We start from the raw sequence: 72,089 nt of genomic DNA on the forward strand, positions 1-72,089 counted from the left end.
TTTAATCAGAAAGCTGGATTTTGTCAAATGCTTTTTCTGCATCATTGAAAGGACCATGTGGTACTTCTCTCTTCTCTTATCAATTTGTTCTAACACATTGATTGATTTGCGAATGTTGAACCATCCTTGTAGCCCAGAGATGAATCCCACCTGGTCATGGTGGATAATCTTTTTAATGTGCTGTTCGATCCTGTTTGCTAGGATCTTGTTGAGAATCTTAGCATCCATATTCATCAGTGATATTGGTCTGAAAATCTCCTTTTAGGTAGGGTCTTTGCCTGATTTGGGGATCAGGGTAATGCTGGGTTCATAGAAAGAGTCAGGAAGATTTCCCTCTGCTTTAATTTTTTGAAACAGCTTCGGGAGAATAGGTGTTATTTCTTCTTTGAAAGTTTGGTAGAATTCTCCAGGGAATCCATCAGGTCCTGGGCTCTTGTTTTTTGGGAGGTTGTTGATCCTTGTTTCAATCTTGTTACTAGATATTGGTCTATTCAGGTTATCAATTTCTTCCTGATTCAGTTTTGGGAGTTTATAGTTTTCCAGGAATGCATCCATTTCATCTAGGTTGCTTAGCTTATTGGCATATAACTGTTGATAATAACTTCTGATGATTGTTTCTACTTCCTTGGTGTTCGTTGTGATCTCACCTTTTCATTCATAATTTTATGTATTGAGCTTTCTCTCTTTTCTTTTGGATTAGTGTCACCAATGGCTTATTGATCTTATTGATTCTTTCAAAAAACTGGCTTCTAGTTTCATTGATACGTTCTGCTGTATCTCTGGTTTCTACCTCATTGAACTCAGCTCTAATTGTTATTATTTTCCTCCTTATGTGTGGAGTTGGTTTGATTTGTTCTTGATTCTCCAGTTCTTTACAGTGTAGAGACAGCTGCTGTGTTCTGGATTTTTCAATTTTTCTGAGGGAGGTTTGAATGGCTCTGTATTTCCCCCTTAGGACCGCATTTGCTGTATCCCATAGTTTTGGATCGAAGTGTCTTCATTGTCATTGGTTTCCATGAATTGTTTCAGTTCTTCCTTGATCTCCTCGTTGATCCACGCATTCTAAGCAAGGTGGTCTTTAGCTTCCAGGTGCTTGAGTTCGTTCGGAACTTTTCCTTGTGATTGAGCTCCAGTTTTAAAGCATTGTGATCTGAGAATGTTCAGGGATTAATCTCAGTCTTTTGGTTTCGGTTGAGTCCTGATTTGTGACCCAGTATGTGGTCAATTCTGGAGAAGGTTCTGTGTGCACTTGAGAAGAATGAGTATTCAGTTTTTTTTAGGGTGGAATGTTCTGTATATATCTATGAAGTCCATCTGGTCCAATGTGTCATTCAATGCTCTTGTTTCTTTATTGATATTCTGCTTCAATGATCTGTCTATTTCTGAGAGAGACATGTTAAGATCTCCTACGATTAGTGTATTCATATCAATATGACTCTTTATCTTGATTAACAGTTTTCTTATGTAATTGGCTGCTCCCATATTGGGAGCATAGATATTTACAATTGTTAGATCATTTTGGTGGGTAGTCCCTTTAAGAATGATGTAGTGTCCTTCTGTATCTCTGACTACAGTCTTTAGTTTAAAATCTAATTTATCTGATATGAGAATCGCTACCCCAGCCTTTTTTTGAGGCCAATTGGCAAGAAAGATGCTTCTCGATTCATTCACTTTCAGTCTGGGTGTATCTTTCGGTTCAGAGTGGGTCTCTTGTAGACAACATATGGATGTGTCCTGTCGTTTTATCCATATGCAACCCTGTGCAATTTTATGGGTGCATTTAGACCATTCACAATGAGGGTGATTATTGATGGATACGTTTTTATTGACATCGTGTTACCTTTGAAGTCTTTCTTTCTGTAGATTGTCTCTATATTTCTGTTCAATGCTATTCTTGGGCTTTTTCCTCCTTTTAAGAAGCCCCTTAATATTTCCTGCAGTATCGGCTTGGTGGTTGCATAGTCTTTTAAGCATTTCTGGTCCTGGAAACTCTTTATCTCTCCATCCATTTTGAATGTCAGTCTTGCTGGATAAAGTATTCTTGGCTGCATGTTCTTCTCATTTAGTGCCCTGAATATATCTTGCCAGCCCTTTCTGGCTTGCCAGGTCTCTCTGGACAGGTCTGACATTATTCTGATGGGCTTTCCTCTGTACGTAAGGATCTTCTTTGTCCTAGCTGCTTTCAAGAGGTTCTACCTACAATTATAATTATTCATTCTTACTATTAAGTGTCTCAAGGACTTTTGAGAATCTGTAATTTGGGGGGAGACCTTTCAGCCTCTAGTATATAAACGCTGGTACTATTAACGAGATTTGGAAAATTTTCATGAAGAATTTATTCCACTCTATCTTCTAGACTTCTTTCTTTCACCTCCCCTTCAGCAATTCCAATAATTCTGACCTTGGAACATTTCATGACATGATTTATTTCCCTGATTCTGTTCTCATGGCTTCTATGCTGTTTGTTCCAGGCTTCCTCCTGATCCTTTCTCTCTATCTGTTTGTCCTCCAGATCACTAATTCTATCTTCTGTCTCAGTTTCTCTAACGTTGAGAGATTTTAGATTAGATTGGAACTCATTGAGAGCATTGTGAAGCTCATCCCTGGTAGCTTTCAGCTCTTCCCTAATATTGAAAACATGATCTCTGGCCGTTTTCAGTTCGGCCCTAATCAATTCCGTTTGGTCACCCATGGCTTTCTCCAACCTAGCTATTGTTTGGATAATTGTTAGCCTGAATCTCTTTCCAACATTTTGTCTATGTTGTTAGCTATTAGTTCTTTTGCAGAAGGTCCATCCTCTGTATTTCTCTTCTGTTGGGCATTCCTCCTCCTAGTCATTTTGGTGAGAGATGGCTGAACGGGTGTAGCTGGGTGTATCGACTGTGGTGCCGTCAAGGTGCATCCTGGAATGCTTCTGAGCAATCAGGGTTCCCCACCCCAATGAGAGGAAAAGAAAAGAAAAAAAAAGAGAGAGGGAGAGAGACAGGAATGAAAGGTGAGATAAAAGAGAAGGTTTAGCCCAAATTGGCCCCAAGGTAAGATTTATGAAGTATACAAACAGACACAGACAAACAAAAAGACTGATAAAAGTATATTACAAGAGAAAAATTATATATACACATATATATATATTATATATATATATATATATTTGCATATATATATGCAAATAAAGGAAGAACCTCGTCAAAAAGAATCCTGAGTGTAAGATTTATATTCTATCAGTACAAACACAAAAACACAGAAATACTGGTTTAAGAAAAAGATGGGAGAGTGGTTGCAAATTCTCAGTGTGGGTGAGGAAGGTTGTTTTGATTCTTCCTGGATATATCTTGACATCTTTGTTAAAGGACTCAACTTTTCTAAGATAAGGGGGCATTAGGAATTGGTTTACCTATAGGGGTGGCATTGATTGGGGAAAGGGGATTACCTTGAAGTTTAACTCTAAATGAATATTAGAAAATAAAAATTAAAAAAAGGAATAAACTAAACTAAACTAAAATTTTAAAAAAAGCAATTTAAAAAATAGAAATGCAAAATGAAAACACTGGTGTATGAATCAAAAAGTACAGGTTAGAAGGTTATTATGGAATTTGATGTACTGGACATCTCACTGTGACAGTAAATATGTTAAAAAATTATCTATATAAATAAAAAATTAACTATATTTAAAAAATGAGCCAGAATTGTGGGATCAAATTAATAATAAAAATTGTCCTATGAAGTAGTAGTGGTTGTCTCTTGTAGTATTTTTTTTTTTTCTTCCACGGTTGGTTTTCTGGGGGATGGGCCTGCCATGTGTGTTTTCAGTCCCTGAAATTCTCTCAGCTAAGTCCTCCTGCTTAGCTCAAGGGGGTGGGCTCTGAGGAAACTGGTTTTTTCAGGCTTTTGTTCTCTGGAGGTTTTTATATTTGTTCACTTTTGTTTTTCTCTATCGCCTTGACCACTTTTGATGGTTTTTGTAGGTTTAGAGGAAAACAAACTGCACCCTGACCTCCCTCTCAGAGAGAAGCCTTAGTCCATCTGCAGAGCCCATATAAATCCCACCATGGCTGCTGGCAGAGCAGGTTCACAGTCGCGGTCCCTGGGGACTCAGGATTGTTTGCTTGTACCCAAAACCAAGGCAGCGGTGGCTGTCTGGGCAGCTCAAGACTGCCAGAGAAGTTTGAAGGAGCAATCACACACTGAGATTTTCCCACTGACCCAGGCTGGGAGTGCCTGGTCTTTCTGGTCTGAGAGCACCTGGCTGTCCTTTGTGTGTACCTCTCTCAGGGGTGGGCACGGGGCACAACTCGGACTCTGGCACAGCAGGGCACTTGCGTGGGGACTGCAAAAAGGCTGTGCTTCTGTTGACTGGCGAGGCTCCCAGTCCCTCATGGGAGCCAGGTGCCATGCACTCTCAGGCACTCTGTTGTTTCAGGGACAGGGACATGGTTTCTCTGCCGCACTCTCTCTGGCTCTGCGCCAGAGGTGGCTGTCCTGGGTCTGGGGACTTAAGCCCAGACCCTAACATCTCGATTCCGCAACTCCCCCCCCCCATGATCCTTTGCTCTTTTTGAGTGCTTTCTACCAGACTCCCTTTAATGCTGGTCCCCAGGCACAGGGCACACTCCTGTTGGGATATTACTTTCCACGGGTCACCTCTGGTGGCTCCCTCCCCCTTTTCTTTATCTTCATATATCAGTCCAACTTTCCCACTCCACTTTACCTGCCCACTGGTGTCTTCAGTTCCAGTAGAGATCCAGACATGTATAATTCTGATCTAAGGCTGATTTCATGGGTGATTGGAGATCTTTGGAAGGTAATCAGTTCACTTAAGGGTGCAGGTTGAATGGGCCCCTCCTCCTACTTCCCCACCATCTTCTAACCCGATAAAGAGGCATATTGATAAGAATACAATAATCGGGCGCCTGGGTGGCTCAGTGGGTTAAGCCACTGCCTTCGGCTCAGGTCATGATCTCAGGGTCCTGGGATCGAGTCCTGCATCGGGCTCTCTGCTCAGCAGGAAGCCTGCTTCCCTCTCTCTCTCTCTGCCTGCCTCTCCGTCTACTTGTGATTTCTCTCTGTCAAATAAATAAATAAAATCTTTAAAAAAAAAGAATACAATAATCGTAGGAGATCTTAAAATGCCTCTCTCAGAAATAGACAGATCATTGAAGCAGAAAATCAATAAAGATACAAGAGCATTAATGACACATTGGAACAGATGGACCTCATAGATATATACAGAACATTCCACCCTAAAACAACAGAATACTCATTCTTCTCATGTGCACATGGAACCTTCTCCAGAATAGACCACATACTCGGTCACAAATCAGGACTCAACCGAAACCAAAAGACTGAGATTATTCCCTGAACAATCTCAGCTCACAATGCTTTGAAACTGGAGCTCAATCACAAGGAAAAGTTCAGAAGGAACTCAAACTCCTGGAAGCTAAATATCCCCTTACTTAAGAATGCTTGGATCAACGAGGAGATCAAGGAAGAACTGAAACAATTCATGGAAACCAATGAGAATGAAGGCACTTAGACCCAAAATCTATGTGGTACAGTAAAGGTGGTCCTAAGGGGGAAATACATAGCCATCCAAGCCTCCCTCAAAAAAAATTGAAAAATCCAGAACACAACAGCTGTATCTACACCTTAGAGAACTGGAGAATCAACAACAAATCAAACCAACTCCACACATCAGAAGGGAAATAATCAAGAATAGGGCTGAGATCAATGATGTAGAAACAAGAGATACAGTAGAACATATCAATGAAACTAGAGGTTAGTGTTCTGAAAGAATCAATAAGATCAATAAACCATTGGCCATACTAATCTAAAAGAAAAGAGAGAAAGCTCAAATTCATAAAATTATGAATGAAAAAGGAGAGATGACAACAAATACAAAGGAAGTTGAAACAATCATCAGAAGTTATTATCAACAGTTCTATGCCAATAAGCTAAGCAACCTAGATGAAATGGATGCATTCCCGGAAAACTATAAACAACCAAATTTGAATCAGGAAAAAATTGACAACCTGAAAAGACTAATATCTAGTAACGAGATTGAAGCAGTGATCAAAAACCTCCCCAAAAAACAAGAGCCCAAGACCTGATGGATTCCCTGGGGAATTCTACCAAACTTTCAAAGAAGAAATAACACCTCTTATCCTGAAGCTGTTTCAAAATATTAAAGCAGAAGGAAAACTTCCAGACTCTTTCTATGAATCCAGCATTACCCTGATCCCCAAACAAGGCAAAGACCCTACCAAAAAGAAGAATTTGAGAATAATATCACTGATGAATATGGATGCTAAGATTCTCAACAAGATCCTAGCAAACAGGATCCAGCAGCACATTAAAAAATATTATCCACCATGACCAGGTGGGATTCATCCCTGGGCTACATGGATGGTTCAACATTCGCAAATCAATCAATGTGATAGAATAAATTAATAAGAGAAGAGAGAAGAACCACATGGTCCTCTCAATTGATGCAGAAAAAGCATTTGACAAAATCCCGCATCCGTTCCTGATTAAAACGCGTCAAAATATAGGGATAGTGGGAACATTCCTAAACTTCATAAAATCTATCTATGAAAGACCCACAGCAAATATCATCCTCAATGCGAAAAAGCTTGCAGCCTTCCTGTTGAGATCAGGAACACAAGGATGCTCACTCTCACCACTCTTGTTCAACATAGTATTAGAAGTCCTAGCAACAGCAATCAGACAACAAAGAGAAATAAAAGGTATCCAATTGCCAATGAAGAAGTCAAACTCTCTCTCCTTGCAGATAACATGATTCTTTAGATGGAAAACCCAAAAGACTCCACCCCAAAACTACTAGAATTCATACAGTAATTTAGCAACGTGGCAGGATACAAAGTCAATGTACAGAAATCAGTGGCTTTCTTATACACTAGCAATGAAAATACAGAAAGGGAAATTAGAGAATTGATTCCATTTACTATAGCACCAAGAACCATAAGATACCTAGGAATAAACCTAACCACAGAGGTAAAGGATCTGTACTCGAGGAACTACAGAACACTCATGAAAGAAATTGAAGAAGACACAAAAAGTTGGAAGACCATTCCATGCTCTTGGATCAGAAGAATAAACATTGTTAAAATGTCTATACTGCCTAGAGCAATATATACTTTTAATGCCATTCCAATCAAAATTCCACATCTATTCTTCAAAGAGCTGGAGCAAATAATCAAAAAATTTGTATGGAATCAGAGGAGACCCTGAATAGCTAAGTAAATGTTGAAGAACAAAAATAAAAAATTAAAATGCAAAAAAAAAAAAAAAAGACTCAATCAGTACAAAGCACATGGTATAGGGCTCAGCACAAAATAAATTCTAAACTGAATTTACCTATTACTACTACTACTACTGCTACTGTTATTGTGAATGTTCAATAAATGTTATAAATGTTTTTAAAATAAATAAATAAATAATAAATAAATAAATAAAACGGATGGCATCATGCTACCTGATTTCAAGGTGTACTACAAAACTGTGATCACCAAGACAGCATGGTACTGGCATAAAAATAGACACATAGACCAGTGGAACAGAGTAGAGATCCCAGATATGGACCCTCAACTCTATAGTCAAATAGTCTTCGACAAAACAACAACAAAAAAGTATACAGTGGAAAAAAGACAGTCTCTTCAATAAATGGTGCTGGGAAAACTGGGAAGCTCTATGTAGAAGAATCAAACTTGACCATTCTCTTAGTTCGTACACAAAGATAAACTCAAAATGGATAAAAGACCTCAATGTCAGACAGGAATCCATCAGAATCCTAGAGGAGAACATAGGCAGTAATCTCTTCTATATCAGCCACAGCAACATCTTTCTAATATGTCTCCAAAAGCAAAGGAAAAATAAGTGAAAATAAACTTTTGGGACTTCATCAAAATCAAAAGCTTCTGCACAGCAAAGGAAGCAGTCAAGAAAACAAAGAGGCAACCCACGGAATGGGAGAAGATATTTGCAAATGACTATACAGACAGAAGTTTGATATCCAGGATCTATCAAGAACTCCTCCAACTCAACACACACAAAACAGACAATCATATCAAAAAATGGGAAGAAGATATGAACAGACACTTCTCCAATTAAGACATACAAGTGGGTATCAGACACATGAAAAAATGTTCATCATCACTAGCCCTCAGGGAGATTCAAATTAAAGCCACATTTAGGTATCTCCTAATGGCAGTTAGAATGGCCAAAATTATCAAGACAGGAAGCAACATGTGTTGGAGGGGATGTGGAAAAAGGGGAACCCTCTTCCACTCTTGGTGGGAATGCAAGCTGGTGCAGCCTCTTTGGAGAACAGTATGGACTTTCCTCAAGAAATTAAAAATAGAACTTCTCTATGACCTTGCCATTACACTCCTGGGTATTTACCCCAAAGATACAGATGTAGTGGAAAGAAAAGCCATCTGTATCCCAGTGTTTATAGCAGCAATGGCCATGGTCGCCAAACTGTTGAAAGAACCAAGACGCCCTTCAACGGACAAATGGATAAGGAAGATGTGGTCCATATACACTGTGGAGTATTATGCCTCCATCAGAAAGGACGAATACCCAACTTTTGTAGCAACATGGACGGGACTGGAAGAGATTATGCTCAGTGAAATAAGTCAAGTAGAGAGAGTCAACTATCATATGGTTTCACTTATTTGTGGAGCATAACAAATGGCATGGAGGACATGGGGAGATAGAGAGGAGAAGGGAGTTGGGGGAAATTGGAAGGGGAGGTGAGCCATAAGAGACTATGGACTCTAAAAAATAATCTGAGGGGATTGAAGTGGCAGGGGGGTGGGAGGTTGGGGTACCAGGTGGTGGGTATTATAGAGGGCATGGATTGCATGGAGCACTGGGTGTGGTGAAAAAATAATGAATACTGTTATGTTGAAAGTAAATAAAAAATAAATTTAAAAAAATGAGGTGGAAAGCAAAACCATCATGTACAGTGTCTGGTTTGTAGGGCGCTGTCACAGAGACGACATGCCCTGGAGCGGTGGAGGTGGCCCCACCAGGCTCCTTCCCCAGGTGCCTGGCTCTACATCCAGCCATTGCAGCTCTGGTCTTTGGGAACACCTGTGTTTCCCCTTGATTCCTGGAGTCCATTTGTCAGCAAGATGCATCCCCAGGCATCAGAAAAGCCTACGAGAGACTATTTTGGAGTCTGGAAATGCTCAAAAATGTTTTTAATGGCAATTGCTTTTATTTTTTTTTAATGTATGCACTTCACAATTTCTTTGTTATGTTCATTTAGCCAATGTATAATCCTAAATTTTTGTTGTAATGTTCAACGATTCATTAGTATGCATTTTTGTTCACAAGAGGTTTCATAGGAATGCCCCACTTTGGGGAGGAACATGTAACTTCTTCATTAATATGTTGGGAATGTATTCATTTATTTAAAAAATAAGGTTAGACTTTGCAATCTCTGTTTGTTTGTTTGTTTGTTCTAAGTGCTTTTTGTCCAGTCTTGGGAAACCCTTTTCAAATATCACCATGGAGGCTTCCTGATTTGTCTCCCACCTTTCCACTAATTAAAAGCATGTATATGCCCTTTTGTCTTCCCTTAAATATTTTTTTAAGATTTTATTTATTTAAAAATAAGATTTTATTTATTCATTTGAGAAAGAGACACGAGAGAGCACAAGCAGGGGGAGAGGAAGAAGCAGACTCCCCAGTGAGCAGGGAGCCCGACGTGGGGATCCATCCCAGGACCCAGATATCCTGACCTGAGCCAAAGGCAGATGCTTAATGACTGAGCCCCCAGGTGGCCCTCTTTCATTAAATATTATAAGAAAGCAGGAAAAATCCTTCTCTATGATTCACGCTTTTCCTTGTTATGTTATAGTGTGTTTGTAGAAGACTCAAAAGCTCAGACATTCTTAGGATGTGGTACATCCTGTATGTCCTAAATGTCAAAGCCTACTTTTTGTGTAAAAGTGATTTACAAGAATAGCATTCCATCCTTGGCCTTTACTTGCAATTGTGTGGAAGTCTACATATATGGGGAAATGTCTCTGATGTATTTTACACAGAATGGACATTGAAAAAGGAGTAGAGCAGTTGTACTCATGGAAGAGTGTTTCAGAGGCCTTGCTTGGAGGTCTGTTTTTACAGTTATTGGCCCTACGATAATGGAATCTATATGAACACAGTTGGGTTCAGGCTGCCTCTACCAGCTGAGAGAAATTCCTATGTCCCACACCCCTGGCCACATGGGAGCATCCCTGAGGATGGGCAGAGCTCTAACTCCCAGTGACCCTCAGGGCTTCAAAACCCAGACCACAAGGAAAGACAGCCATGGGGATTGGATATCACACTCAGAGATGATAGCTGAAAATCTGTCACCAGTGCCCTTTGCCCACAAATAAAAATCTATACAACCTTGCAGAACATGCAGAATCAGCCATCAGTCTGTGCTTCCCCAGTCTCAGGTAGACTGGGAGCCACAATGAACCACTGGAACTTCTGAGACACCCAATGTCCTTTCAGAATTAATGGGGTTTCTGCTCTTGTGTTTCTTGTGCCCAGACTCCATGGGACCCACAGATGGAAGCTGCAGCTCTAGGTCTCCCTGGAAACTCTATTCCAAGACTAGTGCCTTTGTGGTCCTTTTATCCATGACTATGCAGTTTGTATCTCCATTCTGGCCAGCCCCTTCATGCACCCTTGTGGGGACCCAGGAATATCGGCCACTACCTTGTTATTCTATGCCCATGCCAGCTCTCTCCTATGGCTGGGTATAAACCCGGGGTCATCTTCTTTGTTAGGTTTGCACTGGATCCCAGGACCTGGTGCCAAGCTCCTACAACCATCTATGGTAGGAGGAATGCCATCCCTGCATGGTTTTGGAGAGCATAGTAGTATCAACATGGAGCACTGCACAAAACAAAGACAGGCTCTGTGTCTATTACCTGCATTTGTTACATCTCAGGTTTCTTGTATATAATATATGCATCGGGTTTACAGTATTATTTCAGAGAATGATTCCGAATCTTAGATGGGATATTGCATTTATTAATCTATTCCAGAAGCTCTACTGAGCCATCACCCTGTGCACCCAAGGGAAGGACTTTGGAATAAAGCTATGAACAGGATGCATTTTTCTCAAGTCCCTCAAATTGTCTAAAGAAAATCCTAATGTGAATCATTTTTTTTTTTTTTAAATACAGCATGAATCCACCTTTGCTATCCTGCACGTATGGGGAGTGGAGGTCACGTGTGTGGGAAAATAGCTACGCAGTGGCATTTCTCTCACAGCCCATCCCGTGTCCCACACATGTTCTCTCTGCCTTAGAGTCGTGGGGACCTTCTCTGGTTCATCTCTGTTTCCTGGGTTCCCTCCACGGAGACACGGAGCTCCATGGGCTACAGGTGCCCCTTGCCTAATGAGGGAAGGCTGAGGCTGTGTGCACAAAGGACATCTGCATACCTCAGCTCAAAAAGCCCCAAGGCAGAGTCTGGGGGAAAAGGAGCCATAATAATGCAGGGCATAACGGCTGAATGAAAACCCACCCAAATCCTTTTGAAAACCACAAACAGGAAGGAAAGTGCTGTGTCAGTGGCTGTTGCATTTGCGGTTTTTGAGGTTTGAACTTTTTTTTTTTTTTTTTTTTTTTTTTTTTTTGCTGTGGGGTGGAAGGAGCTTGGCTAGAGGAGATTGTGGGTCCCCAGAGCTGAACCACACTCTGAGGCCCAGGGAGACCTGAGAGTCTTCAGGAGAATGACAAGGGACCCAGCTAGGAACGACAATATGGATGCCCTGGGGACAGTTAGGGGAGGTGAGCGTGGAGGAATATCCATAGAGGGATGATCCCATGCTGTTGGAGAAGACAGGACACCAATGGGGAGGAGAACTAGAGAAGAGGTACTGGTGAGAGTCAGGGTGGATTTGGAACGAGGCAAACTGAAAAGGACAGGTAAGACTCCAGGAGAGAGTGCGCCAAAATGAGGCCGTGTCCCCACAAGGACATGTTTTGTTCACCTTAGCAGAAAGATTGTGAGAAAATACAAAATTCAATTAGACCAACCCTATTAAACAAAAAAGCACCCAGGTGGTCACTTCTCCTGGCATTTGTAAACACAACAAAATCAAATTATAATCTGTTGCACTCGTTACCTGCAGAGACAGGCTCCAAGGGAAGGGTCTTTCTAAGAACAATGAGGGCACAAACTTCATTCCTCAGCAAGGAGTCTTGAGACAAAGCAGAGCTTAAACTCAGCTTCCCTAGAATCCTATGAGGAAGAACCACTGTCTGATGTCTGCTTGCTCACTCAGCCAGGGTTTCCTGGGTGTACAAACGGGCGTCGCTCTTCACGGTACTGGGAACATAGCATTACATAAGGTGGAAAAAGCGCTCCTGCCCCATGGAGCTAAGCTCTGTGTGGCCATCCTTCTCACACCTATTATGCCCTTTGCCCTTTTTGTTTAGGTGACCATATGTAGGGACTTGTGCCAGAGCCTGAACCAGATGTGTGGTGCCCATGAGTCTGACTTATCATGGAACTGCACTGTCAGAGGGACACCAACCATGTCCTCCTGTTTCAGAGTACGCTTGGCAAGCAGAGGGGGACACGGCCTTCTCGAAGCCCCCGGAGATAGAAAGGGACACAGTCCTCAGCATGAACCAGCCTCTGTGTTTGCACTGAGAATCCCGGCACCCTTCTGCCTTCTTCTCTGGCTTATCTCTGCTGCTTTGCCCACACTCATGTCTGTTTGCACTCAGAGAAATCTAGTTTGTTTATGAAACTGGCCTTGGGCAGATGACCTCGAGCCTTCAGATGGTGCCCAGCACCAAGCTTCAGGGCAAGCCCTGGTCCTTAGAATAAAGACCCACATGTGCTGAACAGGTGGCTCAGTAGGAGAAGCATAGGACTTGGGGTTCTGCTCAGGTCATGAACTCGGGGTTATAAAATCAAAGCCCTCCTCCTTGTTGGGGGGGGTCCTCGCCCAGCGGGGAGTCTGCTGTACAGTCCCACACCCTCCACCCCTCCCCTCACTCTCAAATACATAAATAAATCTTTAAAAACAAATTAATAAGGGCCACAGACCTCATGGGAGCCCCAGAGACCTGAGTCATCTGCCCCCGCCTCTGACTGGGGGACCTTATCTCCGGCTCCTCCTCCTCATCTGGCCACACACAGCCCGCCTCAAGGGCTGATTCCTGCTGCCTCCCACCACAGTTCATGTGTGTGTGCCCTGCAGTCTCAGAGTGCTCTGTCCTAGGCTTCCCTTCCTGCTTGTTCCTTGGATGGCCCTTCTGTTGTTAGCCCAGAGACCACTGGGAGCCTCACCCAACCCAGCAGGCTAACTCAGAGTCCCCTCATGTTCCTATTGCTGCTGAGCTTTCTCCCAGCCATTACTCAGTGATTGCACAAGATCTCTTGATGCACCCTGAGGCTCCCTGGGAGCTGGTACATAACGCTTTGAACTTGCCCTTGTGTCTGGGCCTCCGGTAACCACAACATGTGTTGTGGTCAGATTGGATGACTTCGTACAGGCATTCACACCATCACTCCAAATTCAGCAGACCGGAAGTCACATTTTGCTCCAGGAGGGACCCTCCCTGCTTTTGCCACCTCACCATATTTTCCCAAACGGCGATCACATCTTCTCTTAGCTTTCTTCTGCTCCTTACTCACCTATCCAGGCATCACCACATAAGCCCATCTGCTCATGTCTTTATCCTGAGCTCAGTAGTGGAGGGTAAGAGGTTAAAGTTTGGCAAACACTATAAGAAATTATTATGCCATATAAGAAGGACTGGGTGGCTCAGGTGGTAAAGCGTCTGCCTTGGCTCAGGTCATGATCCCAGGTCCTGGGATTGAACCTCATATGGGGCTCCCTGTTCTGCTTTTCTTCTCTACAGCTTTCCCTGCTTGTGCTCTTTCTCTGTCAAATAAATAAATAAAATCTACCCAAAAAAGAGAAATTATTTTGCCTTACAGGATAAGGAGGCTGTGGGGTAGTTCAGAAAAATAATGGAAGGACAGCTCAGGAATTCTCCCAGTGCCCTAGCAGTGAGAAAAGGAGTAGGGGCTCCATTCAGACATCATGGGACGGGTTCCCCTACACATGCCCAGTTCCCTGGCAACGCAGGGGGACCGGGGAAATGTGAATTCTGTCCTTGTAACTGAGGGCTGGTATGTGACTTGTTGCCAGGAGGGGCTCTGCTGGGCTCTTGAACTAGAGCCAGGGATGAAAGCCACGTTGTGCCGGCATCTCCGGAGGCTGTGTGCTCCTCCCTTCCAAGCCAGACGGTGAGCGCAGATAACTGGGCTGCGGAGGAGGGCCGAGCTGCATTAGCAGGCAGCCATGGCCTCCGGGGCACCTGGGGAGCGGCTGCGTGATGAGGCCCGCTGCCCTGTGTGCCTGGACTTTCTGCAGGACCCGGTCAGCGTGGCCTGCGGCCACAGCTTCTGCCGCAGGTGCATCTGCGAGTTCTGCGAGAAGTCCACCAGCACACAGGGCGGACTGTACACCTGCCCTCAGTGCCGGGGCCCTTTTGGGCTGGACAGCTTGCGGCCCAACCGGCAGCTGGCCAGCCTGGTGGATGGCGTGCGGCAGCTAGGGCTGGGCACGGGGCCCGTGGGCATGCACCAGTGCGCGCGACACGGCGAGGACTTGACCCTCTTCTGTGAGGATGACGAGGAGGCCCTGTGCTGGGTCTGTGACACTACCCTGGAGCACAGGGACCACTGCACCGTGCCGCTGCAGGAGGCTGCCAGGGGTTACCAGGTGAGAACTCGGGCTCCGCAGGGCAAGGTACAGGAGGCCACCAGGGGTTACCAGGTGAGAGCCTTGTGCTCTCTGCAGGGCACAGGTGCAGAAACCCCAATGGGAGCAGCGAGGGCCATGCTTTAGGGGCAAACCCAGAGGAAAGCATCCTGACCTGAATGACTCCTCCCAGCTCTGCTCTCACTCCCAGCTCAGTGCAAGCTGGGCCTCCTTGCCTGGCCCTATGGTGACCCCCCTGGGACCTCTGTTCAGGAGCTCGAATGCACCACTTCACCTGACCAGATCACTGGAGAGGGTCCCCTGTCCCTGAAGCCTTCCCTTCTGCAGCCCTTGGCTGCCATCCTGGCTTTGTTCTCTGCGATGCTAACATTCCGATCCCAGACTAGAGCTCTACTGTGGGAGGCCGGACTTGTCAGTGCCTGGAGTGGGGGGCAGGCTTTCCAGTGTGGTCTGGGTTACAGTTGTCCATCTTTACTGCCAGTGCCTCCTAAGCTGGTCAAATAATGTCCTGTTTTCCATGTGCTTAGCTCCATATTAGTTAAAACTGTCACCAAAACAACCCTGGGTTCCACGCACACTAGCATCTTCCCAGTGCACAGCTCTTATCTCCTGTAAGGCCTGCAGTAGAATCTGTCCCCTGAAGTAAAGATTCCAGGAGCTAAGTCCACTCAACACGCATTCCAGGACTGAAAACATGAGCAACCTCAATGAAGAGGGAACTCGTATTGGAGGAGTTGGCACCAGAAGGGGCATCTGTGAAACTCTAAAAGAATACCCCATACTGGTGCACTTCAAAAGCTCTTTGACATATTCTTTTTTTGTTTGTTTAATTTACTTTTTTTCAATTTATTTATTTTCAGAAAAACAGTATTCAATATTTTTTCACCACACCCAGTGCTCCATGCAATCCGTGCCCTCTATAATACCCACCACCTGGTACCCCAACCTCCCACCCCACCGCCACTTCAAACCCCTCAGATTGCTTTTCAGAGTCCATAGTCTCTCGTGATTCACCTCCCCTTCCAATTTAACCCAACTCCCTTCTCCACTCTAACAACCCTTGTCCTCCATCATATTTGTTATGCTCCACAAATAAGTGAAACCATATGATAATTGACTCTCTCTGCTTGACTTATTTCACTCATAATCTCTTTCAGTCCGGTCCATGTTGATACAAAAGTTGGGTATTCATCCTTTCTGATGGAGGCATAATACTCCATAGTGTATATGGACCACATCTTCCTTATCCATTCATCCGTTGAAGGGCATCTTGGTTCTATTCACAGTTTGGCGACCATGGCAATTGCTGCTATAAACATTGGGGTAAAGATGGCCCTTCTTTTCGTGACATCTGTATCTTTGGGGCAAATACACAGGAGTGCAATTGCAGGGTCATAGGGAAGCTCTATTTTTAATTTCTTGAGGAATCTCCACAGTGTTCTCCAAAGAGGCTGCACCAACTTGCATTACCACCAACGGTGTAAGAGGGTTCCCCTTTTCTCCACATCCTCTCCAACACATGTTGTTTCCTGTTTTGTTACTTTTGGTCATTCTAACTAGTGTAAGGTGATATCTCAATGTGGTTTTAATTTGAATCTCCCTGAGGGCTAATGATGATGAACATTTTTTCATGTGTCTGATAGCCATTTGTATGTCTTCACTGGAGAAGTGTATGTTCATATCTTCTTCCCATTTTTTGATATGTTTGCCTGTTTCGTGTGTGTTGAGTTTGAGGAGTTCTTTATAGATCCTGGATATCAACCTTTTCTCTGTACTGTCATTTGCAAATATCTTATCCCATTCCGTGGGTTGCCTCTTTGTTTTCTTGACTGTGTCCTTGGCTGTGCAGAAGATTTTGATTTTGATGAAGTCCCAAAAGTTGATGTTTGCTTTTGTTTCCTTTGCCTTTGGAGACATATCTTGAAAGAAGTTGCTGTGGCTGATATTGAAGAGATTACTGCCTATGTTCTCCTCTAGGATTCTGATGGATTCCTGTCTCACATTGAGGCCTTTTTTTTTTAATATAATTTTTTATTTTATATATACATATATTTTTATCCCCAAGGGTACAGGTCTGTGAATCACCAGGTTTACACACTTCACAGCACTCACCAAAGCACATACCCTCCCCAATGTCCATAATACCACCCCCTTCTCCCAAACCCCCTCCCCCCAGCAACATTGAGGCCTTTTATCCATTTTGAGTTTATCTTTGTGTACGGTGTAAGAGAATGGTCGAGTTTCATTCTTCTACATATAGCTGTCCAGTTTTCACAGCACCATTTATTGAAGAGACTGTCTTTTTTCCATTGTGTATATTTTCCTGTTTTTTCGAAGATTAATTGACCATAGAGTTGAGGGTCAATATCTGGGCTCTCTACTCGGTTCCACTGCTCTGTGTGTCTGTTTTATGCCAGTACCATGCTTTCTTGGTGATCACAGCTTTGTAGTAAAGCTTGAAATCAGGTAACGTGATGCCCCCAGCTTTATTTTTGTTTTTCAACATTTCCTTAGCCATTCGGGGTCTCTTCTGATTCCATACAAATTTTAGGATTATGTGCTACAGCTCTTTGAAGAATACTGGTGGAATTTTGATCACAATGGCATTAAAAGCATAGATTGCTCTAGGAAGTATAGACATTTTAACAATGTTTATTCTTCCTATCCAAGAGCATGGAATCGTCTTCCATCTATTTGTGTCTTCTTCAGTTTCTTTCAGAGTGTTCTGTAGTTCCTCGAGTATAGATCCTTTACCTTTTGGTTAGGTTTATTCCCAAGTATCTTATGGTTCTTGGTGCTATAGTAAAGGGAATCAATTCTCTAATTTCCCATTCTGTATTTTCATTGTTAGTGTATAAGAAAGCCACTGATTTCTGCACATTGACTTTGTATCCTGCCACGTTGCTGAATTGCTGTATGAGTTCTAGTAGTTTGGGGGTGGAGTCTTTGGGTTTTCCATCTAAAGAATCATGTCATCTGCGAAGAGAGAGAGTTTGACCTCTTCATTACCAATTTGGATACTTTTATTTCTCTTTGTTGTCTGATTGCTGTTGCTAGGACTTCTAATACTATGTTGAACAAGATTGATGAAAGTGGGCATCCTTGTCTTGTTCCTGATCTCAACAGGAAGTTTGCAAGCTTTTTCCCATTGAGGATGATATTTGCTGTGGGTCTTTCATAGATATATTTGATGAAGTTCAGGAATGTTCCCTCTATCCCTATACTTTGAAGTGTTTTAATCAGGAACGGACGCTGGATTTTGTCAAAGGCTTTTTCTGCATCAATTAAGAGGACCATGTGGTTCTTCTCTCTTCTCATATTAATTTGTTGTATCACATTGATTGATTTGCGAATCTTGAACCATCCTTGTAGCCCAGGGATGAATCCCACCTGATCATGGTGGATAATCTTTTTAATGTGCTGTTCCATCCTGTTGGCTAGGATCTTGTTGAAAATCTTAGCATCCATATTCATCAGTGATATTGGTCTAAAATTTCCCTTTTTGGTAGGGTCTTTGCCTGGTTTGGGGATCAGGGTAATGCTGGCTTCATAGAAAGAGTCTGGAAGTTTTCCTTCTGCTTCAATTTTTTGAAACACCTCCAGGAGAATAGGTGTTATTTCTTCTTTGAAGGTTTGGTAGAATTCCCAGGGAATCCGTCAGGTCCTGGGCTCTAGTTTTTGGGGAGGTTTTTGATCACGGCTTCAATCTCGTTATTAGATATTGGACTATTCATGTTGTCGATTTCTTCCTGGTTCAATTTTGGGAGTTTATAGTTTTCCAGGAATGCATCCATTTCTTCTAGGTTGCTAAGCTTATTGGCATATAACTGTTGATAATAACTTCTGATGATTGCTTCTACTTCCTTGGTGTTCGTTGTGATCTCTCCCTTTTCATTAATAATTTTATGAATTTGGGCTTTCTCTCTCTCTTTTTTTTTTTTTTTTTGGATTAGTGTGGACAATGGTTTATAGATCTTATTGATTCTTTCAAAAAACCAGCTTCTAGTTTCATTGATACGTTCTATTGTATCTCTGGTTTCTACCTCATTGATCTCAGCTCATATCTTGATGATTTCCCTTCTTATGTGTGGAGTTGGTTTGATTTTTTGTTGATTCCCCAGTTCTTTAAGGTGTAGAGACAGCTGGTGTGTTCTGGATTTTTCAATTTTTTTGAGGGAGGCTTGGATGGCTATGTATTTTCCCCTTAGGACCGCCTTTGCTGTGTCCCATAGGTTTTGGACTGCAGTGTCTTCATTCTCATTGGTTTCCATGAATTGTTTCAGTTCTTCTTTGATCTCCTCGTTGATCCAAGCATTCTTAAGCAAGGTGGCCTTTAGCTTCCAGGCGTTTGAGTTCCTTCTGAACTTTTCCTTGTGATTGAGCTCCAGTTTCAAAGCATTGTGATCTGAGAATATGCAGTGAATCATCTCAGTCTTTTGGTATCGGTTGAGTCCTGATTTGTGACCCAGTATGTGGTCTATTCTGGAGAAGGTTCCATGTGCACTTGAGAAGAATGAGTATTCTGTTATTTTAGGGTGGAATGTTCTGTATATATCTATGAGGTCCATCTGGTCCAATGTGTCATTCAATGCTCTTGTTTCTTTATTGATTTTATGCTTCAATGATCTGTCTAATTCTGAGAAAGCCGTGTTAAGATCTCCTATATTAGTGTATTCATATTTATATGAATTGATATGACTCTTTATCTTGATTTACAGTTTTCTTAAGTACTTGGCTGCTCCCATATTGGGAGCATAGATATTTACAATTGTTAGATCATCTTGGTGGATAATCCCTTTAAGGATTATGTAGTGTCCTTCTGTATGTCTGACTGCAGTCTTTAGTTTGAAGTCTAATTTATCTGATATGAGAATCGCTATGCAGGCCTTCTTTGAGGCCCATTGGCATGAAAGATGCTTCTCCATCCCTTCACTTTCAGTCTGTGTGTATCTTTAGGTTCAAAATGGGTCTCTTTTAGACAACATATGGATGGGCCCTGTCGTTTTATCCAATCTGTAACCCTGTGCCGTTTTATGGGTGCATTTAGGCCATTCACATTGAGAGTGATTATTGATAGATACTCTTTTATTGACATCGAGTTACCTTTGAAGTCTTTCTTTCTGTAGACTGTCTCTATATTTCTGTTCAATGCTATTCTTGGGATTTTTCCTCTTTTATAGAACCCCCCATAATATTTCCTACAGAGTCGGATTGGTGATTGCATACTCTTTTAAGCCTTGCCGGTCTTGAAAACTCTTTATCTCTCCATCCATTTTTGAATGTCTCTCTTGCAGGATAAAGTATTCTTGGCTGCATGTTCTTCTCATTTAGTACCCTGAATATATCTTGCCAACCCTTTCTGGCTTGCCAGTTCTCTGTGGACAGGTCTGACGTTATTCTGATGGGCTTCTCTCTGTAAGTAAGGAGCCTCTTTGCCCTGGTGGCTTTCAAGAGATTATACCTACAATTATAATTCCTCAATTTGACTATCAGGTGTCGTGATTATTTTTTGGAATGTATAATATTGGGTGGAGATCATTCAGCTTCTAGTACATGAACGCTGGTTCCATTCGCGAGTTTGAGAAAATTTTCATGAAGGACTTGTTCCAATATATCTTCTAGACTTCTTTCTTTCTCCTCCCCTTCAGGGATTCCAAAAATTCTGACATTGGAATGCTTCATGGCAGCATTTATTTCCCTGATTCTGTTTTCGTGGTTTCTAAGCTGTTTGTTCCAGGCTTCCTCCTGATCCTTTCTCTCTATCTGTTTGTCTTCCAGATCACTAATTCTATCCTCTGTCTCAGTTACTCTAGCTTATAGAGATTTTAGATTAGATTGGAACTCATTGAGAGCATTGTGAACCTCCTCCCTGGCATCTTTACGCTCCGCCCTAACATTGTGAACATCCTGTCTGGTGGCTTTCAGTTCGGCCCTAATCAATTCTGTTTGGTCATCCATGGCTTTCTCCAACCTAGCTATTGCCTGGATAATTGTTAGCCTGAAATCTCTTTCCGATATATTGTCTATGTTGATAGCCGTTAGTTCTGTTGCAGAAGGTCCATCCTCTGTATTTTTCTTCTGTTGGGCATTCCTTTCCTAGTCATTTTGGTGGGACATGACTGAACAGATGTAGCTGGATGTATCAACTGTGGTGCAGTCATGGTGCACCCTGGAACACTTACGAGCAATCAGGATTCCTCACCCAAATTAGAGACAAAAGAAGAGAAAAAGAAAAAAAAAAAGAAAAGAAGAAAAAAAAGAGAGAGACAGGAAAGAAAGGGAAGATGAAAAAGAAGGTTCAGCCTAGATGGACCCCAAGGTAAGGTTTATGAAGTAGACAAACAAAAAGAGATAAAAAGACTGATACAAGTATATGACAAGAGAAAAAATATATATGTATGCAAATAAAGAAAGAACCTCGTCAAAAAGAACCCCAAGTGTAAAATTTATATGCTATCAGGACAAACACAAAAAACACAGAAACACTGCTGGAAGATGGGAGAGTTCTTATAAATTCTCAGTGTGTGCGAGGAAGGTTGTTTTGATTTTTCCTGGATGTATCTTTATATCTTTGTTAAAGGACTCAACTTTCCTAAGATAAAGGGGATTAAAAATTGGTTTACCTATAGAGGTAGTATTGATTGGGGAAATTCATATTCTATATGAATATTAGATGATAAAAATAAAAACGAATAAACTAGACTAAACTAAACTAAAATTTAAAAAAAGAATTCAAAAAATAAAAATGCAAAAGAAAAACATACGTGTATGTATCAAAAAGTTCTGGTTAGAAAGGTATTATGGAATTTGATGTACTGTACAACTCGCTGTGATGGTAAATAGGTTAAAAAAATTACCTATGTAAATAATAATAATAATGAACCGGTATAGTGGGAATGAGAAAACAATACAAGTTTTCCTATGAAGTAGTGGTTGTTCTCCTGTAGGTCTTTTTTTTTTTCTCTCTCTCTCTCTCTTTTTTTTTTTTTTCTTTCCAGGTTTGTTTTCTGGGGGAGGGGCCTGTCACCTGGCTTGTCTGTCAATGATGTTTCCTGAGTTAAGTCCTCCTGCCCCCCTCAAGGGGGTGGGCTCTGAGGAAACTGGTTTTTTTCATGTTTTTGTTCTCTGGGGGTTTTTATGCTTGTTCACTTTTTTTTTCTCTCACCTTGACCGCCTTTGATGGTTTTTGTAGTTGTAGAGGAAAACCAACCGCACCCTGATCTCCCTCTCAGAGAGAAGCCTCAGTCTGGGTACAGAGCCTAAATAACTTCCCCCTTGGCCACTGGCAGAGCAGGTTCCAAGTTGCAGACCCTGGAGACGCAGAATCTTTTGCTTGTACCCAAAGCCAAGGCAATGGCAGCTCTCTGGGAGCTCCCGAACGCCAGAGAGGTTCCAAGCAGCAATTGCACACTGAGATTTTGCCACTGGCTCTGGCTGGTTGTCCCTGGCTTGCACACACCTCTTTCAGAGGCGGCGCGTGTCTTGGTCACTGAGAACGGGGCGCTGGTCCGTAAGCACCAGGCTGGGCTTTTGTGCACCTCTGTCAGGAGAGAGTTTGGGGCGCGCAGCTTAGGCTTTGAAACAATGTCGCAGGTCCAAGAGCGCTGGCTGGGCCTTTGTAACTCTCTCAGTGGAACATGAGGAATGTGCGTCCGTATCTCAGGCTTTGTAGCAGGGCTCGCGTGTTCTGCCCACCGGTGTGACTCCCATCCCCTCACAGGAGCCAGAACCCACGCATTCTCTGGCGCGCTGGCAGCTTGACCAAGACCTGGTTTCTCCCCCGCACTCTCTCTGCCTCAGCACCAGGGGAGGCTGTCCTGGGACCGGGGACTTAAGCCTCTGTCCCTAGCTGCCCCAATTCCCACAATTTCCCCCCTCAATCCTTTGCTCTTTTGGAGTGCTTTCAACCAGTCTCCAAGTTAATGATGGTCCCCAGACGCAGGGCACTCTCGCTCGTATTGGGGTATTACTTTCCAACCAACCGGTCGCCTCAGGTGGCTCCCTCCCCCTTTTGTTTATCTTCCGATATCAGTCCTCCATTCCCACTCTGCTTGACCTGCCCACTGGCATCTTCTGCCCCTGTAGAGATCCAGACATGTATAATTCTGATCTCAGGCTGATTTCATGGGTGATCGGAGTTGTTTGGTAGGTAATCAGCTCACTTTGGGGTACCGGCTGAAAAGGCGCTTTCTCCTACTCCCCCGCCATCTTGTGTTTGTTTAATTTATTTATTTGACAGAGAGAAATCACAAGTAGGCAGAGAAGCAGGCAGAGAGATAGGAGGAAGCAGGATCCCTGCTGAACAGAGAGCCCGATGTGAGGCTCGATTCCAGGACCCTGGGACCATGACCTGAGCGAAGGCAGAGGCTTTAACCCACTGAGCCACCCAGGCACCCCATCTTTGACATATTCTGATCACATTTCAATGCCCAATATCTAGAACACCCACTACCCGAAAGGAGATGGTAGTGGTCTTCAAGTCTTCACTCTACCTACGTGGTTAACTGAAGTATTGTCACAATGAGATACATTGTAAACATTGGACTTCCTCAACTTTATTATTATTATTATTATTATTATTATTATTATTATTTTAACTTTGATCCTTTTAAATCAAGGTTTTGGAATACTGCCCACCTCAACTTCCTTCTTGACATACCTGGAAACATCTCTTAGCTTTTCTTTCTTTCTTTCCTTCTTCTTCTTCTTCTTCTTTTTTTTTTTTTTTTTTTTCTTACTTTGGTTGTCATCTACAAGATCCAGCTGGTAGGTCCTTTCCAGGCACACTTTTGAAGTATGCTATTTCTGCTTTCTTTTTACCAGAAGTGACCTAAACGTAATGTGGATATATGTAATATATCTAAAGACGTTCCATATATTTCAGTAATCCTTAACTAAATAGCAAATAAGTATCCATTAAACGCCTTGGCCTCTAAGTCAAGACTTCCTAGGCCCTAAGTTCTGTTTTTACACTTCTTGTCTCAGCCAACCATGAAGTCCTTCAAAACTAACCTAATCACTGTTGTCCTCAAACAAGCCGCATCTTTTTCATCTCCTTGCTTTTTTTAAAACATTTTTAAAAATTTCTTTTCAGTGTTCCAGAATACATTGTTTAGGCACCACACCAAGTTCCCAATGCCATACATGCCCTCCACAATACGCACCACCAGGCTCACCCAGCATTGCCCCCATTCCCCTCCAAAACCCCCAGTTAGTTCCTCAGAGTACACAGTCTCTCATGGTTTGTCTCCCCCTCAAATATCTCCAGATCACTTCTCCTCTCCAATTCCCAATGCCCTGCACATTATTCCTTATGCTCACAAGTAGGCAAAACGGTATGATAATTGACTTTGTCTGTTTGAGTTATTTCACTCAGCATAATCAATTCCAGTCCCATCCATGTTGATACAAATGTAGGGTATTCATCCTTTCTGATGGAGGCATAAGACTCCATAGTGTATATGGACCACATCTTCCTTATCCATTTGGCCATTGAAAGGCATCTTGGTTCTTTCAACAGCTTGGCGACCATGGACATTGCTGCTATAAACACTGGGGTACAGATGGCCCTTCTTTCCACTAACTCTCTATCTTTGGGGTAAATACCCAGTAGAGCAATGGCAGGGTCATAGGGAAGTTCTATTTTTAATTTCTTGAGGAATCTCCACACTGTTTTCCAAAGAGGCTGCACCAACTTGCATTCCCACCAACAGTGGAAGAGGGTTCCCCTTTCTCCACATACCCTCCAACACATGTTGTTACCAGTCTTACTAATTTTGGCCATTCTAACTGGTGTAAGGTGATATCTCAATGTGGTTTTAATTTGAATCTCCCTGATGGCTAGTGATGATGAACATTTTTTCATGTGTCTGATAGCCATTTGTATGTCTTCATTGGAGAAGTCTCTGTTCATTCTTCTGCCCATTTTTTTTTTTACTTTTAATTTTTTTATTTTTTATAAACATATATTTTGATCCCCAGGGATACAGGTCTGTGAATCATCAGGTTTACACATTTCATAGCACTCACCAAAGCACATACCCTCCCCAATGTCCATAATCCCACCCACTTCTCCCAAACCCCCTCCCCCCAGCAACCCTCAGTTTGTTTTGTGAGATTAAGAGTCACTTATGGTTTGTCTCCCTCCCAATCCCATCTTGTTTCATTTATTCTTCTCGTACCCACTTAAGCCCCCATGTTGCATCACCACTTCCTCATATCAGGGAGATCATATGATAGTTGTCTTTCGCTGCTTGACTTATTTCGCTAAGCATGATATGCTCTAGTTCCATCCATGTTGTCTCAAATGGCAAGAATTCATTTCTTTTGATGGCTGCATAGTATTCCATTGTGTATATATACCACATCTTCTTGATCCATTCATCTGTTGATGGACATCTAGGTTCTTTCCATAGTTTGGCTATTGTGGACATTGCTGCTATAAACATTCGGGTGCACGTGCCCCTTTGGATCACTATGTTTGTATCTTTAGGATAAATACCCAATAGTGCAATTGCTGGGTCATAGAGCAGTTCTATCTTCTGCCCATTTTTTAATATGATTGCCTGTTTTGTGTGTGTTGAGTTTGAGGAGTTCTTTATAGATCCTGGATATCAACCTTTTGTCTGTACTGTCATTTGAAAATATCTTCTCCCATTCCCTGGGTTGCCTCATTGTTCTTGACTGTTTCCTTGGCTGTGCAGAAGCTTTTGATTTTGATGAAGTCCCAAAAGTTCATTTCAATTTTGTTTCCTTTGCCTATGGAGACATATCTTGAAAGAAGTTGCTGTGGCTGATATCGAAGAGATTACTGCCTATGTTCTCCTCTAGGATTCTGATGGATTCCTGTCTCACGTTGAGGTCTTTTATGCATTTTGAGTTTATCTTTGTGTCATTGTAAGAGAATGGTTGAGTTTGATTCTTCTACATATAGCTGCCCAGTTTTCCCAGCACCATTTATTGAAGAGACTCTTTTTTTCCACTGTCGATTTTTTCCTGTTTTGTCGAAGATTAATTGCCCATAGAGTTGAGGGTCCATATCTGGGCTCTCTACTCTGTTCCACTGGTCTATGTGTCTGTTTCTTTGCCAGTACCATGCTGTCTTGGTGATCACAGATTTGTAGTAAAGCTTGAAATCAGGTAATGTGATGCCCCCAGCTTTATTTTTGTTTTTCAACAGCGATTCGGGGTCTCTTCCAATTCCATCCCAATTTCTGGATATTTGTTCCAGCTCTTTGAAGGATATGGTGGCATTTTCTTCGGAATGGCATTAAAAGTATAGATTGCTCGACAACATGGATCGAACTAGAGCGTATCATGCTTAGCGAAATAAGTCAAGCAGAGAAAGACAACTATCATATGATCTCCCTGATATGAGGAAGTGGTGATGCAACATGGAGGCTTAAGTGGGTAGAAGAATAAATGAAACAAGATGGGATTGGGAGGGAGACAAACCATAAGTGACTCTTAATCTCACAAAACAAACTGAGGGTTGCCGGGGGGAGGGGGTTGGGGAGAAGGGGGTGGGATTATGGACATTGGGGAGGGTATGTGATTTGGTGAGTGCTGTGAAGTGTGTAAACCTGGTGGTTCACAGACCTGGGGATAAAAATATATGTATATAAAAAATATATGTTTATAAAAAATAAAAAATAAAAAAAAATTAAAAAAAAAAAAAAAGTATAGATTGCTCTAGGCAGTATAGACATTTTAACAATGTTTATTCTTCCGATCCAAGAGCATGGAATGGTCTTCCATCTTTTTGTGTCTTCTTCAATTTCTTTCATGAGTGTTCTTATTTCCTCGAGTACAGATCCTTTACCTCTTTGGTTAGGTTATTCCCAGGTATCTTATGTTTCTTGGTGTTATAGTAAATGGAAGCGATTCTCTAATTTCCCTTTCTGTTTTTTCATTATTAGTGTATAAGAAAGCCACTGATTTCTGTACATTGACTTTGTTTCCTGCCACGTTGCTGAATTGTTGTATGAGTTCTAGTAGTTTGGGGGTGGAGTCTTTTGGGTCTTCCATATAAAGAATCATGTCATCTCAAAAGGGAGAGAGTTTGACTTCCTCATTACCAATTTGGATACCTTTTATTTCTCTTTGTTGTCTGATTGTTGTTGCTAGGATTTCTAACACTATGTTGAACAAGAGTGGTGAGAGTGCGCATCCTTGTCATGTTCCTGATCTCAATGGGAAGGACGCAAGCTTTTTCCCCTTGAGGATGATATTTGCTGTGGGTCTTTCATAGATAGATTTGATGAAGTTCAGGAATGTTCCCTCTATCCCTACACTTTGAAGCATTTTAGTCAGGAACGGATGCTGGATTTTGTCAAATGCTTTTTCTGCATCCATTGAGAGGACCATGTGGTTCTTCTCTCTTCTCATATTAATTTGTTCTATCACATTGATTGATTTGCGAATGTTGAACCATCCTTGTAGCCCAGGGATGAATCCCACCTGGTCATGGTGGATAATCTTTTTAATGTGCTGTTGGATCCTGTTTCATGGCATCACTTATTTCCCTGATTCTGTTTTTGTGGCTTCTAAGCTGCTTGTTCCAGGCTCCTCCTGATCCTTTCTCTCTCTCTGTTTGTCCTCAAGATCACTAATTCTATCTTCTGTCTCAGTTACCCTAGCTTTGAGGGAATTTAGATTAGATTGGAACTCATGGAGAGCATTGTGAACCTTATCCCTGGTAGCTTTTAGCTCTGCCCTGACTTGTGAACATCATCTATGGTCACTCATTTCGGCCTTAATCAATTCCGTTTGGTCTTCCATGGCTTTCTCCAACCTAGCTATTGCCTGGATAATTAATAGCCTGAATTCTCTTTCTGACATATTGTCTATGTTGATTCCCATTAGCTCTGTTTCAAAAGGTCCATACTCTATATTTTTCTTATATTGAGCATTCTTCCTCCTAGTCATTTTGGTGATATATGACTGAACAGATGTAGTTGGATGTATTGACCATGGTGCAGCAAGGGACACACTGGAACACTTCCGAGCAATCAGGATTCCCCACCCAAACAAGAGAAAAAAGAAAAGAAAAAGAAAAAAGAGAGAGAGAGAGAGAGGAACGAAAGGGAAGACAAAAGAGAAGGTCCAGCCCAAATGGGCCTCAAGGTAAATTTATGAAATATACACACAAAAACAGACAAACAAAAAGATTGATAAAAGTATATGACAAGAGAAAAAAATTATATATATATATATATATATATATATATATATATATATATATATATGCAAATAAAGGTAGAACCTCATCAAAAAGAACCCCAAGTGCAAGATTTATGTACTATCAGGACAAACATAAAAACACAGAAACACTGGTGGAAGAAAAAGATGGGAGAGTGGTTATATATTCTCAGTGTGGGCGAGGAAGATTGTTTTGATTCTTCCTGGATGTATCTTGATATCTTTGTTAAAGGACTCAACTTTCCTAAGATAAAGGGGGATTAAAAATTGGTTTACCTATAGGGGTAGTGTTGATTGGGGAAAGGGGATTACTTTGAAGTTTAACTCTATATGAATAATAGAAAATAAAAATAAAAAAGGAATAAACTAAACTAAAATTTAAAAAAAGAAATTTTAAAAATAGAAATGCAAAATAAAAATGCAGGTGTATGTATCAAAACGTTCAGGTTAGAAGGTTATTATGGAATATGATTGTACTGGACAGCTCACTGTGATGGCGAATAGGTTAAAAAATTATCTATATAAAAAAATGAGCCAGATTAGTGGGAACAAATTAAAAATAAATGTTGTTCTATGAAGTAGTGGTAGTTGTTCTCTTGTCCTCTTTTCGTTTTTCTTTCCTGGTTGTTTTTCTGGGGGAGGGGCCTGCCACATGTGTTTTCACTCAATGATGTTCCCTGAGTTAAGTCTTCTAGTCCTGGTCAAGGGAGTGGGCTCTGAGGAATACGGTTTTTTCAGGCTTTTGTTCTCTGGAGGTTTTTATATTTTTTCACTTTTTTTTTTTCCCTCTTACCCTGACCGCTTTTGATGGTTTTTATAGGTTTAGAGGAAAGCAAACTGCACCCTAACCTCCCTCTCAGAGAGAAGCCTCAGTCTGTTCTTCTGTGGGTGTTGCAGAGCCCATATAAATTTCCCCTTGGCTACTGGCAAAGCAGGTTCTGAGTCGTGGTCCCTGGGGATGCAGGATCTTCTGCTTGTACCCAAAACTGCAGCAGTGGTGGCTGTCTGGGAAGCTCCAGACTGCCAGAGAGGTTCCAAGCAGTGATCGCACACTGAGATTTTTCCGCTGGCCCAGGCTGGGAGTGCCTGGTCTTTCTGTGTCGGCTTGTGCCCGGCTTGTGTGCACCTGTCTCAGGGGAGGCTGTGGGTCGAGCGTGGGTCTCAGGCTCTGAGAGTGGGGTGCATGTCTGAAAGCACCAGGCTGGGCCTTCGCACACCTCTGTCGGGAGAGTTGGGGCATGTGTCTCAGGATCTGAAACAATGGCGCCAGGCTAAGAGCGCTGGCTGGGTCTTTGTGCACCTCTCTCAGGGGAGGATGAGGGGCAGTGCATCTCAGGCTCTGTAGCAAGGCTCGTGCATTCTGCCATCTGGTGTGGCTCCTATCCCCTCACAGGAGCCAGACCCCATGCAATCTTGGGCGCGCTGACGGCTCAGGGGCCAAGACCTGAATTCTCTGCCACACTCTCTCTGGCTCAGTGCCACGGGAGGCTGTCCTGGAACCGGGGACTTAAGCCTGTCCTTAGCTGCCCCTATTCCCACAGTCCCCCACCCTCATGATCCTTTGCTCTTTTGGATTGCTTTCAACCAGTCTCCAAGTTAATGCTGGTCCCCAGGACACTCTTGCTCATATTAGGGGTACTACTTTCCAACCGGTCGCCTCTGGTGGCTCTCTCCCCCTTTTGTTTATCTTCTGATATCAGTCTGCCATCCCCACTCCGCTTTACCTGCCCACTGGCATCTTCTGCCCCTGTAGAGATCCAGACATGTATAATTCTGATCTCAGGCTGATTTCATGGGTGATTGGGGTTCTTTGGTAGGTAATCAGCTCACTTTAGGGTACAGGTTGAAAAGGTGCCTCCTCCTACTTCCCCACCATCTTGTCCCCCTCTCTAAAATATACTTACCTTAATTGACTTTGTAATTGTGAATGTTTATTGCCATTCAATATTCTGCAGCATTCTATTTTGATACCATCATGTCAATATAAAATTCCTATTTTTCACATTTGATAAGTTACTTCTACTATTTTAAATAGTGCTGCAATGAACATACGTTTTGATAAATCCTGGATTATATCTGGCATTAGTATTTAAAAACATATTCATATTTTACTTGATCATTGATGAGGCTGAACATTTTTATGTGCTTTCCGGGGCCTGTTTTAGTTGAGCTTTGCATTTCCTGATATTCCTAGTTGATACGAGGTACTGAATTTGGGCATCTATAATGGGCTCAGCACATCTCTCCAAACAGGCAAAGCTCCAGATGGCCCTGGAGCTTGTAAGGAAGGAGATGGAGGAGACCTTCACTCAGGAGGCCAACCTGGGGAAGAAAACTGTCATTTGGAAGGTAAGGAACCTTGGGACTACTGACACATCCCAGTCTGCATCATTAAATTACTCTTCAAGTATCTTCCTTGCTGCACACTTTGGTTTCATTTACATGGTTGCTGTGGGGAAACACCTGGGTCATCTTGGATCATCACATCCCCTCAAATTATATTGTGTGTGTTCTTTATCTCTACCAGTACATCCTCAATCCAAATAATAAATATAGTTTTACTGATCTCCAGTGTGCTATAACTCACTGCTCCATTCCAGTACCTACAGAAGAGTCTCAGACTATCTTTACTAGTTTAAAACATGTGTGTATAAATGTATGTGTATTCATTGGAAAAATGACATAATAAATATTTAATAGGATATATATATATATGAAATATAGCTAATATTGATCATTCTACCTATAGGAGGACAATTTGAACTTTCAGCCTCTTGTCAGTAATCCATACATGTATCTTCTTTATTTTTACACTCCATCAGCTTTTTCGCTTACCTATTTACAAACACACACACACACACACACACACACATACACACACATAGTGGTTCTCAATTTTCCACTGACCTCCTCCTCTGCTTATGCTACCTCTCTGTCAAATAAATAAGTAAAATCTTTAAGGTTTCACAGTTGCCATATTACTAAGTAATGTTCAAGTTTCTAATGTCTGAGACCTTTTTTTTTTCATATTTACAAATCAGGTCTCTGTAATCTCTCTTCATACTGATACAGTTGTTTTGACCCTGTTCTCATTCTAGTGACTACTTTTATGATGTATGTTAACGTCCTTGTGATACTTATTTTGCTCAGCAGTTTAACAGATATTTCATCTTAATCCCTGTACTCCTCTTGCCCCATAATTTAGATATGGTGGGAATCCTTGTGTGTAAAACTGTCTTGCCCCGGTGTCTATCGCAGGATGAGGACTCAGATCCAGCAGTCTCTCAGACTGTCCACCTGAGGGCCGCATGTCCTCAGAGCAGTGTCTGCTTTCTGTTGTTGATGAGAGGCAGCTCATGAGTGGACAGAGTTAGGGTGCCAAGGTCTCTGCACCTTGCCGCCCCTGCCTGGCCCACACCTGCAGCACCCCTGGTGGGTGTCTGCTTCCGTGTGTCACTCCAGGAGAAAGTAGAAATGCAGAGGCAGCGCTTCAGGCTGGAGTTTGAAAAATACCGTGGGTTTCTGGCCCTGGAGGAGCAGCTGCAGCTGCGGCGGCTGGAGGAGGAGGAGCGAGTCACCCTGCAGAGACTACGTGAGAACAAAAACCGGCTGGGGCATCAAAGCAGGGCCCTGAGGGAGCTGGCCCAGGAGCTGGAAGAGAGGAGCCAGCGCCCAGCACTGGAGCTGTTGGAGGTGAGCCCTCGTCCCTCAGCGGCTGGGTCAGCATGAGGTGATCCCAGGCCTCTCAGCCAAGCCAGGGCCATGTGAGAGAACATGGTGACACACAGACACTTGCCACCACAATCCACTTGCACCTTCATACCTTTTAGGAAAAAGGACCCTTGACATCAGTTTGGAAAGCACCTGAATTCTAAGTCAGCACCAGAATGAGAGGAGACTCTCAAGAATTGTATAAGATGTTTCTTATACTTATCTTATCTTATTTTTATCTTAGAGACCAAAATGAAATATTTTTTAAAAAATAAAGTTAATTTGATATCTAACCTATAAGGTTATACAAAAATATGGATAGGCAATGCTATGTGGCCTGAAAAACAGTTTAAAATCTCCTAGTTAATCTGTCAATGTGCATAACCAATTCCAGAAGTCTTTGGCACCCCTTTTCTGTGTCAGTAGCTGAATGTAAGAATGAGGTCTTAAATTGTCCATCTTTATGTTTTCTGGTTAAATTTTGTGGCAAACATGAATTTGCTTGTCCATATTGCTTGGTGGGAAGGGCTTAAATAGGCTCCTTGCCATTTGCCCCAAGTCTGTAAGGGATTGTACAGCAAAGAGACAAAACAGGAAAAAAGGAAAATTCTTGTTTTTAATCATGCATGAGGTCATCAAAATCCCAAGTGTATTGAGAAAGCCCTCGTTGATAATGCATGTGTATTATCATGACAGGATGCACGGCAGATTCTGAACGAAGTACCCCCACCCTCATCCACCCGCTGACCCTCAGATTCCACCTTGAGTTAGCTCCCAACGCTGAAACTGCCCTGAAATCTCCATATTCACTATCTTCACAGGTTACATAGTGGGCAGTTCATTAATGGAATGAACTTACAGAATGTTTTTATTGATTTTGTCTTAATAGTTCATTTTGTCTTCTATATAGTCGTATATATAAGCAACACTTATATTTATTATTTTTTATTTTTATTATTAAAGTTGCTAGGCTTATTTTCATGCAAACAAACTGAGCATCAGAAGGGAAATAATTTCTGAATTTCAAATAGTAAATATACACAGAACTTTCATATTTTGCATAATGACATCCATCACCTTCTTTTACTATATTTCAAAACACAACATTGAGAAAAATAATTTGTTAACAGAATTATACTACAAATCTTATGGAAAATTTTTTTCTATATTTATTTTTATTTTTATATCCACATTTTGCTTTCCTCCTCAGTACCAGTACGCAGCATTTTACCCCCAAAATGAAGCAGAGGCCAAAAACAAGGCCTGCCATCCCCATAAAAAGGAAAGGCAATTATCTTCCTGCCTTTGTGCCTTCTCAAAATTTATCTGACACTGTGACTATTTTTAGAGGGACAAGGAAAATATAAAGCAAGTGATTTATTTAAATAATGTCCTTTGAGATAAAACATTGGAATTAATTAGTAACTTCCTTTTTTATCCAATAAGGTAACAAACTCACCCATGAGTTCATAGCTATGGCGTGGTGGTTCAAAGAAAGAGGATTTTTTTTTTTCCACAGAGACATTAGGAGTAAAATTTTGGGGCTATACCTTTCTCCATCAAGCAAATATCTGGAGATATTTAAGGTCTTACAGAGGCATTGGGAGTAACATTTTTTGTCTATACCATTCTCTGTCCCCCAACTAAATTCTGGAGATATTTAAGGTCTATTTTTACCCTAGTTCCTTCTACATTTGTTACAGAACATAACTCTTTACTAATATATCCAAAAGCCAGAATTATCAATTCAGAAAACAGTTAAAGTGGTTGATACCATTGGAATTAACCTAGACTTGGTGTGGTCTGACTCCCCTGCAGTAGAGGCCAACAGATTTTAAAATTGTTGAGAGACACTCACATCTCCTCCAGTTTTATGTTCATACTGGACCATGTCTGGTTATTCCTAAAGCAGGGTTGGTGGTTTGTTTCTGTCAGACACAGTCTTCAGCTATAACTCTCCCCTGCCTCTGTTTCCCCTTTCCTTCCAGGGTGTAAAAGGAGCCTTGAGCAGGTATATTCCTTTCTGAACCAGGGACTTGGCTAGGGAGGACAAGGATGCAGGTGCATGAACACTACTGAGAACTTTCACTTCTCTGACCTTCTCAGAAGTAAGGATGTCACACAGCCAGAACTGGAGCCTGTCCCCATGGAGCTGAGGACAACATGTCGCATCCCTGGGATGAGGGAAATGTTGAGGAAGTTCCAAGGTGGGCTGCGTCTTTGAGCTGGGACAACTGCAATGTCTATGTAGTGTTCAGGGATTTCTACGGTTTGTCACCATGCAGGTCAGGCTGCAGTCACAGAACCCAAAGTTTAGTTTTGATTTTTAAGTTGCATTTATTTATTTAAGACAGAGAGTGGGAGAGAGTGACCCAAGCAGACTGTTCACTGGGGGTGGAACCTCATGTGGGACTTGATCTCATGACTCTCAGATCATACCTGAGCTAAAACCAAGACTGAGCCTCCAGGCTGCCTAGCAAAGGTCCATTTTTAGATGATGTCACTGGTTTACTAGGGATTGCAGACAATTTTGTTTCACCTTACCTCCCTCTGGGACCCATGCAGATAGAGCCCCACATCCCTTCTGTTGCTGGTGGCCCTGGAAAGGGTCAGGTTAGGGTGGATTAGGCACTGGTCCTAAGGGCATCCACACTAAAGTGGCACACAGCTTCCCTGAAGATTTTAAGGACTGCAGTGGGTCCCATGATCAAGCCAAGTTAGAAGGGGGACCGGAGAGAGCACCATGTTCAGAAGCAAGAGAACAGGGATATTTGTGTAAAGTCATAAAGGGTAGCAGAGTCCCTAACCTCCATTTAAGCTCCACTTAGTTATCACAATAGGCTTGAAAGTGAGGTTCCCAGCTTATTAGCTATGATATGAGTAACACTAATTCCAATGAATAATTATTTCCTTATTTATAAAATGCTGAAAAATGTATACAAATGTGAAAAAGCAATACAATGTATACTAATGTATACAAATGAGAAAAATATATACAATGTATGCAAATGTGAAAAAACAGTGCAATGCACACCTTGCACACAAACAAATTACTGGTTTCATTACTTAGATGGAAGCTTCAACCCATAATGAGAAAACCCATTTTAGCCCCCCTATTCAATGATGGGCAGATTAACAAGTATTAACCAAATGACTTCTTGAAATTTATTACACTCCCATAATCAGTGTCCTCATATTCCTATTTTTAATGAATCAAATAATTAATGGATCAATTCAATAAATGTTCTGTATTTTGTTCCACACACTTTTCTAAGTATTGAAATATATTATCTGGCAATAACAAAAAAAATCCTACAAATCCATAACTTCATGTTTTCATGTTGTACATATTTATGTAAATTATGCAAAATGCACAGAATGTTGGAATATTGACAGAATATTGGGAGAAAAAATAAGGTCAGGGTGGCCAAAAGTTTTCAGGTTAAGACATCTAATTTTGAATTTAATGATCAAGGAAGTCACCTTGGGGCTAACTCATCACATATCTGATGTGGAGGAAAACCTTTCAAGCAGCAGAAACAAGGAGTGCATAGGCCTGAGGCAGAAGTACAAAAGATGTATTCCAGGAGTGATGAGGAGATCTGTGTGGCTGGGGAGGAGTACATAAAGGCAGGGTCAGAGAGGCCAAGGGAAGTCCAGCTAGCACAGGATGCTCTGGGCAGGGCACTGGGACCAGGATGATTTACCTTCTGGTAAAACAGGAAATCCACGGAAAGTAGTAAATGCAAGAAATAACATGACTAGATTAATGTTTTGGAAGTCTTACTCTGAATTTGAATAAGTTCAAAGGGGCAAGGCTTTCAGTGGGCAAAGCCATTAGGAACTCTTGTTATAATTCCGTCAGAGATGATGATGGTTCGATTAACATGGTAATATTACCCCAGGGGCTGAGATGTGGAGTGTGGACAGAATCTTGGTCAGATTCAGAGGTAGAACTGCCAAAATCTGCTGGGAGATTAGATGCACATTGTCAGAAAAAAAAGAGACAAGTCAGAAATGATGCCAGAAGTTGTTTTTTACATAGACAGTTAAAGCTGCAGGTGTGGCAGAGGAAGGAGTTGGGTTTTGAATGTATCAATGTGGTGGTGTATGTTAAAAAGTTTAATGTCAGGTAAGAAGATGATTCTGCAAATGCAGAGTTTTGGGAGAAAGGTCAAATGTAGAGACATGCATATGGAATCAGTAAGTAAATGAGTGGAATTGAATCAAAGCAATGATCCAGCCAGCCCAGAACACATTGAGAGGGAGCTGAGAAAGAAAGAAGTCCCGGTCCTGGAGCTATTGGGGGGAGAAGAGGGGGAAACCGCCAAGGAGACCAGGAAGGAGTGATGAGTAGGGAGGGAAGGAAAGTGTGATGATCAGTGTCTTTGGGAAAGAGAAAGGAGGTTTTCCAGAATGCAGGGATTCTCAACAGCACTGAATGCTGCAGAAAAGTAATTTAAGCTGAACTCCAGTGACTACTAACCAGTGTGGAGGTCTTTGGGAATTCGCATTAGAGTACCATTATAGCGTGATGAGAAGCTGAGTATAGGAGATGATCCATGGCAACAGTGGCCTCTGGGAAACAGAGAGGATTTTGGAGGGGAGGGGGGCGTGGGGTTGGGTGAGCTTGGTTGTGGGTATTAAGGAAGGCACGTATTGCATGGAGCACTGGGTGTGGTGCATAAACAATGCATTTTGGAACACCGAAAAAATCAAACTAAATTAAATTCAATTTTAAAAAAGAAATAGAAAAAAAGGAGAGAGAGAGAGAAAGGTAGGGAAGCTATTGGGGATAGACCCTATTCACAACCATTGCCCCGATTTATTTCCTTATAAACGGAACAAGGACATATGCTGGGGCGGACACGATGTGTAACGACAACAGGTATTGAGTAGGCCTGACACGGTTCCATGGAAACCCACCTGTCAGTCTGTTATGACCTCTGGATTTGGGAAGGTCGCATGAACTCTGACTTTGAGTCTCCTCCTCTATAAAGTGGGGATGATACCAGTCAGCTTGAGGGTGGTTAAACAGGTGAGTAGGGATGATATAGTACATACATGACCCACTCAGGTTGCAATGTCAACACAAGACCCACAGATGTGGATTTACAGACAAATTTGTTATTATGATGATATTTTTAAAAAGCTATATTAATGAAATTTATCATTTTTAATGCTTCTAAAGAGAAGACACAGGCTACTTTCCATCCTTCCTCCCTGCAGAGATTTTACTCATAAATGGGTTTACTAATGTGCCTGAGTAAAATGTCACATCCATGTCCTGGGACTTCACAGTATTGGTATTGGTTTTCTATCATCATGTAACAAATTACCACAGAGTTCATTACCTAAATCCACCTGCATTTATTGGGTCATAGTTACATGGACCAGACATTTATGTGAGATGAGCTCATTTCTCTGCTTGGTTTTCACAAGATCCATATTAAGGTTTCAGCTAGGCTGGGCTCCTCTGCAGACCCTGGGGAGAGGTCCACTCCCAAGCTTATTCAGAAGAGCAGAATGTTGTTATGGCAGCTGTGGGACTGAGATCCCCGTGTCCCTGCTGGCTGTCTGCTGGAGGTCACTGGCCTTTCTCCTCATGTGGCCTCCTCTGTCTTCAAAGCCAGCAAGGGCACATTAGATTCCAATCTCTCTGACTCCCTGTTCTACCACCAGCCTGACAGCTGGAGAGACCTTTCTGATTTAAGGGCTCTTGGGATTAGAGGAGATCCACCCAGATCCTGTTCTTATCATAAAATATAATCATGAGAGTAGCATCAGGGGCTATAGATCATGGGGCCATCTTAGAATTCTGCCTACCAGAGTGACATAACATTGGAAGTGGTAGGTTTCAAATTAAAGACATTTTCCTGTGATTTTGAGAAGAAAATAAGTAAATACAGAAGATCTCCCTAAGAGCACACAAGTACTCTGAATGTAGGTGACAGGGATCTAAATAATTGCACTGATGGTTCATCACGTCATCGACAGTTGTGTGTTTACTGGCGTAGTAATGAATCCCGAATGATGCAGAGGTAGCAATGAGAAGTCTACTAGTGACCTCCAGGGTCAAATATTACTTTGCTTTCTTTAGTACTCATTTGAGAGGGAAGAGTGAGGAGAGGTGTGGCTATTATATGAGATATTGTTCTTCCTAGGCTTTTACCAGTCTCCTCTGACCATTCCCCTGTCCCCCCCGAATCCTTCCTACAGTTGATGTCAAGCTGGACCCCGTCACCGCGCACCCCAGCCTTCTCTTGACCGCCGATCTGCGCAGCGTGCAAGATGGAGAGCTGTGGAGGGAGCTCCCCAACAACCCCGAGCGATTTGACACATGGCCCTGTATCCTGGGTCTGCAGACCTTCTCCTCGGGGAGGCATTACTGGGAAGTCATGGTGGGAGACAGAGCAGAGTGGGGCTTAGGTGTATGTCAGGAGACCATGCCCAGGAAGGGGGAGACCACACCATCTCCTGAGAATGGGGTCTGGGCCATGTGGCTGCTGAAAGGGAATGAATACATGGTCCTTGCCTCTCCATCGGTGCCTCTCCTCCACCTGGACCGGCCTCGTTGCATTGGGATCTTTCTTGACTACGAAGCAGGGGAAATCTCCTTTTACAATGTAACCAATGGGTCTTACATCTACACGTTCAATCAGCTGTTCTCTGGTATTCTCCGACCTTATTTCTTCATCTGTGACACCATTCCTCTTACCTTACCATCTATGACAGACGTGGAGTCAGGAGACTGGGCGTGCAGGGGTCATCTTGACTCTGCTTCTAGTGTAAGACACGACTGCTCCTAAAATCCACTTCCTGAGGAGTTTATGCCCAGCAGAATTTCCTGGAGTGGAGTGAGGATACAGATATGCTAGGCCCCAGCACGTGCCCCCATTCAGACCAGTTCTTTAATCCTTCCTGCTATGGACATTTTTTTCCATCAGGATAAAACAGAAAATATTAAATATTTATATTTGGAGGAGAATTGTAGAATACACATATATTTATAATATGTAAATATATTAGAAATAAGCATATAAATATATATTATATATAATATATATATAAAATGTATATTTATATCAAATATAATTATAAATTATACATTATTTGATAAAAATATACATTTATATATAATATATAAAACTTATATATATTATATTTGATAATATAATTATATTTGATAGAATATAGAATAGAATTATATTTGATATAAATATACATTTATATAATATATATAAACCTTATATATATAAAACGTATATATGTTATATAAATGTATATTTATATCAAATATAATTATAAATTATATTTTACATATATAAATATACATTTATATAGATATATAATGATTATATACATATATTATGACATATATAAATATATATTCACACATGCTTTATAAATAAATTATATATGAATAATAAATATATATATTTAATTTTGTAAGAGATGATTTCTACAGCTCACGTGGAACTTGAACTCATTACCTGAGATCAGGAATCACATGCTCTTCTGGCTGAGCTGGACAGGCACCCACATAGATCATAATTTTAGAAATGGAGCAGACTTCCTAAGTCTTCCAAAGGGCGCTACCCATTTTCTTGATGAGGCTTTGTCCAAGTCAATGGAGCTTGTGTTAAAGATTTCTAGACATTCGTTATAATTTCTCATTCCTTTAAATCTCCTTTCATTCCAACTCTTATTAAGAAGAAGAAATATCATTTCTTTTTAGATATGGCAACACTTAAATTGGTGGAACATTTTAATCCACCACTAATGTCACTCCAGTATCAGATCCATAATTCTGTTTCTCCTCCTCTCTCAGTCTGCCTCTGCCTCTTTCCTTCTTTCTTGCTCCTGACTTTTTTTTTTTTTAATTTTTTATTTTTTATAAACATATATTTTTATCCCCAGGGGTACAGGTCTGTGAATCACCAGGTTTACACACTTCACAGCACTCACCAAATCACATACCCTCCACAATGTCCATAATCCCACCCCCTTCTCCCAAACCCCCTCCCCCCGGCAACCCTCAGTTTGTTTTGTGAGATTAAGAGTCACTTATGGTTTGTCTCCCTCCCAATCCCATCTTGTTTCATTTATTCTTCTTCTACCCACTTAAGCCTCCATGTTGCATCACCACTTCCTCATATCAGGGAGATCATATGAGAGTTGTCTTTCTCTGCTTGACTTATTTCGCTAAGCATGATACGCTCTAGTTCCATCCATGTTGTTGCAAATGGCAAGATTTCATTTCTTTTGATGGCTGCATAGTATTCCATTATGTATATATACCACATCTTCTTGATCCATTCATCTGTTGATGGACATCTAGGTTCTTTCCATAGTTTGGCTATTGTGGACATTGCTACTATAAACATTCGGGTGCATGTGTCCCTTTGGATCACTACATTTGTATCTTTAGGGTAAATACCCAATAGTGCAATTGCTGGGTCATAGGGCAGTTCTATTTTCAACATTTTGAGGAACCTCCATGCTGTTTTCCAGAGTGGCTGCACCAGCTTGCATTCCCACCAACAGTGTAGGAGGGTTCCCCTTTCTCCGCATCCTCGCCAGCATCTGTCATTTCCTGACTTGTTGATTTTAGCCATTCTGACTGGTGTGAGGTGATATCTCATTGTGGTTTTGATTTGTATTTCCCTGATGCCGAGTGATATGGAGCACTTTTTCATGTGTCTGTTCGCCATCTGGATGTCTTCTTTGCAGAAATGTCTGTTCATGTCTTCTGCCCATTTCTTGATTGGATTATTTGTTCTTTGGGTGTTGAGTTTGCTAAGTTCTTTATAGATTCTGGACACTAGTCCTTTATCTGATATGTCGTTTGCAAATATCTTCTCCCATTCTGTCAGTTGTCTTTTGATTTTGTTAACTGTTTCCTTTGCTGTGCAAAAGCTTCTGACTTTTTATTTATTGTTTTATCCATATGATTGATAATCCCTTTTCTTCTAGATTAACAGGTTCAGAAACATTTCTTTTTACTTTCAATTCTCCTATGACAATATTCATTTACTTTCTAAATCTTCATTAAACTGGACTAATTTCTAAGGTTTATGAAATCCATTCAACTGATTCCAATATAACTGATTATGACCCCAGATCCATCTAGGACTACAACTCTGTCCTTTATCTTTAGGGACATTTTTTATTTTAGAGTAGAAATTTCTCAGAATTCTGATTCAGCTCATTCTTTTACTTGGCCATTTATCAGTGGCAAGACCTCAAACAAATAAACCCTTTGTCTTTAGATCTGAGCAACTTAATATGGTTCCTATAAGGGAAATAATAATAAGGACCTTTCAATGCTCTGGCAAATACTTAAGATCATGATTGATATGACTGTTCTTAATTAGACTTATCTACTTAAATACAAGATAAAGATGATGATGGTGAATGGATAATAATATTTGACTTATTTTTTTAATTAATTTGTTTATTTTCAGAAAAGCAGTATTCATTATTTTTTCACCACACCCAGTGCTCCATGCAATCCGTACCCTCTATAATACCCACCACCTGGTACCCCAACCTCCCACCCCACGCCACTTCAAACCCCTCAGATTGTTTTTCAGAGTCCATAGTCTCTCGTGATTCACCTCCCCTTCCAATTTACCCCAACTCCCTTCTCCTCTCTAACTCCCCATGTCCTCCATGCTATTTATTATGCTCCACAAATAAGTGAAGCCATATGATAATTGACTCTCTCTGCTTGACTTATTTCACTCAGCATAATCTCTTCCAGTCCCGTCCATGTTGCTACAAAAGTTGGATATTCATCCTTTCTGATGGAGGCATAATACTCCATAGTGTATATGGACCACATCTTCCCTATCCATTCGTCCGTTGAAGGGCATCTTGGTTCTTTCCATAGTTTGGCGACCGTGGCCATTGCTGCTATAAACATTGGGGTACAGATGGCCCTTCTTTTCACGACATCTGTATCTTTGGGATAAATACCCAGGAGTGCAATTGCAGGGTCATAGGGAAGTTCTATTTTTAATTTCTTGAGGAATCTTCACACTGTTTTCCAAAGAGGCTGCACCAACTTGCATTCCCACCAACAGTGGAAGAGGGTTCCCCTTTCTCCACATCCTCTCCAACACATGTTGTTTCCTGTTTGACTTATTTTAAAGTGTACTCTTCTTCCTAAAAAAAAAAAAAAAATTAAGTCATTGAGGGCTAACTTTGCTGCTATGTTTCTATACATCTCTGTCTAATAATTGCCAGACAGGGGGTAAAATACTTCAATGCTAAATCTTTAAGTACCATACAATTGTTAATTAATGGGAAATTTTAGTTAACATGACTTTGATAATAATCTGCCAACATTTTAATCCACCACTTTAACTCCACCTTGAACTTTAACATATTTTTCTCTTCCTAAATGATCTCTTTGACTAAAATCTTTCATTTACTTTCCAATAACATCATTAACATAGTTTTCTTCCTAGAGTTTTCAAACATTTTTCTTTGTCTTGACAGTCCTTTTACATTTGGAGGGCTATCCTAAAGTATAATAATTTTAATGGACCAATCTCATAAACTCTATTTCCAGATGGCTCTACATACTTTATTGATGAGTCCTTGTATTAAACAGATTTCTGTGCATTCATGTGTGATGCATTTTGTTTGATCATAAGCAAGCAAGTCCTCTCTTCATCTCTCTTCTCCAGATGGAGGTAATACTAATGTGTTATTTATGCCTCCTGTTGATATTTTATAGACCACACATACCTGAGGCCTCTTCCATGCATGGTCTAAGTGGAGAAGAGGCTCATGCCCTGGGTTTCCATTCACACTTCCCCATCCTCAGGGATTAACCAGGAGCTGGCAATTTATCAAGCATAACACCTACCCATATCGCTGTAATGCGAGGGGTCCATGAGAGGAGGCCATACAGAGAACATACCCTCAGAGAAGTAGGGACCCTTGTCTATGGGCTTCAAGAGGGACATAGTCGCTGCTCTGAAAGCATGTTTCCCCAGGAGGTCCCACCCATCCACTGGAGCTCAACACACAGAAGGACTCCATGGCACACTCTCAGACCTTCCATCATGTCCAAGGCATGAACAGAGAATGATAGTTCCTAGACAAAGTTAACATAGGGCACCTGGGTGGCTCAGTGGGTCAAGCCTCTGCCTTCAGCTTAGGTCATAATCTCAGGGTCCTGGAGTGGAGCCCCACATGGAGCTCTCTGCTCAGCAGGGAGCCTGCTTCCTCCTCTCTGTCTGCCTGCCTCTCTGCCTACTTGTGATCTCTCTCTCTCTCTGTCAAATGACAGAGATATATTAAAAAAAAAAAAAATTACACAGTCTGAACCACCTCGGGATCTACTCAGAGCCCACTCTCCCCATCCTTTTTACTAGGCCCAATGGAGGATTTTTCACCCCAATATTACACTTAATGATTTCTAGATGCATTCTACTATATTGTTATCTTATTTAATGGGTTTGCTTTTGTTTGTTTGTTTTGCCTTTTCTTGGTAGAATGTGAGCACTCTGAAGGAAGGGATCTTTGTCTATTGATAACAATATTTTCTACATATCTCAAGCCCCTCAAATACTATTGGTTTGAATGTAGTTATCACTTAATGCATATTTGTTGAATAAATGCATTATTGACTTTCACAGGACAGAATTTAATGGTCTAAAAGTGTTTTTCAGAATGTAATATATTATTATTATTGTCATTATCATCACTATTATTTATAACTGCACAACCACTGAGCAATGACATTCTAAATGCATAGAATCAATTTTTGGGTATAGAGAAACTTGATTAGAAGGGTCAGTTGGAGCTAGTAGTTTCCAAAATGGCAGGGAGTAGGGGGACCCTGAACTTGCCCTGTCCTCTGAATACAACCTTCAACTATTTTGAACAACTAGGAAGAAGATCAGAGGAGTAGAGAAACAATGTGCACATTCAGAATGACTGAATTTGGCAGGAGGAAGGTTCAGAGCCATGAACTGGGGGACAGGAAGCTGTGGGTCTGGGAATGGAAGGAAGCTGGGTTCACGGAGCCAAGCCAGGAAGAGGGAGAACATGGGAAAGACTGCCCTGGTCTGTGACTCTGAGTACATCCTGGCGAGCAGATCCCTGGGTTGCTCAAGGAGAGATCTCTCCCCTTTCTGGGAGCTGAAGAGCATTGTTTGTCTTCTCTAGAGACCAGTAACAGCTGGGGAGGCATGGAGTGGAGCTCCATGGTGGGGTCAGAAGGGCATGCAGAGAGCCAGAAAACCTCTTACTTTTTGGTGTGAGCCAAAGCAGGCCTGAACCTCTGTGTGTGCTTGAGGAAGCTGATTTCTGGGACTAGCTAGGCACAGAGCAGAGAATGGAGTAGATCACCACTAGCCTGGACACTGCTTTGCTGTCTACCACACAGATTCAGGCCTCTGCAGCAGCTTTTCTGGGACACGGGGCAGGAGGGGACTGAGTCAGGGACACATGGCTGATACCCTGGCTGCAGGTTTTTGCTGAGTATTACAATGAACTCTGACCTCCGTGTGTGCACTGTGTGAAGACTTTTGGGGACTGGATTGTGCTGGGCAAGCCTGGAGCCTCCCCACTTGCAACAGCAGTGGGTAAACCCATATAACCAGGCTTTTTCAAACTTGGAGTTTTGGATCTTAGGCAATGGCCAGAGATAAATCAGCATGCACCAGAATTGTTTCCTGAAGACATGGTAGCTGTGGATAGAAGTATTGCTGTCTGGGCTGATTTATGTGTTTTTTTTTTCTTCTCCTCCCCCACCCCATTCTCTTTCCTTCCTCCTTTCTTCTCTGAACAAAACAACTAGAAGGAGAAATTCACAACCGAAGAAAGAACCAGAGGTAATACTCCCTGCCATAGATTTAATCAATTAGGATGTAAGACGTTGGAGCTGGAATTCAGAACAATCTTTGTGAAGATAACAGTCTGGGGCTGAAAAAGGAACAAAAGAAACGGGAGAATCCCTCAGTGCAGAAATAATAGAACTAAGATATAATCATGCAGAAGTTAACAATGTCATTACTGAGATGAAGTGAAAAATGGAGGCCCTGACCACTAGGTTGAATGAGGTAGATGAGACAATCAGTGACATAGAAGACTAAATCGTGGAAATCATGGAAAGAGGTCTGTTTACGGATTAACAGAAGCCTGGCAAGTCGAAGACCAAAGCGGGTAATGTCCCTAAGTGTTGGGGGATGGCTTTTTTCAGGTGAGTTATGGAAGTAAGGCCATGATTCCAAGGTGTTAAGAAGGCACAGAATAAGGGGAAGAGGTAGGAGAGTCATATGCAGGATGGGGTGGAAGCAGGGAGTCCAAGACCTGGGTTAGTGGGGAGAGAGCACTCAGCAAATTTAGGGTGGTGATCTCAAGTCTGCATGTTTCCAAGGGCAGAGACATTGGGAACACTGGGATTCCTTAAACCTGTCTGCCCCTCAAGCACGTGGGTTTCCTGGGTTATGCTGGGGTCCAACACTGCTCCTCTTACACAGGAAAGGTGGTCTGATACAGAGAGGGTACAGTCCACCAACCTGCATGTCACACCTCTTACTTTATATGGGATATCCTCCTCATCCCCTGATTCTGTAGCTGTATGAATGCAGAAGCACCCAAACCATCCCTCTAATCCCCTTGCTGATTGACTCAAATGGGGCAGATGATTCTCTGATATCACGAGGCTGATTGCCTGGACTCGATTTCAATTTATTCACTTTATCATTATTAAAAAAAAATAAACCAGCTACCTGAAGTCATACTGGCTTCTCCAAAAGCTTTTAAAAACATGCTCATAGGCACATAATCTAATAAAATTAGGGGCTTATGATGCCTGCTTAATGTTCCTCTAGTTTTAACATGATGTAGTACAGATCAGTATATGCTAACATCCTCCCTTCAGGTCCAAAAACAAATAAATGAATGGAACGAATGACTTCACTCAATTACCTCCTTAAATCAATAACAAAATATTTCTTAATCAATGCACCTGTGTCATTTTTTTACTATTTCTACTATTATTTATATTTCTTCCTATTTATTTACTATTATTATAATAAGTAATTATTTACTATTTCTACTACTTTTACTATTATTTATATTTCTTACTATTTACTTACTATTTATTATAATAAGTAATTATTTACTATTTACTACTATTTTTACTATTATTTACTAGATAATGCTGTCTTCTTATCATACATTACAGTTTTAGTAAAAAAAAAAAGTCAAAATACTTTTGCTATATTTTCCATAGATTAAGGAGGAAAGAAAAAAAAAAGGAAGAATAAGTAGGAATAGATAAAGCATGATCCTATTCCAGGTTGTGTGGGACTGATTATGCCTCATTTGTTTTTTAGACACACAAAATTGGGAGCAACTTTGGGAAATTTGGGGATTGGGGGGAAATTGGGGGGCAATATTGATGGTAGCAAAGGGCCCATCAGTGTTTATGTTTAAAGAACAACACACTGAGTCCCCAGATTTAGTTACACGAAGGAATAAATCCCTTTTATATCAAGGGACAAATTCTCCTGGTCCTCATTTGAGTCTAGACCCTACAGGGGATTGAATAGTTCAATGTCATGCATGCCTACAGAACAGCTCCGTGCATGTACTAATGACCCCTGTGGGCTTACAGGTTCCCCAGAGCACTGGGCTGTTGATTAATCAGGACCACCATTAAAACCCCTCCCGTCTCTCCTCAGAACAGCCATCTGCACTGCCCTCCTGGCTCTCTGCACAAACATTGTGGTCCATTGCATTTATAGGGGTACGGCAAGCCCAGGAGAGGTGCCTTCCTTTCCTCCCATGTCTGGAATTACCCCTGCCTAGAACAGCCGTGTGAATGCACAGTCAGGGAGAGGACACTGCACAATCCCCTGGGACCCTCCACCTAGATCTGCACCTTCTGCTTGACTTTTAGTGGCATCCAGTACATACAAGTAAAAATGGTGAGTATATCTCTGGATTTAGGGACTCCACTTATGAATCTGTACTTTTCTTTTGGTTTGTTAAAAAAAAAAAAAAAAAAAAAAAAAAAAGGAAAAGTTGTATGGAATGAACCAAAGGAACAGAAAAGTAGGAAATGAGGAGCATTGTTCTTGCTGTTGGAAAGCTTATGGGTTATGGCCAACAGATCAAGACAAAAGCTGCACACAAACCCAGACTTCACAACTCATGTTCTTTAACTACAATAGAAAAAAAAAAACATCTACCAAAGCAAAATCACTTTAAAGGATAACACGTGGTCACCTGAATGGCTCAGTCGGTTAAATGTCTGCCTTCGGCTCAGGTCATGATCCCAGATCCTGGAATCGAGCCCCGTATCAGGCTCCCTGCTTAGCAGAAAGCCTGCTTCTCCCTCTGCCCTTCATCCTGCTTGTGTTCCCTCTCTCACTAGCTCCCTCTCTCAAGTAAATAAAAAATCTTTAAAAAAAAAGGAAAGCAAGTAAAAGTGCTAACAAGGCAAAATATGAAGAAACAAACATGTGAGTTCCTTTTTTTTTTTTTAATGTTGGAATCAGTGTTAATAAGGAAGGCAGTCAGGAAAACTTGAGAAAACAAGATCTGAGATGTGGGTTTCCTTTTGAGAAAAATAAAGAAAAGGAAATAATATTCCCAATTTCTTGGAGGGAGCTGGGGTGATGTCAGCCCTTGCCTGGAGATGGGCCTGCCCCATCCCCTCCTCAATACATCGATCGAATTCCTTATCATCCACCATTGGGGCCACAGTTCTTGTGAGTTTAAATGTCTTTAAGATTAAAAATACTTGTAAAACAAGCTAAACTTCTGGATCACATGGCCACCTGCCCTCCAGAACTGAAAGGCAGTAGGTTTCTTTGACTTGTGTTTGAAAGGTGGGTGTTTCTGCAGTAGGATGGTGCATTTAGGTGCAATGGCATTCCCAGAGTTCAACCAGCACCTATAGGGAGAAACGTGTTATACCTTTCCATACCCTGCCAGAATACACACCCCAAAACACAAAAATCTGTTCTTTTGCAAAGCAATAATCTCAGTTCTGCAGGCACGAGGCTCTTTTAGCTCCAATTCCACACAAAACTAGGTCTGAAAAACCGAGTCATCAGTCACTAGGTTGATGTCCTGACCTTTCCACGAGTCGCCACCTGCATGGGTGGGGAGAGGTCAGGTCTTTCCAGTTAAGCATCTGATGCTGCCTTTCTTCTCCAGCTTTGAGCAATGGAGAGGATGTGCTTCCAGGGAGGGCAAAGTTGAAATGCCACATGAGGCAATTAATTGTCTATCCTTTGAGCTACTAAGTTGTGTCCATGTATGAAAGGTAAAATAACGGTATTGCCCAATCTCTCCAACACCAGAAAAGTAGTGGCAAATTTGCATGACACACAGTAAGATATGCTTTCTGCAGGGGCGGGTGTCCAATAAGGTCAAGTATGAAGACAGTCACAGTGGCTCTAGAGAGTCCTTCTAACATGTGAAACGTGTGTTGGGAGGTTGTTAATGCTGAGCTAGTGTGCTGAGAAGGATCTCCACACAAGGAAAAAAAATGATCACATTCTTTCCAAAGTTTGAATTTAAGGGAAAAAATAGGTGTGACTTCCCCAGAATCATTCAGAAAATGACTGTATTCCATGTTCTTCGTGAGACACCAGGTTCCCCCATGGAGAGAGCCTTTGCAAGCCGCAGGGCTCCTGCATCAGCCCTCCCAGAACTCCAGTGGTGGGACAAGGGACTCCCCTCATCCCAAACACAAGACAAGACAAGGAGCTGGGAGATGAGCTATGACATTAACGGTGTCTCCTCACTGTCTCCCACACCTTCCCCTAGGGTCTTTTTTACCTCCACGTGGGAGCTGTGGAAACAGTTCAGAAGGAGACTGGAATTCAAATTATCCTGAAAGGCAAACTCAGGCCCTTTCATTGTATTTGGATTATTTTGAGCTCCCCAGTCTTACTTTTCTGTTATTTCAGAGGATTCATAATTTTATGGTGAGAAGCTTGTGCAGCTGTTTGATGTAAAACACTGACATTATTAGAGTGATTGGAAATTTGTTTCAGTCTTATTTGCCTCCTTATTTTCTATCTTTCTTCCTACGTTTATGTCCTTTTTAGTTTGTTAATTAATGGAACAATGATTTCTGTAAAAAAGGAATGTCAAAGTTAAAAAGACATATTAACAGATTCAGGGGAAAAAATCATCCATAGGGAATTTCCTGAATATCAAATCTCCTTTTCCTCTTGCTGTAAATATTTTATTTTATTTATGTGTATACATATATTTTTTTCATTCATTCATTCATTTATTAATTTTTACAATGTAAGAGCCCCTTTGGTTTTTGTTTTGTTTTGGTTTGTTTGTTTGTTTTCATATTCTTGGAAACAGTCCACAAAACAAACAGACAACCCACAGAAATGGAGAAGATATTCACAAATGACACTAGAGTCAAAGGGCTGACATCCAAGATCTACATATATCCTTTTTGATTCCCCAATACATGATTATGTATTACTAATTAATAAAGAATAGATCATGTAAAAATCAAAGTCTTTAAAATCCATCACACTCAGGGTATCTGGGTGGCTCAGTGGGTTAAAGCCTCTGCCTTCGACTCAGGTCATGATCTCAGGGTCCTGGGATGGAGCCCTGCATCGGGCTCTCTGCTCAGCAGGGAGCGTGCTTCCCCCTCTCTCTGCCTGCCTCTCTGCCTGCCTGTGATCTCTGTATGTCAAATAAACAAATAAAATCTTTTAAAAAAATCCATCACACTCTCTGGAAGTAGGCCTCTTTAACAGTTCAGGGTATGCTTTCAGATAGTGTTTCTATTTTAATATAATATATAGAGCGGTATTTTTTTTTAAGATTGATTTACTTATTTTAGAGAAAGAGAGGGAGTGCATGAATGGAGGAAGGGGTAAAGGAAGAGATAGACCGGGGGAGCGGACTAATTAATTTTAAATTTTATAGAAGATAGGTGTTTCTATTGTTAAAATGACATGGACAATGTCAACAATGTCCAGATAAAAATTTTTTTTTAAAGATTTTTTATTTATTTGACAGAGATTACAAGTAGGCAGAAAGGCAGGCAGAGAGAGAGGAGGAAGCAGGCTCCCTGCTGAGCAGAGAGCCCGATGCGGGACTCGATCCCAGGACCCTGAGATCATGACCTGAGCAGAAGGCAGCAGCTCAACCCACTGAGCCACCAGGCGCCCCCCAGATAAAAATTTTTAATTAATGATCTTTAACCTTCCAAAGATATTATCCCCATTTAATTCTTATCAAAATTTAATGGGCTTATTTCCCCATACTTTCCCAGCTCTGTATATAACACGTGTTCAAATACTAACCTATCTAAAAAGCAAATAACCTTATATTTATATTTTAAAACCTTAATGTTTCAAATCACAGTTTTGTAAATAACTTATTTTCTTGTGCACTGTTTCTTTAAGTCCTTACCTATTTCTCATTACATGTTTTCACTCCAATTTCTTGAAAAAAATGGTAAACAAGGTACCCTGTCCATCATCATGTTGATTTCTTCTATTATTGTGATTATTTCTTAGGTGTTGTTAGTAGTAGTTCTTAAAGATTTTTTATAATATGCTATCAAATTGATTTGTATTTTGCCTCAGAGCTTTTGAGAATTGCAACTTGTTTTGTGAGAACTGACTAAATCCAAGATAATCAGGGGGGGAAAAAAGAGAACAACTGTCATTCTTCCTTATATACTAGCTGTTTGATTTAAATTTTTTTTGTGAAAGTAGTGAATTAGGGATCCACAGTGACCCCATTCAAATTCCTTGTCAGTGATCCTATTTTAATCATTGTATTTTGTGGGTGCCTGAGTGGCTTAGTGGGTTAAAGCCTCTGCTTTCAGCTCAGATCATCGTCTCAGAGTCCTGGGATCGAGCCCCGCATCAGGCTCTCTGCTCTCTCTCTACCTGCCTCTCTGCCTACTTGTGATCTCTCTTTCTGTCAAATAAATAAATAAAATCTTTAAAAAAAATTATTATATTTCCAAAGTATGTCTGAATATACTTAGAGGTACTTTCCTCTCACTAGAAAAATTTTTTTTTCTTCAGACCTTCCTTTTCTAGGGGCGCCTGGGTGGCTCAGTGGGTTAAGCCTCTGCTTTCAGGTCAGGTCATGATCCCAGGGTCCTGGGATCGAGCCCCACATCGGGCTCTCTGCTCAGCAGGGAGCCTGCTTTCCCCCTCTCTCTCTCTCTCTGTCTGCCTCTCTGCCTACTTGTGATCTCTGTCTGTCAAATAAATAAATAAAATCTTTTTTTAAAAAAAAGAAATTCCTTTTCTAGTCTCATGGGCTTATTTTGCCATTACCTGTTCATATGAGACATAACCTTTATGTCACATACATACAGATTTTCACACTGATTGATGTTCTTTCATTATTTAAAAAACAATCTTAAAACTCACCTGTAAAATAAACAATGTTGGTAATTACTATTTTAGATTAGAAAACTCTGAAGAAGGTGAAGAACTTTCTGAGATCTCATAGTTGTGTCTTGTTGGCTAAGGGATTGTGAAGAGGGAGATTGGAGCTGTAGCCCAAGATTTTTTTATGTCTCTTCCTTGACACTAATCTGCAAGAGTTGTGGGTTAGGCTCTCCTTGGATTGTGATTCATTCTTGGTGTTTAAATGGGATCGATGTTTCTGCACATACATGTGAATTATTGCCTTCAAGTTTTATTGTCTGTTGGATAATGTGATATTTTTTTCCTCAAACACTATATAATGTTTTAAAAGAAAAAAATATACCCGTATTTCTTTCTTTTTAAAGATTTCACTTATTTGAGAGAGGAAGAAAACGTGTGTGAATGAGAGTGCATCGGGGGAGGGGTAGATGGCAAGGGAGAAATGGGGTCCCAGCTGAGCAGGAAGCCCACACAGGACGCAATCCCAGAACTCCAGCATCATGACCTGAGCCTAAGACAGACAGTTAACTGATGGAGCCACCCAGGCACCCCAGATACTCATTTCTTAAATACCATCCCCATGTGAGAGAAGGAGAGAGAGAAGTGTGGGGGGGTGATTTTATGTGTATGTTGCTTTAGTAATATTCTATTGTTCCTACATTATTTATCTACTCAAAATCATCTCAGGAACATCACAATGAATGAGGTTTGTCTTTTGGATAAAGACTGGATAAAGTATTCCACATATAAGGGATAGTCTCCAAATACTATTAATTGTTATTCTGGAGCTCCACTGGGTGCCTTTGAAGTTTGAGCAGGAGCTTAGGAAGTTGGCTTTTGAGAGGAATCAATGATTGGGCTGAAGCAGCATTTCCTTTCCTGTCATGGAATTAGAATCTGTTCCAGTAAAGGATGAAGATTCTAAATTCCATTTCCTGGATTCAAAATCAGCTCTGCTCCATTCTAGAATATGGTAATTTGCTGAACACATCTGTCTCTGTTTCCTCTTCTGTAAGTCATGGATAATAAGAAGGCCAACTCCATATCACTGATATTTGATATTAGGGCTTAAATAGCTAAATAAGTGTAAAAAGCATGAAGGAACATTTGAATCATTGTAAGTGTTCTTCTCTAATAGGTGCTACTATTACTAGTATCAATATTCCTCCTCAGGTACAGTAGAGATGGATGGGACCAATGAGAGCACTCAGGGAAATTTCATTCTTTTGGGGTTTTCTGACCGCCCCTATCTGGAGAGGATCCTTTTTGTGGTCATCTTGATTGCATATCTCCTGACCCTTGTGGGCAACACCACCATCATCCTGGTGTCCTGGTTGGACCCCAAACTCCACACTCCCATGTACTTCTTCCTCACCCACCTATCCTTCCTGGACCTCAGTTTCACCACCAGTTCCATCCCTCAGCTGCTCTATAACCTGAATGGGCATGACAAGACCATCAGCTACACAGGATGTGCCATCCAGCTCTTCCTGTTTCTCGGCCTGGGTGGTGTAGAATGCCTGCTCCTGGCGGTCATGGCATATGACCGGTTTGTTGCAGTCTGCAAGCCCCTTCACTACATGGTGATCATGAATCCAAAACTCTGCTTGGGCTTGGTATTGGTAGCCTGGGGCTGTGGGGTGGCCAACTCTTTGATCATGTCCCCAGTAACCCTGCGTTTACCCCGCTGTGGGCACCGCAGTGTGGACCACTTCCTGTGTGAAATGCCTGCTCTGATCCGGATGGCCTGTGTCAACACGGCTGCCATTGAGGGCACCGTCTTTGTCCTCGCAGTGGGTATTGTGCTGTCACCTCTGGTGTTCATCCTGGTGTCCTATGGCTACATTGTACGGGCCGTGGTGCACATCCAGTCATCCTCAGGGAGGCACAAAGCCGTCAACACCTGTGGCTCCCATCTCACCGTGGTCTCCCTTTTCTATGGAAACATAATCTACATGTACATGCAACCTGGAAACAGCTCTTCCCAGGACCAGGGAAAGTTCCTCACCCTCTTCTACAACATTGTCACACCACTCCTGAACCCTCTGATCTACACCCTCAGAAACAAGGAGGTGAAGGGGGCCCTGAGGAGGCTGCTGCTGGGCAACAGAGAGGTGGGGAAGGATTGAGAGTGAGTGGGAGACATGCATCTCCATCAGGTGGTCAGCTCCTTCAGAAGCCAGTGATGGCATCTCGAACCATTGAGTCAGACCTGCTTTTCACCTGTCCTTCCAAAATTACATAACTTTTCCTTTATTTCTACAACCATTTCAATCCCAAATGTTTCAATGCACAACGCTTGGCATTCGAATACCGCCAAATGATCTATAAAGCAGGACTGAAGTACAGAGTGCTGAGTTGTTATATTTTTCACAACTTACACCAGAATGCCAAGTGGGAAACTACTTTTCTTAATCAGAATTTTGCCTTTTTCATCTATTTGTAACTTATTAATATTTTTAACTTATTAACAACTTGCTGGATATTTTAGTTAGAATGATCAGGAATAATAAGTTCTTTTAGGTGAAAACCATCAAACATGGGCTATTTTAACACATCGGTTATTTTTTCCCCAAATACCAAAGCCTTTCATCAAGTCAAGGTTTTTTGTTTTTGTTTTTGTTTTTGTTTTCTCCTACCCTTTGTCCCAAATCTTCAGCATTTCCATCAAATCTGGCTTAAGTTGTAGACAAATCAAGAAGTTAACTCATATAAATGACACATGAGTCATTTCAGTCTTTTTTTTAAAGATTTTATTTATTTATTTGATAGAGAGAGATCAGAAGCAGGCAGAGAGGTGGGCAGAGAGAGAGAGAGAGAAGGAAGCAGGCCCCCAGCTGAGCAGAGAGCCCAATGTGGGGCTCGATCCCAGGACCCTGCAATCATGACCCGAGCCGAAGGCAGCGGCCTAACCCACTGAGCCACCCAGGCGCCCCTGAGTCATTTCAGTCTTAATGCAGCACTGTTTTTCAGGTATGTTTTTATTTCATTAGTGATAAAAACCTGATGTTTATTAAGGTCCTGCTGTGAGTCAGTTGCCCTTAAATCATATAGTCCTCTTGGCATTTGTCAGAAATGAGCATGATTTTCACTGTTTTTATGTTACCTATATGGTCTTTGAGGCTGCACATTAAATCACTCACTCATGAATAAATGAATGAAAGATTTACTCCAAGTTTCATCTGACTCCCAATTCCTGCTATCTCTCCTGCTACATTAATTTTTAAAGAGCAAAAATCCTTAGGCATTTAAGTAGTGTCAAAACCTTTTAGGTCTAGAAGAGCAGGATTTACTGTCATTGCTTGCATAATAGAGCACAGAGTGTGGGGAGGAAAAGGTTTTCCTGGACCCTTATCATGTCTGGACTGGTTGTGAAAATTAAACCAGCAAAGGTATGTTAATCAGAGAAAAGCATATAAATTTGTTTAATATAAGTTTACATGACATCGTAGACTTCATAAGGAGATAAAGGCCCTGAAGAATGATTGTTACACTAGATTTGATGAAGGGTGGACAACAATGGAGAAATATGATAGAACAAGTGGGGATATAAGTCAAATGTAATAAACGGGGGAAATCTATCAAGGCCTGTGTCTTCAGACTCCTTTCTGGTCCTGCCATCTTGGGAATAAAGATGTCTCTGTCCTCTAGGAATAGGGAGCAATCCCACATGAGCATCTTAGGACTTGATTCAGGGAGAAGATCAGAAAGCCCTTACTACTTGTACCATTTCACAAATTCCTCCATTTCCAAATATTCAGCACACCAAAGTGCCATATTTTTAGGCAACGTGTACTAAACCCCATCAAAGGCGTCTTCCACTTAATGTGCAAATGAATGATCTGTGGTCTTATTAACATGCAGATTCTGATCCAGCAGGTCTTAGGACAGGCTGAAGATTCTGCATTTCTGCAGACCTCCCTTGTTTGCCATTGGTTCTTGGACCCCATTTTAACATAAAGACATAAAGATTTTGCAGTAATTGGAGGACAGACATTTTCTAGAATAAGCTGAAATGGGATGCATAGAACAAGGGGAGAGAGGTTGGGGAAGGAATGAGGAAAAGAGCCTGGCTAAGTGATGCCATCCTTTCTATTCTCAGCAGCTAAGCTTCATAGTCTCCCCTGTTTCACAATGGTCCTCAAATGCCACTCTCCCTTTCTAACCTCCTTATTGCCTGACCTCACCTTATCTTGAATGGTACCAGCCCAATGAAATTATTTAACTGTGGACAAACCAGGGCCTCTTTAAAGAAGTCATACCACATTTCAGGGTGACCCGGATCAGAATATTCAAAACTGCCATCCTGCGGAAGTAGTGATGTTCAGTAGTTGATGAGTTACTTGTATGACAAGGTTTCCTCCAAAGAGTTTTAAAACTCCACAACACCTCCTTAGTACACAGCCCATGGGGCAGTGTGCCCAGAACTTCTGCAAACCCACCTTCGTTTTGGAAAGAACTTGCGGGATGCCCCAAGGGGACCAGAGGTACACCTACGTGGGCTCTGAAGTAGGCAGTGTTTCTACTTTTGGAAAAGTGCCCCAGAGAGAACAAAGAAAGTTTGCAGAACTCTAACAAAAGTAGTCATGTGCACTCTGCTGAATAGTTTTGTTGTTTCCTCTGTTAAGAGAAAAATCCAGTGGAGCCAATTTTAAAGATCTTATTGCTTTATTTGGTGATAAAAGAATTGGGCAACATTCAGTCTGACAGGTGGATAGGAATCCCGGAGAGCTCTACCAAATGAAAGGTTCTTACAGGCAGAAGAGAGCAGGAACAGGGAAGTACTGCCAAGCAAAAGTGACCTGAGTATTGCAAGGCTGCTGTCCTTGTAGACGATGGCAGAGGCTTCCCAGGCAACCCTCTAAAGAAGGCTTACCAGGGGGGGCCTGGGTGGCTCAGTGGGTTGTGGCCTCTGCCTTTGGCTCAGATCATGATCTCAGGATCCTGGGATCAAGCCCCAAAAAGGGCTCTCTGGTAAACGGGAGCCTGCTTCCCCTCTCTCTCTCTCTCTCTCTCTGCCTACTTGTGATCTCTGTCTGTCAAATAAATAAATAAATAATTTTTTAAAATCTTAAAAAAAATGGGGGGGTTTACCAGGAAATTCCCGATGAGCCAGTGTAAGATTCCATTTCTGGGAGAACTGAAACTGGAATTAAGTCTTGGTTTGGTAATGTGGGGCTTCATGTAAATGACTACATTTGGGGATCATTGTTTTGTCTTTAACCCATCTGATTTTCTTGTGACAGAGTCAGCATAAAGGTAGTCATTCAATCCTAGAAAAGACTCCACTTCCTGGAGCTGAGCCAGAGCAAAGTTGACTTTACCAGAGCCCTGTGCTCACAGAAAACAGGTACACGTAAGAAATTCCTCTACTCTTTCTTCTCTATATTAACTATAGAGAAAATACTTCTCTAAATGACTCAGATACATGCTCCCTCCTGTTCCTCAGAGTCAGGACACCCTTACATAGTTTCTAGATAAGTCTTTAGGCCCCTTCCTTTTCTAGGTGATATTCCTTGGGTTGAAATAAATTTCTAGACCTGAGATGGAGCAGGTGCCATGTCAGCAAACCGAACTTTTGTATTCCTGTAAATACTCTGATTGTCCAGAAACACCATATATCCAAGCAGCCAATCTTCAAATTCCAGGCAAATTCAGTTCAAAGGAAACAACAGGCCTCACATGGAGTCATGTGGGCTCAGCTCATGTCATCACACCAAGGCTTTCATGTAACTGTCATTTCATACTTGTCTAGGAATGTAAAGGAACTGGACAGCCTGGGATTTTCTACTCAGCACCAAAAGGTAATCTGCCACAGAGACCCTTCCCATTCCGCAAAGAAAAAAATGAGCTAATCTGCTCTTTCCCTATCCCTTTTTCTTTCTGTCTAAAAGCCTTCCATTGTGCACAACTCCTTGGAGGGCCTTTCTATTTGCCAGACAGGATGCAGTCTGATTCATGAATTGTTAAGAAGCCCAATTAGATATTAAAAATTTATTGTGCTGAACTCATGTTATTTAATAGATTTTGGAAAATGATGGTCGGATCCAAAGGAAACTTCTCACACTGTTCCCATCTGGGGACAAGGAGAAGCACAGGTATATGGTGCCTATAAACCCTTTCCAGTTCTCTTTCTTGCCATATCTGAGGGCTGTAGGTAAGTTGCTCCCAGTTCTGAGCTCTGTTTGTTTTGCATTAAACTTCCCAAATTAATTGGCTTTTCAGTCAGTTCTCCATTTGTTTGAAATCACTAGTTCTACCTTAGACACTGCTGGACTTTTGGACCACAATTCCCCATTTGACTGGAGCCCCAGTGCTTGCTTCTTTTGTTCCAGATACCTCCTTAAGAACTGCCGGCTGGAGTTCCTCATTTGTTTGGAAATCTTCCTCAGATTACACACTGAGAACTACTGGTGGCAACTAAAGTCTCACATTTGTTTGAAATCAGCTTTGTCCTTGAGAACTTGGCTTGGGATCCATCAGGCTGGGGCCCCAAAATATGATTGGACAGAAACGTGGGCTGCACCCCATTTGTATCCAGATATGGCTGGACAGAAATGTGGGTTAAACTCCATTTACAACTAAGGGTCCTACCACATGGCTGCTGGCCCTCAGGGGATTTATAATGGTCATTATGAGGAAAATTCCAGTTAGATAAGATTAGTTAAGAAGTGCACTTGAGGGACACCTGGGTGGCTCAGTGGATTAAAGCCTCTGTCTTTGGCTCAGGTCATGATCCCAGAGTCCTGGGATCAAGCCCCACATTGGGCTCTCTACTCAGTGGGGAGCCTGCTTCCCCCCCAACACACACTTCTCTGCTCATCTCTGCCGACTTGTGATCTCTGTCTGTCAAATAAATAAATAAATAAAATCTTTAAAAAAAAAAAAAAAAAAAAAGAAGTGCACTTGAAAGTAAGAGTTCCCAAATTAAACAAAGAAAATGGGATACCAGGGCCCCTGGGAGGCTCAGTTGGTTAAGTGTATGCCTTCTACTCGGGTCATTATCCTAAGGTCCTGGGATCAAAAGCCCTGCATTGGGCTCTCTGCTCAGTGTGGAGTCTGCTTCCCTCTGTTCCTCTGCCCTACCCTACCCCTTCTCCTGTCCTCTCTCTTGTCTCTCTTTCTCTCTCAAATAAATAAATTATATATATATATATATATATATATATATATATATATATATATTTAAATAACCTTAAAAAAACAAATAAATATGCAAGAGGTACCTAATTTAAAAAAAAAAACCATAAAACTGATGTAATTCTTACTGCTCCCTTATTTGAATATTCATCTTAGCAATCCTCTGTAGGAGTTGTCTTTCTACTCTGAAGAGACTACTGGTCTATAAACAGAAGTCAGACAAGTTAATGGCCTTCCAGACAACCCCATATCTACCTTTAAAAGGTAGTCTCTGTGAGCACCTTCCAGATTTGATGACACTCTGAAGGATTTTCTGGTAAATTGATACATTATTCCCTTAAACAGCTGAGGGAAATAAAAATTAAAAGGAAAATCTTTCCAAACCCTGCTAAATATTGAAGCTGTGATTCTCCATTGAAACCCCACTCAGAACCTATGCAGATGAGCTCCTTGACAAAGTGATGAAAACTATGTAAGATTTCTCCAAAGTCAGCCCCCACCCCTGATCTGCCTGTAGTTGTTCTGGGTAAAAATTAGAAGATATTTAAATGAAATTTGTAAGTGGCTCTGCAGTCAAGTGTTGGCCAAACTGGAAGCTGACATCCAGAGCCTGATGCTAACATTTTTTTAGGTGTCTCCCCTAGACATATTGAAGGGAGAATAGTTCAATGGATGGGTGTCATTTTTATGCCATTTAGTCTGCAGTTCTTTGAGGAACTGAGAGCAACTGACCTTTCTTACACATCTTTGCAAAAGTAGAAATACAGCTCTAGAGGCAGTTCAAAGTCTACCTATTTCTTTTTACCACTCTTAAAACATCCCTTATTTTTTAAATTTATTTTTTTATTTATTTTCAGCATAACAGTATTCATTATTTTTGCATGACACCCAGTGCTCCATGCAATCCGTACCCTCTATAATACCCACCAACTGGTACCCCGACTTCCCATCCCCCACCCCTTCAAAACCCTCAGATTGTTTTTCAGAGTCCATAGTCTCTCATGGTTCACCTCCCTTTCCAATTTCCCTCAACTCCCTTCTCCTCCCTAACTCCCCTGTCCTTCATGCTATTTGTTACACTCCACAAATAGTCAAACCATATGATAATTGACTCTCTCTGCTTGACTTATTTCACTCAGCATAATCTCTTCCAGTCCCATCCATGTTGCTACAAAAGTTGGGTATTCGTCCTTTCTGATGGAGGCATTATACTCCATAGTGAATATGGACCACATCTTCCTTATCCATTCGTCCGTTGAAGGGCATCTTGGTTCTTTCAACAGTTTGGCAACCGTGGCCATTGCTGCTATAAACAAAACCTCCCTTTTTTTTTCTCAAAAGGGTTTGCAAATACTGACCTTGAGAAACCAAAATCTTACTTGAAGAACTTGCCTCCCTTCTTCATTTCTTTAGTAATTCTTATCTATAGCATCCCAATTACTGAGACTAAAGAGAAAATAATAATAAAGGATATAAGAGGTTTAAAAAAAGGCTGTTCACAGCTTCCATAAGATTAGTTGTCAGAACTCTACAAATCATAAGTGTCCTCTTCACATATACTAGTGATAAAAAGCTTTAGCTACAGAAACTGTAGGATGAGGATTCTTTATCTGCCCATATGTTCATATGTGTCTATCTATAAGTGTGTTGTAGATGTGGAGCCTTTTCTAAATCTGGATGGTTCTGAAAAAATAAGTTGTGGGGGACAAGATGGTGGGAAAGTAGGAGGAGGTGCCTTTTCAACCTGTACCCTAAAGTGAGCTGATTACCTACCATAGAACTCCGATCACCGATGAAATCAGCCTGAGATCAGAAATATACACGTCTGGATCTCTACAGGGGTAGAAGACACCAGTGGGCAGGTAAAGCGGAGTGGGAATGGCGGACTGATATCGGAAGATAAACAAAAGGGGGAGGGAGCCACCAGAGGCAACCGGTTGGAAAGTAATACCCTAATCCGAAAGTGCCCTGCATCTGGGGACTAGCATTAACTTGGAGACTGGTTGAAAACACTCCAAAAGAGCAAAGGATCACAGCCGGTGTGTGTGTGTGGGGGGGATTGTGGGAATCGGGCTGCTAGGTAGAGGGGCTTAAGTCCCTGGTCCCAGAACAGCCTCCCCTGGCGCTGAGCCAGAGAGAGTGCGATGGAGAAACCGGGTCTTGGTCCCTAAGCCGCCAGTGTGCCCAAGAATGTGTGGGTTCTGGCTCCTGTGAGGGGATGGGAGCCACGATAGATGGCAGAACTCACAAGCCCTGCTACAAAGCCTGAGATAGGCCCGCGCCTCCCTCATACTCCCCTGAGAGAGTTACAAAGGCCAAGCCAGCACTCTTTGACCCACATTATTGTTTCAGAGCCGAAGACACACGTCCCAATCTCTCCCGTGACAGAGGTGCACAAAAGCCAAGCCTGGTGGTTTTGTACCTGTGCCCTGTTCTCAGTGCCTGATATGCGCACGCGACATATAGCCTCCCCTGAAAGAGGTGCACACAAGCCAGGCACTCTTAGACTCAAAAAGACCAGGCATTCCAGCCCAGGCCAGCAGGAAAAACTCAGTATGCAATCGCTGCTTGGAACCTCTTTGGCAGTCTGGAGCTCCCAGATTGCCGCCACTGCTGTGGTTTGGGTAACAAGCAAAAGATCCTGTGTCCCCAGGGACCACGAATTGGAACCTTCTCTGCCAGGGACAAAGGGGGAACTCTTTTGGGCTCTGCAGCCACACTGAAGCTTCTCTCTGAGAGGGAGGTCAGGGTGCAGTTCATTTTCCTCTAAAACTACAAAACCATCAAAAGTGGTCAAGGTGAGAGGAAAAAAAAGTGAACAAACATAAAAACTGCCAGAGAACAAAAGCCTAAAAAAAAAAACCAGTTTCCTCAGAGCCCACGCCCTAGAAGAGGGCCTGAGGACTTAACTAAGGGAACATCATTGACTGAAAACCACGTGACAGGCCCCTCCCCCAGAAAACAAACCAAGAAAGAAAAATTTACAAAAAAGACTGTAAGAAGACCCCGAATCACTAAGGAAATGTTGAAAAACAAAAATAAAATGGGGGGCATCACATAACCTGATTTCAAGCTTTACTACAAAGCTGTGATCAAGACAGCATGGTACTGGTATAAAAACAGACACATAGACAAGTGGAACAGAGTAGAGAGCCCAGATATGGACCCTCAACTCTATGGTCAAATAATCTTCGACAAAACAGGAAAAAAATATACAGTGGAAAAAAGACAGTCTCTTCAATAAAAGGTGCTGGGAAAACTGGGCAGCTATATGTAGAAGAATCAAACTTGACCATTCTCTTACACCATACACAAAGATAAACTCAAAATGGATAAAAGACCTCAATGTGAGACAGGAATCCATCAGAATCTTAGAGGAGAACATAGGCAGTAATCTCTTCGATATCAGCCACAGCAACTTCTTTCAAGATATGTCTCCAAAGGCAAAGGAAACAAAAGCGAAGATGAACTTTTGGGACTTCATCAAAATCAAAAGCTTCTGCACAGCCAAGAAACAGTCAAGAAAACAACCCAGGGAATGGGAGAAGATATTTGCAAATGGCAGTACAGACAAAAGGTTGATATCCAGGATCTATAAAGAACTCAAACTCAACACACACAAAACAGAAAATCATATCAAAAAATGGGTAGAAGATATGGACAGACACTTCTCCAATCAAAACATACAAATGGCTATCAGACACATGAAAAAATGTTCATCATCACTAGCCCTCAGGGAGATTCAAATTAAAACCACATTGAGATATCACCTTACACCGGTTAGAATGGCCAAAATTAGCAAGATAGGAAATAACATGTGTTGGAAAGGGTGTGGAGAAAGGGGAACTCTCCTACACTGTTACTGGGAATGCAAGTTGGTGCAGCCACTTTGGAGAACAGTGTGGAGATTCCTCAAGAAATTAAAAATAGAACTTCCCTATGACCCTGCCATTGCACTCCTGAGTATTTACCCCAAAGATACAGATGTAGTGAAAAGAAGAGCCATCTGTACCCCAATGTTTCTAGAAGCAATGGCCATGGTCGCCAAACTGTGGAAAGAACCAAGATTCCCTTCACCAGACGAATGGATAAAGAAGAAGTGGTCGATATACACTATGGAGTATTATGCTTCCATCAGAAAGGATGAATACTCAACTTTTGTAGCAACATGGACGGGACTGGAAGAGATTATGCTGAGTGAAATAAGTCAAGTAGAGAGAGTAAATTATCATATGGTTTCACTTATTTGTGGAGCATAACAAATAGCATGGAGGAAGGGAGTTGGAGGAAATTTAAGGAGAGGTGAGCCATGAGAGACTATCGACTCTAAAAAACAATCTGAGGGGATTGAAGTGGCAGGGGAGATGGGAGGTCGGGGTACCAGGTGGTGGGTATTATAGAGGGCACAGATTGCATGGAGCACTGGGTGTGGTGCAAAAATAATGAATACTGTTATGTTAAAAATAAAAAATAAATTTAAAAGAAGAAATTTCAAAAGAAAAAAAAAAAAAGACTGTAAGAGAACAAGCACCACTACTTCATAAGATAACTTTTATTTTCAACTCGTTCCCACTATTCTGGTTTATTTTTTTTTTAATTAGATAATTTTTTAGCCTATTTACCATCACAGTGAGCTGTCCAGTACATCAAATTCCCTAATAACCTTCTAACCTGAACTTTGTGCTACATACACCTGTGTTTTTCCTTTACATTTCTATTTTTTGAATTTCTTTTTTTAAATTTTGGTTTAGTTTAGACTAGTTTATCCCTTTTTACTTTCTTTTCTAATATTCATATAGAGTTAAACTTCAAAGTAATCCCCTTTCCCCCATCAATACTACCCCTATAGGTAAGCCAATTTTTAATCCCGCTTTATCTTAGTAAAGTCGAGTCCTTCAACAAAGATATCAAGATACATCCAGGAAGAATCAAAACAACCTTCCTCACCCTCACTGAGAATTTATAAGCATTCTCCCATCTTTTGTTTCCACCACGGTTTCTGTGTTTTTGTGTTTGTACTGATTGTATATAAATCTTATACTTGGGGTTCCTTTTGACAAGGTACTTATTTATTTGCATACATTTATTTTCTCGTGTCATATACTTTTATCAGTCTTTTTGTTTGTCTGTTTTTGTTTATATACTTCATAAATCGTACATAGGGGCCCATTTGGGCTGAACCTTCTCTTTCATCTTCCCTTTCTTTCCTGTCTCTCTTTCTCTCTCTTTTTTTCATTTTCTTTTCATTTGTCTCTCGTTTGGGTGGGGAATCCTGATTGCTCAGAAGTGTTCCAGGGTGCACCTGGAATGCACCATGGTCAATACATCCAGCTACATCTTTTCAGTCATCACTCACCAAAATGACTAGGAGGAGGAATGCCCATCAGAAGAAAAACACAGAGGATGGACCTTTTGGAACAGAGATAAAGGCTATCAACATAGACAATATGTTGGAAAGAGAATTCAGCCTAACAATTATCCAGGCAATAGCTATTTTGGAGAAAGCCATGGGTGACCAAACAGAATTGATTAGGGCTGAACTGAAAGTGAACAGACAGGATGTTCACAATGTTAGGGCTGAGCTGAAAGCTACCAGGGATGAACTTCACAATGCTCTCAATGAGTTCCCATCTAATCTAAATTCTCTCAAAGCTCGGATAACTGAGACAGAAAATAGAATTAGTGATCTCCAGGACAAACAGATAGAAAGGATCAGGAGGAAGCCTGGAACAAACATCTTCAAAACCACGAAAACAGAACCAGGGAAATAAATGATGCCATGAAACGTTCTAATGTCAGAATTATGGGAATCCCTGAAGGGGAGGAGAAAGAAAGAAGTCTAGAAGATATAGTGGAACAAGTTCTTCATGAAAATTTTCCCAATCTCGCGAATGGAACCAGCATTCATGTACTAGAGGCCAAAAGGTCTCCACCCAAGATTATAGATTCAAAAAAACACCAAGGCACCTGATAGTCAAATTGAGGAATCATAATTGTAGGTATAATCTCTTGAAAGCCACTAGGACAAAGAGGCTACTTACTTACAGAGGAAAGCCCATCAGAATAACGTCAGACCTGTCCACAGAGTCCTGGAAAGCCAGAAAGGGCTGGAAAGACAAATTCAGGGCATTAAATGAGAAAAACTTACAGCCAAGAATACATTATCCAGCAAGACTGACATTCAAAATGGATGGAGATATAAAGAGTTTCCAAGAACGGCAAGATTTTAAAGACTATGCAACCACCAAGCCGACACTGCAAGGAAAGATTAAGGGAGGTTCTAAGAATAGCATTGAACAGAAATATAAAACAATCTACAGAAATAAAGACTTCAAAGGTAACACAATGTCAATAAAAACATATCTATCAATAATCACCCAAATGTGAATGGCCTAAATGCGCCCATAAAATGGCACAGGGTTGCAGACTGGATAAAACGACAGGACCCATCCATATGTGGTCTACAAGAGACCCATTTTGAACCCAAAGATACACCCAGACTGAAAGTAAAGGGATGGAGAAGAATCTTTCATGCCAATGGGCCTCAAAAGAAGGTTGGGGTAGCAATTCTCATATCAGATAAATTAGACTTTAAACTAAAGACAGTAGTCATAGATCCAAAAGGATACTACATCCTTCTTAAAGGGACTATCCCCCCAGATGATCTAACAATTGTAAATACCTATGGCCTCAATATGGGAGCAGCCAATTACATACAAACCTGTTAATCAAGATAAAGAGTCATATTGATATGAATACACTAATCGTAGGAGATCTTAACATGCCTCACTCAGAAATAGACAGGTCATTGAAGCAGAAAATCAATAAAGAAACAAGAGCATTGGGGGGACAAGATGGCGGTGGAGTAGGAGGAGGCGCCTTTTCAGCCGGTACACCAAAGTGAGCTGATTACCTACCAAAGAACTCAGATCACCCATGAAATCAGCCTGAGATCAGAATTATACATGTCTGGATCTCTAGAGGGGCAGAAGACGCCAGTGGGCAGGTAAAGCAGAATGGGAACTGCGGACTGATATCGGAAGATAAACAAAAGGGGGAGGGAGCCACCAGAGGCGACCAGTTGGAAAGTAATACCCCAATACGAGCAAGAGTGCCCTGCATCTGGGGAACAGCATTAACTTGGAGACTGGTTGAACGCACAATAAAAGAGCAAAGGATTGCAGGTGGAAGTTGTGGGAATCGGGGTGGCTAGGGATAGGGGCTTAAGTCCCCGGTCCCAGGACAGCCTCCCCTGGCGCTGAGGCAGAGAGAGTGTGATGGAGAAACCAGCTCTTGTTCCCTAAGCTGCCAGTGCGTCGAGAATGCCTGGGTTCTAGTTCCTGTGAGGGGATGGGAGCCAGGATGGTTGGCAGAGCGCGTGTGCCCTACCACAAAGCTTGAGATATGCGCGCATGTCCCTCATGCTCTCCAGAGTTACAAAGGCCCAGCCAGCTCTTTGACCCGCGCCATTGTTTCAAAGCGTAAGCCGTGTGCCCCAAACTCTCCCCTGACAGAGGTGCACAAAAGCCCAGCCTGGTGCTTACAGAGCAGCGCCCCATTCTCAGTGCCCCAGACGCGTGCCCGACCCATAGCCACCTCTGAAAGAGGTGCATGCAAACCGGGCACTCCCAGCCCGGGCCAACGGCAAAATCTCAGTGTGTGATCACTGCTTGAAAGCTCTCTGGCGGTCGGGAGCTCCCAGACAGCAGCCACTGCCTTGGCTTTGGGTACAAGCAAAAGATCCTGCGCACCCAGGGACTGCAAATTGGAACCTGCTCTGCCAGAGGCCAAGGGGGAACTTATTTAGGCTCTGCACCCAGACTGAGTCTTCTCTCTAAGAGGGAGATCAGGGTGCGGTTTGTTTTCCTCTAAAACTACAAAAACCATCAAAGGCCGTCAAGGTGAGAGAAAAAAAAAAAAGTGAACAAGCATAAAAACAGCAAGAGAACAAAAGCCTGAAAAAAACCAGTTTCCTCAGAGCCCACCCCCTTGAGGGGGGCAGGAGGACTTAACTCAGGAAACATCATTGACTGACAAACCACGTGACAGGCCCCTCCCCCAGAAAACAAACCAAGAAAGAAAAAAAAAAGAGGAAAAAAAAAAAAGGACTACAAAAGAACAACCACTACCTCATAGGAAAACATGTATTGTTCACTCGTTCCCACTATTCCGGTTCATTATCTTTTTTTTTTTTTTTACACATAGGTAATTTTTTTAACCTATTTACCATCACAGCGAGTTGTATAGTACATCAAATTCCATAATACATTTCTAACCTGAAATTTTTGATACATACACCTATTTTTTTTGCATTTTTATTTTTTAATACCTATTTTAAATTTTAGATTAGTTTAGGCTAGTTTATTCCTTTTTATTTTTATCCTTAAATATTCATATAGAGTTAAACTTCCAAGTAATCCCCTTTCCCCAATCAATACTACCCTTATAGGTAAACCAATTTTTAATCCCGTTTATCTTAGGAAAGTTGAGTCCTTTAACAAAGATATCAAGATACATCCAGGAAGAATCAAAACAAACTTCCTCGCACACACTGAGAATTTATAAGAACTCTCCCATCTTTTTCCACCAGTGTTTCTGTGTTTTTTGTGTTTGTCCTGATAGCATATAAATTTTACACTTGTGGTTCTTTTTGACGAGGTTCTTTCTTTATTTGCATATATATATTTTTTTTCTATTCTTATATACTTGTATCAGTCTTTTTATCTCTTTTTGTTTGTCTACTTCATAAATCTTACCTTGGGGCCCATCTGGGCTGAACCTTCTTTTTCATCTTCGCTTTCATTCCTGTCTCTCTATCTCTCTATCTCTTTTTCTTTTTCTTCTTTTCATTTTTTTTCTTCTTCTTTTTCTTTTCTTTTGTCTCTCGTTTGGGTGGGGAATACTGATTGCTCAGAAGTGTTCCAGGGTGCACCTTCACTGCACCACAGTTGATACATCCAGCTACATCGGTTCAGTCATCTCCCACCAAAATGACTAGGAGGAGGAATGCCCAACAGAAGAAAAATACAGAGGATGGACCTTCTGCAACAGAGCTAACAGATATCTACATAGACAATATGTCGGAAAGAGAATTCAGGCTAACAATTATCCAGGCAATAGCTAGGTTGGAGAAAGCCATGGATGACCAAACAGAATTGATTAGGGCCGAACTGAAAGCGACCAGACAGGATGTGCACAATGTTAGGGCGGAGCTTAAAGCTACCAGGGAAGAGGTTCACAATGCCCTCAATGAGTTCCAATCTAATCTAAACTCTCTATAAGCTAGGGTAGCTGAGACAGAAAATAAAATTAGTGATCTGGAAGACAAACAAACAGAGAGAAAGGATCAGGAGGAAGCCTGGAACAAACAGCTTAGAAACCATGAAAACAGACTCAGGGAAATAAATGCTGCCATGAAGTGTTCCAACGTCAGAATTTTTGGAATCCCTGAAGGGGAGGAGAAAGAAAGAAGTCTAGAAGATATATTGGAACAAGTCCTTCATGAAAATTTTCCCAAACACGCGAATGGAACCAGCGTGCATGTACTAGAGGCTGAATGGTCTCCACCCAAGATAATACATTCCAAAAAACATCACGACACCTGATAGTCAAATTGAGGAATATAATTGTAGGTATAATCTCTTGAAAGCCGCCAGGGCAAAGAGGCTCCTTACTTACAGAGGGAAGCCCATCAGAATAACGTCAGACCTGTCCACAGAGACTTGGCAAGCCAGAATAGGCTCCAAGATATATTCAGGGCACTATATGAGAAGAACATGCAGCCAAGAATACTTTATCCAGCAAGACTGACATTCAAAATGGATGGAGAGATAACGAATTTCTAAGACTGGAAAGGCTTAAAAGATTATGCAACCGGGGCACCTGGGTGGCTCAGTGGGTTAAGCCGCTGCCTTCGGCTCGGGTCATGATCTCAGGGTCCTGGGGTCGAGTCCCGCATCGGGCTCTTTGCTCAGCAGGGAGCCTGCTTCCCCTCTCTCTCTCTGTCTGCCTCTCCGTCTACTTGTGATTTCTCTCTATCAAATAAATAAAATCTTTAAAAAAAAAAAAAAAAAGACTATGCAACCGCCAAGCTGACACTGCAGCAAATATTAAGGGGGGTTCTATAAAAGAGGAAAAATCCCAAGAATAGCATTGAACAGAAATATAGAGACAGTCTACAGAAAGAAAGACATCAAAGGTAACTTGATGTAAATAAAAACGTATTTATCAATAATCACTCTCAATGTGAATGGCCTAAATGCACCCATAAAACGGCACAGTGTTACAGATTGGATAAAACGACAGGACCCATCCATATGTTGTCTAAAAGAGACCCATTTTGAACCTAAAGATACAACTAGACTGAAAGTGAAGGGATGGAGAAGAATCTTTCATGCCAATGGGCCTCAAAAGAAGGCTGGGGTAGCGATTCTCATATCAGATAAATTAGACTTCAACTAAAGACTGTAGTCAGACATACAGAAGGACACTACATAATCCTTAAAGGGACTATACACCAAGATGATCTAACAATTGTAAATATCTATGTTCCCAATATGGGAGCAGCCAATTACTTAAGAAAACTGTTAATCAAGATAAAGAGTCATATTGATATGAATACACTAATCGTAGGAGATCTTAACATGCCTCTCTCAGAATAGGACAGATCATCGAAGCAGAAAATCAATAAAGAAACAAGAGCATTGAATGACACATTGGACCGGATGGACCTCATAGATATATACAGAACATTCCACCCTAAAACAACAGAATACTCATTCTTCTCAAGTGCACATGGAATCTGCTCCAGAATAGACCACATACTGGGTCACAAATCAGGACTCAACCGACACCAAAATACTGAGATTATTCCCTGCATATTTTCAGATCACAATGCTTTGAAACTGGAGCTCAATCACAAGGAAAAGTTCAGAAGGAACACAAACACCTGGAAGCTAAAGACCACCTTGCTTAAGAATGCTTGGATCAGGGGAGAAGTCAAGATGGCGGAGAAGTAGCAGGCCGAGACTATTTCAGCTAGCCGGAGATCAGCTAGATAGCTTATCTAAAGATTGCAAACACCTGAAAATCCATCAGCAAATCGAAGAGAAGAACAGCAATTCTGGAAACAGAAAACAACCACTTTCTGAAAGGTGTTTTCTTTTTTTTTTTAATTCTTTTCTTTTTTTTTTTCTTTCTTTTTTCTTTTCTTTTTTTTTTTTCTTTTTTTTCTTTCTTCCCATTTGAACCTCTTTTTATCCCCTTTCTCCCCCCTCACGATTTGGGATCTCTTCTAATTTGGTTAAAGCATATTTTCCTGGGGTTGTTGCCACACTTTTAGTATTTTACTTGCCCCCTCATAAACTCTTCTCTGGACAAAATGACAAGACGGAAAAATTCAACACAAAAAGATCCAGATGGCCAACAGACACATGAAAAAGTGCTCCATATCACTCGGCATCAGGGAAATACAAATCAAAACCACAATGCGATATCACCTCACACCAGTCAGAATGGCTAAAATTTTCTATGAAGCCAGCATTACCCTGACCCGCAAACCAGGCAAAGACCCTACCAAAAAGAAGAATTTGAGAATAATATCACTGATGAATATGGATGCTAAGATTCTCAACAAGATCCTAGCCAACAGGATCCAACGCACATTAAAAAGATTATTCACCATGACAAGGTGGGATTCATCCCTGGGCTACAAGGATGGTTCAATATTCGCAAATCAATCAATGTGATAGAACAAATTAATATGAGAAGAGAGAAGAACCACATGGTCCTCCTAATCGATGCAGAAAAGGCATTTGAAAAAACCAGCACCCTTTCCAGATTAAAATGCTTCAAAGTATAGGGATAGAGTGAACATTTCTGAATTTCATCAAATCTATCTATGAAAGACCCACAGAAAATATCATACTCAATGGGAAAAAGCTTGTGTCCATCCTGTTGAGATCAGGAACACAAGGATGCTCACTCTCACCACTCTTGTTCAACATAGTATTAGAAGTCCTAGCAACAGCAATCAAACAACAAAGAGAAATAAAAGGTATCCAAATTGGCAATGAAGAAGTCAAACTCTCCCTCTTCACAGATGACATGATTCTATATATGGAAACCCCAAGAGACTCCACCCCCAAATTACTAGAACTCATACAGTTATTCAGCAACGTGGCAGCATAGAAATTCAATGTACAGAAATCAGTGGCTTTCTTATACACTAATAATGGAAATACAGAAAGGGAAATTAGAGAATTGATTCCATTTACTGTAGCACCAAGAACAATAAGATACCTGGGAATAAACCTAACCAAAGAGATAAAGGAACTGTACTTGAGGAACTACAGAACACTTATGATAGAAATTTAAGAACACAAAAAAAGATGGAAGACCATTCCATGCTCTTGGATCAGAAGAATAAACTTTTTAAAATGTTTATAGTGCCTAGAGCAATCTATACTTCGAATGCCATTCTGGTAAAAATTCTGCCAGTATTTTTCAAAGAGCTGGAACAAATAATCCAAAAATATGTATGGAATCAGAAGAGACTCCGAATCATGAAGGAAATATTGAAAAACAACAATGAAACAGAGGGCATCATGCAACCTGATTTCAAGCTTTACTACAAAGCTGTGGTCACCAAGAAAGCATGGTACTGGCAGAAAACCAGACACATAGACCAGTGGAACAGAGTACAAAGCCCAGAAATTGACCCTCAACTCTATGGTCAAATAATCCTTGACAAAACAGGAAAAAAGATACAGTGGAAAAAAGTCTCTTCAATAAATGGTGCTGGGAAAACTGGGCAGCTATATGTAGAAGAATGAAACTCGACCATTCTCTTACACCGTACACAAAGATAAACTCAAAATTGATAAAAGACCTCAATGTGAGACAGGAATCCATCAGAATCCTAGAGGATAACATAGGCAGTAATCTCTTCTTTCAAGATATGTCTCCAAAGACAACGGAAACAAAACCCAAAATAAACTTTTGGGACTTCATCAAAATCAAAAGCTTCTGCACAGCAAAGGAAACAGTCAAGAAAACAAAGAGGCAACCACAGACTAAGAGAAGATATCTGCAAATGAAAGTACAGACAAAAGGTTGATATCCAGGATCTACAAAGAACTCCTCAAACTCAACACACACAAAATGGACAATCATATCAAAAAATGGGCAGAAGATATGGACAGACACTTCTCCAATCAAGACATACAAATGGCTATCAGACTCATGAAAAAATGTTCATCATCACTAGCCCTCAGGGAGATTCAAATTAAAACCACATTGAGATATCACCTTACACCGGTTAGAAAGGCCAAAATTAACAAGACAGGAAACAACAGGTGTTGGAGAGGGTGTGTAGAAAGGGGAACTCTCCTACACTGTTACTGGGAATGCAAGTTGGCGCAGCCTCTTTGGAGAACAGTGTGGAGATTACTCAAGAAATTAAAAAAAGAACTTCCCTATGACCCTGCCATTGCACTCCTGGGTATTTACCCCAAAGATACAGATGTAGTGAAAAGAAGGGCCATCTGTACCCCAATGTTTATAGCAGCAATGGCCACGGTCGCCAAACTGTGGAAAGAACCAAGATGCCCTTCAACAGATGAATGGATAAGGAATATGTGGTCAGTATACACTATGGAGTATTATGCCTCCATCAGAACAGACAAATAGGGGAGTCAAGATGGCAGAGAAGTAGCAAGCTGAGACTGCTTCAGCTAGCCGGAGATCAGCTAGATAGCTTATCTAAAGATTGCAAACACCTGAAAATCCATCGGCAGATCGAAGAGAAGAAGAACAGCAATTCTGGAAACAGAAAAACAACCACTTTC

At 41.5% G+C, this 72,089-nt stretch overlaps 2 protein-coding genes across 2 annotated transcripts; both read left to right on the forward strand.

Annotated features, from left to right (window-relative positions):
- Positions 1–14,327: 14,327 nt before the first annotated feature.
- TRIM58 (tripartite motif containing 58) lies at positions 14,328–38,717 on the forward strand. The gene is made up of 6 exons (XM_059176069.1): positions 14,328–14,776; positions 30,230–30,325; positions 31,439–31,669; positions 33,676–33,698; positions 33,794–33,894; positions 37,907–38,717. The coding sequence occupies exons 1-6, from the start codon at positions 14,354–14,356 to the stop codon at positions 38,494–38,496; spliced, it is 1,464 nt and encodes a 487-aa protein (XP_059032052.1). The 5' UTR covers positions 14,328–14,353; the 3' UTR covers positions 38,497–38,717.
- A 13,569-nt stretch (positions 38,718–52,286) lies between these two features.
- Positions 52,287–53,231, forward strand: LOC131832709 (olfactory receptor 2W3). The gene has a single exon (XM_059176070.1). It carries the CDS (start codon positions 52,287–52,289, stop codon positions 53,229–53,231), a length of 945 nt encoding a protein of 314 aa, XP_059032053.1.
- Positions 53,232–72,089: the final 18,858 nt, after the last annotated feature.

This window comes from Mustela lutreola, chromosome 5 (genome assembly GCF_030435805.1).
Source record: "Mustela lutreola isolate mMusLut2 chromosome 5, mMusLut2.pri, whole genome shotgun sequence".
Taxonomy (NCBI): Eukaryota; Metazoa; Chordata; class Mammalia; order Carnivora; family Mustelidae; genus Mustela; species Mustela lutreola.

Bases quoted from the DNA above. Each gene is read 5' to 3' on its own strand.
- TRIM58 (XM_059176069.1), top strand. From the start codon at position 14,354: ATGGCCTCCGGGGCACCTGGGGAGCGGCTGCGTGATGAGGCCCGCTGC. The intron at 31,670-33,675 runs GTGAGCCCTCGT...CTTTCCTTCCAG, and splicing joins CAGCACTGGAGCTGTTGGAG to GGTGTAAAAGGAGCCTTGAG. The intron at 33,699-33,793 runs GTATATTCCTTT...TGACCTTCTCAG, and splicing joins GTAAAAGGAGCCTTGAGCAG to AAGTAAGGATGTCACACAGC.
- LOC131832709 (XM_059176070.1), top strand. From the start codon at position 52,287: ATGGATGGGACCAATGAGAGCACTCAGGGAAATTTCATTCTTTTGGGG.